This window comes from Benincasa hispida, chromosome 8 (genome assembly GCF_009727055.1).
Source record: "Benincasa hispida cultivar B227 chromosome 8, ASM972705v1, whole genome shotgun sequence".
In the NCBI taxonomy this organism is placed as follows: domain Eukaryota; kingdom Viridiplantae; phylum Streptophyta; class Magnoliopsida; order Cucurbitales; family Cucurbitaceae; genus Benincasa; species Benincasa hispida.
The window spans coordinates 13,605,742-13,677,830 of record NC_052356.1 but is presented as its reverse complement, the minus strand read 5'-3'; the positions used below and the strand labels follow the sequence as shown (position 1 = coordinate 13,677,830).

The 72,089-nt window shown below is 35.2% G+C and overlaps 2 protein-coding genes and 1 non-coding gene across 5 annotated transcripts; 2 read left to right on the top strand and 1 right to left on the bottom strand.

The window, feature by feature from the left end:
- The first annotated feature begins 31,297 nt into the window (after window positions 1-31,297).
- LOC120083202 lies at window positions 31,298-37,423 on the top strand. 2 transcript variants are annotated; one of them, XM_039038853.1, is made up of 11 exons: window positions 31,298-31,675; window positions 32,685-32,769; window positions 33,740-33,936; window positions 34,268-34,353; window positions 35,700-35,745; window positions 35,838-35,894; window positions 36,102-36,156; window positions 36,278-36,378; window positions 36,570-36,633; window positions 36,704-36,843; window positions 37,006-37,423. In XM_039038853.1, exons 1-11 carry the CDS (start codon window positions 31,598-31,600, stop codon window positions 37,177-37,179), a joined length of 1,083 nt encoding a protein of 360 aa, XP_038894781.1. In that variant the 5' UTR covers window positions 31,298-31,597; the 3' UTR covers window positions 37,180-37,423. The 2 variants fall into 2 exon arrangements, with proteins under 2 accessions (XP_038894781.1, XP_038894782.1); XM_039038854.1 differs by having other exon boundaries at window positions 31,300-31,675; window positions 36,710-36,843; window positions 37,006-37,395.
- A 6,104-nt stretch (window positions 37,424-43,527) lies between these two features.
- LOC120083559 (THO complex subunit 4A-like) lies at window positions 43,528-49,297 on the bottom strand. Of its 2 annotated transcripts, XM_039039373.1 has the most exons (7): window positions 49,018-49,297; window positions 48,682-48,828; window positions 48,515-48,583; window positions 48,250-48,431; window positions 45,030-45,390; window positions 44,824-44,947; window positions 43,528-44,656 (listed from the first exon to the last, which is right to left on the bottom strand). In XM_039039373.1, exons 1-5 carry the CDS (start codon window positions 49,180-49,182, stop codon window positions 45,222-45,224), a joined length of 732 nt encoding a protein of 243 aa, XP_038895301.1. In that variant the 5' UTR covers window positions 49,183-49,297; the 3' UTR covers window positions 43,528-44,656; window positions 44,824-44,947; window positions 45,030-45,221. The 2 variants fall into 2 exon arrangements, with proteins under 2 accessions (XP_038895301.1, XP_038895300.1); XM_039039372.1 differs by having other exon boundaries at window positions 44,824-45,390.
- Window positions 49,298-49,362: 65 nt separating this feature from the next.
- On the top strand, window positions 49,363-49,436 carry TRNAV-AAC. Its single transcript has one exon. It is a non-coding gene; the product is annotated as a tRNA-Val (tRNA).
- The last annotated feature ends 22,653 nt before the right edge of the window (window positions 49,437-72,089 follow it).

Below are 72,089 nucleotides of genomic sequence, written 5' to 3'. Positions count from 1 at the left end.
CTCGAGGACCATGAGACAATGTTATTTCCTATAAATGTACAGTAGGCAGCCACTGATTTTCTATCATCAAAATTGGATGCCCAATCAGCATCCAAGTAGGCAGATATATGTAGATTCGGGCTTGGTTGAAAGTAGAGTCCATAATGTTTTGTGCCACTGATATATCTAAGTCCATGTACTTTGAGTTATTCACCTTTAGTCTCTATACCTTCAATTATCCAATTTTAGTCCATATGTTTTCAACAAATCTTAAATTTAGTTCCCAATGCTAATTTATAATTATTTTTTAAAACCTTATTGTTATCCATTAACATTTTTAGTATAAACTAGTTAGAAGACACATGCGATGCACACAGTTTAAAATCTTTAAAACAAAATTTTTTAAATAGATATACTTTTAGTTAAATTTAGACCATAAATATCTAACATGAAATTTAAAAGTAATGAAAGAGATGATCATGTACGTTTTATTTAATTAATTTATAACGAATATGAAATATATTGGATGAAAATGTTTGAAAAGAAATTTTATTGAGTAAAATATAAAAGGATGAACAAATATAATTTTTTGTAAATATTAGACATGAAGTTTAAAAAGCACTTCATAAAAAAAACAATTCAAAATAAAGAGACTAATATTCAATTCTTTTAAAAGAGAATTAAGTTCGTGCAAAAGAAAAAGAAAATAAATATATGTATTTATTATGTGAAAAGACGCAGAAAAGAGAAGTATGTAGTTATTGTGTGAAAAAAAAAAATTTGTTGAGGAATGTGTAAACTTTTTAAATTTTAATTTACTCATTCTTTATTAAAAAAATTAAAAAAAATAACAAAGGATGTGAGGACAAATAGAATTTGTAAAAAGATATGATAACAAAAGGGAAATGTAAAATTAAATGGAAGAAAAGAAAAAAAAAAAAAAAAAAAAAAGGGGGCATAATATTATATATATTATAATACGTGTTAGATGCCCAATTTTAGTGTCAAAAGCCAAGTGTCCTCCTTCTATAACTATATGTGTTGGCCATATATCATCCAACAACTTATGCTTGGTGTTCAAATGTGTCACATCCTAATTGCCAAAATCCCTATAAATAAGTGGCCATTTGTGGATTTTTAAAATACACATACATTCGGCAAGATCCAGGAATTTTGGAGAAACTGGAGAATCTTGAGAAATTTTCATATTTCATATTTTACTATTTATTTATTTTATATATTATATTATATTTATTTTAATATTATATTTTATTGGTATTTGTGTTCCTGTTGTGCTCTTCAAGTTCAAAACACATTATCGATACGAACTCCTATCATTTCCCCGCTGAAGGTAGGTCGTAAAGGTAGGTCGATTTTTTTTTCTTTTTATTATAATTAATAAATTAAATGTTATTTTGCATATTTAGTACATAGTAAGTTTCTCATGTAAATAAAATGTTTTATGATAGTGTTGTCATGACAAACTTTACGATATTAGAATTCGCAGCTCTTGACATTAATGACAATAATTATTTTTTATGGGTGCTCGATGTCAAAATCCACCTGGATGCTATGAACCTTGGAAAAACAATTAAAGAAAGAAATACGACATCCAGTCAGGACAAAGCAAAAGCTATAATTTTTCTTCGTCATCATCTTCATGGGGGATTGAAAATGGAGTATCTTACAATAAAAAATTCTTGTATCTTGTGAAAAAATTTAAAGAGAGGTATGATCATAAAAAATATAGTTATTCTTCCTAAAGCTCATTATGAGTTGATGTATTTGAGGCTACAAGATTTAAATCGGTAATGATTACAATTTTGCATTATTTAAAATCTGTTTGAAATTGTTGTTATGCAGAGAGAAAATTATTGATGTTGATATGTTAGAGAAGACATTTTCTATATTTCATGTCTCAAATATACTCCTGCAGCAGCAATATCGAGAGAAAGGTTTTAAACAGTATTTTGAACTAATTTCATGTCTTCTTGTGGCCGAACAAAATAACGATTTATTGATGAAAAATCATGAATCTCGACCAACTGGAACAACACCATTCCCTGATGTGAATGTTGTGAATGTTAATAATCGTGGTCGAGTTCGTGGTCGCAGTCGAGGTCCTGATCATGGTAGAAAAAGAAATAATGATTACTTTCGTGGTGGTCATTCTAATCATTCAAATTTCAAAAGAACCACACAAGATAAGAGTTCAAAAAGTGTTGAAAATAAATGCTTCTGATGCGAAATGACTGGACATTGGTCACGTACCTGTCGTATGTCAAAACACTTAGTTGATCTTTATCAAGCCTTCCTGAAGGAAAAAGGAAAAAGGAAAAAATGTGGAAGCAAATTTTGCATACTAGAATAATGACATATTTGACCCATCCCATATGACAAATTTGGATGTGGCGGCCTTTTTTGAATCTCTTGAAGAGAATATCAGAATAGTTGATGGAACATCAAGTGTTTCTTTTGACTTTGAAAATATCTAGACTTAATGTTGTGTTTTTTTATCTTTTATGTTTCTTTTTCCTCTTAGTAAATGTTGACTTTTGTATATTGCAAATGTTTATCTTATTGTAATTATTTTCTTTATTGAAGAAACAATGGATCATTTTCATATATTGAGTGTTTGAAAAATGAGTAAAGAAGACCTATGTTTTGCAGATAGTGCAATTATACACACAATACTTACAAGCAAAAAATACTTTTTCAAATTGACAGTGTTTGAAACAAAAGTAATACAATATTAGATTTTGCAAACTTGATTCAAGGTTTTGGAAAAGCAAATATTATTTTGCTTAGAAGAACAAAATTTACAATTGACAATGCATTATTCTCTAGTCAATCCATGAGAAACCTTCTAAGTTTTAAAGATATACGTTACAATGGTTCTTATATTGAGACTGATAGTAAGAATAATATGGAATATCTATATATTATCTCTACTGTCTCAAATGAAAAACGTATATTGGAAAAGTTGTCTGCTTTATCTTCTAGATTATATTATATTCATATATGAGTAATTAAAACACATGCAACAATGAACCTGAAGTTCATTAATCCAAACATATTTACAATTTGGCTTGATCGATTGAGTCATCCATGAACTATAATGATGAGAAAAATTATTGAGAATTTAAATGGACATCCATTGAAAAGCTAGAAGATTCTTCAATCTAATGAATTATCATGTGATGCTTGTGTTAGGGTTGATGTCCTAAAGTCTCGTGTCCTATAGTTTGTAAACAGTTTGTACGAACGCTTGTGTTGTATAATATATGATATTTACTTCACATCTGGTATATTGCTCAAATGCTTGTTTTATTTGCTTTACCACAAACCAATAAATATAAAATCTCTGGTTATCTGTATATGACTCAAGCATGTATGTGGTGACATACAAGTGGATCATGTCTTGAGTGAAAACCAAAATGGTCTGTAGTATATGGATATAGGAGGGAAACCTTATCTTGGTAACGTTACGGATGCAGCCCGCTTTGTGGAATGGTCACAAGTGTTGTGACTTGTCACAGATGGTCTGATCCTGATCATTCATGTTGGGGACATGCGAGCGAGGGCGTCCTATACAAAGAGTTTGTATAAGACATGACCACGAAGTGTTAACGTCTCGTTATATAACACTGTTCATAACAGAGACTTCACTTCACTAGGATGACCATAGGTAATATGATCTCAATCCTGAGTGTTCTGGGAACTCCTACCTTTGAGGGCGGTTCTTTGATTAGTATGGGTGAGAGTGGCCAGATTGACAACTCAACATGTCTACCTTTGTAGGGACTTGTCTGATTTGAGAGCTGGGAACTCAATTACATAAGATAGAATTCACTCCTTCCCCGAGGCAGGGGTAAGTAGATAGATAGGTCCGTTAAGGGCTAATTTCAGGGCTTGAACGATGTGGCGCCACACCCTTTTCTTGGCCCGAGAGGTGTTCACACATATTTGGACTATGTTGTATTGTTCATTAGAGGAATCAGTGGTACTTAAGGAGTGAGATGTAACTACAGAGGCAAAATGGTAATTTGGCCTAGCTGTACTTACGAGCATCTGTGAAGGGTCATCGTACTCATGATTGGTTATATCTGATGGACACAGAAATATATCTGTGGTAAGAAGAGTTCAACTATTGGTCTTTAGTGGAATGCCTGACAGTAACAGATGGTGGATCTCGTGGCTAAAGATTTTACTCAACTATTCACGGACCGTTGAAGCATCAAGCCACAGGTCCATTAGGTCCTCTGGGTAGCTTGGATAAAGTAGAGAATCAGTGTTTAGGTTAATTTGAAATGTTCAAATTGACAAGAGAAAGTTCGATTATATATGATATAATTAGACTAGTTAATTATATATGATATAATTGGCTAAATGTATGAGATACATTATTTTGGAGGAAACTAGATATAAATATGATTTATATCAAGAAGAGGAGAAAATACTATAGTAGATATGTGATATCAAACTATAGTGTAAAAATATAATATGATTATATTTATTAATATTTTAATTAGTTAATTATATGATAATTAATCCAAAAATCATGTTCGGACGTACGTGAGTGGTGTAGCATCGGTTATTGTAACCGATGAATTAAAATGAAATTCTGTTTCATTTTGAATGGTTTGTCCAAAAAGAAAAAGAAAGAGCGTGCTGGTGAATTGTAATCGATCGCTTAAGTAAATCGAGAGCCTATACGATAGTTGCTCTACACTTAGACTATCGTCCACCTCGCGTCTAAACGATCGCACGCTAGTTCCTACACGATCGGATAGCTTCCCTAAACGATCGTATAGTGTGCCAAGTTTGCTAAATGATCGTATACCATTTTCTAAACGATCGTTCAGTAAAATCTACACGATCATGTAGTTTCTCCAAAATGATAAGCATCGTGCTATATGATAGCGTATTCTTCCCTCCCACTTGCTTATCGCCTACACGATCGGTTCATCCTCCTTCCTCTACCAAATTCACCAAAGACCATGCTTTGGGTTCTCACTCCGATAATACCTGGGGCTCTTTTCTGGTGGTGTCGTCCTCGCGGCGCTTGTGTTTGTGCGGTTGTTCGGGCGTTGGTTGATCGGGTATAGGTTTCCGCTACATTGAGTTTCGAAGTTTGAAGAACGTCTTTAACTGGTATGGCAACTCTCTCCCTCATTTATTTCTTGTTCAAAGCATGCCTTTAATTGACTATTAGTTTGCATAACTGTGCGTTTGAATGTATAATGTGTATTTCAGTCAATGTGAGATCAGAGTGATCCGAACGTGCTCATGGAACTCTTCGGTAAGAGATCCTTCAACAAAGGCATTATATTTGTCGTGAGAAAACCTAACAACAACTGGGTAGGAGTACACCACAGATTCTACTTGCGAACATGTGGCATGTGATTTTAACGATGAGTATAAGAATATTATATTGAAGAGCTTAGTGTATAGTGCAGGATCAAAATTTTCAAGTTCGAAAGTTTAATAACTATATGGTTGAACTTCAAATAGCAAACCTTAATTTCTTATGATATTTTGCTTCAATAGATCCTAAGCAGTGGACACAGTCACATGATGGTGGTCAACGTTATGGATGGCTAACCACGAATATGGTCGAAAGTACGAATGTTGTTCTGAAAGGAGCCAGAAAGCTACCTATTACTACACTAGTTCAAGCAACATTCTACCAAACTATCGCTTATTTTGCTGCTCATTGTGTAGAAATAGAAACTTCTCTTGAATCTGGAGAGTGTTTAACAAGGTAAATTATTCACACCTTAGTTATCCCACATGTTCATACTAACTATGGAGGTATTCTAAGTAATTATCGTATATGTCACAGGTATGCGGTTAAGAAATTAACTCGTTGGGAACAACATGCAGCTAAACATGCCATTAACATATTTGACTAATGGATAGGGTTATGTCACATCACCACATCAATCAACCCAATAACACTGAAGGGTGGAACCACATACCGAATAAAGTTAAGTGAAAGAACATGCACATGCAATAAGTAACAGAGTTATGGAATCCAATCACTAGAAGAAATTCGGGCTTTAATGTCGGTTGACAACTGACATTAAAGATAGTGTTATTAAATCTCTTTAATGTCGATTTTAAACCGACAATAAAGGGCTTCAATAACACAACCTTCAATGTCGGTTGCAACCGACATTAAAGACTTGCAGTGAAATTTCCAACCAACATTAAAGGTCTTTAATGTCAGTTGCAACCGACATTAAATCCTCTGGCTTTTTTTTAATTATTAACCGATATTGAAGCCTGAATCTGTCCGTTTTTTTTTAAATTTCGTTGCCGAATCCATTTTTTTGGTCAAAAAGTATAACATGACACATCATCATTGAACGCTGTGGCTATGACATATTATTCATGTATGGATTGTAAATCTATTAAATCTAATCCACAAATTCTGCTATAAAATTATAATTTAAAAGGCTGTACAATAATTCAGGCCTTGAAAACACAAATTACAAGTAATACAAACATTATAATTTTACAAACATTATGAGATTACTGTCTCTCTCCACTTAGTAAGTATGGATCCCTTCATAATTTTTCTTGAACCAACCCCCTAGCTTCAGCAGTGTTTGGTTATAGGCATCTTTGTCTTACCACTGTTGTTCAAAATATCACAAATAAAAAAGGTTTAAGACAAAGGATTGAAAGTGAAAATGTGATAAGAATTCATATTCAACTAACTGTGTTTATTGGGAATGTGCATAAATGGTATATTTAAGGCAAAATTCTTGTACTTAATGTGTTGGATCTAAAATTCCCCAAGAAAAAGCATAAAGAGGTTGCGATACCAAATATTTACTCCTTTGTTGCATCTACAAAACAAGAAAACTCAATAGTTGAATAAATAAGAGAATCTTCTTTTTCAAGATCTTGAAGAAGAGAAGTTTGGTTACCTAGATATGAGATACGAAGACGATGAAAAATTTTCGGTAGCATAACGATGCTACCACAACAAAACTAAAAATTTACCTTGAACCTGTTCAAAGAAACACACTCCCAAAAATATTTCACAACCACTTGTTGTCAACAGAACTATCAGAATTGCCAAAAAATTAATATTCAAGAACACATACATCAATAAGCAAATTTAGCTCACAATATACTTCAAACGTCAAAAGTTGTCACAAAGACTACCATAGTGCATGAATAACCCACAAACTACCATAGTGCGACCTACAAACTCGAACACCTTGAATCAAATCTAAACTACAAATAAATAGTACCCATGAATCATAAACGGGTGTTACATTCTAATCCAATATGGTCCAAAGAGAAATAAGCACACTATAACTTCTCAAACAGGAATTTTCATATCATTAGAGTCACTTGAAAACACTTAGAAACTGTGCTTAAAACTGCAAGCATTCAAAAATGCACTTACCAGGAACAATTTTCACCTAAATCCCTTGCTATTACAAGAAATCCATCTCCTCTCCACCCCTTCCAAACACCTAAAAAATACACAAACAAAAAAAGGTTTAAGACAAAGGATTGAAAGTGAAAATGTGATAAGAATTCATATTCAATTAACCATGTTTATTGGGAATGTGCATAAATGGTACATTCAAGGCAAAATTCCTGTAGTGATACTTATCGAATGATCAAATAATTTAAATCGAATATTAGAATGATGCTTATTGAATCTTAATATGAAAAATGTTACTAATGTAATAGAAATACTGATTCTGTTATAGAGCTAGATACTAACTATTTAAATCGGATGTTAAAGAACGCTAGTAGAGCAAATTCATCATAAATTCATACTTGTAATATTTAAATTGGCAGTTTAAGTGAAACAACTAAACTAAGCAAAAAAGCTTTCCAGGTAGAAAAATTGAAGTTTCTTAACTACTTTAATATGATCTTTCTCATCAGGTATTATTTTATATCTCTCAGAGAATTGAACCCAGTAAATAATTATGTACCTTTTGTACAGTTGCATATAAGAAAAACTAATAAAAGAATCTCGTCCTCAGATTGCTGGCAGTTGAAATATTGAATTTCCTGTCAGTACATGATAAAAACTGAAGCGGAACAGGTTTTCGCACGTTCAATGGTACAGTAAAACGGTCATAATGAGTGAGAAGAACAAGGTTTCGGATCATGACAGGCAATGCAGATTAAGGTTGTGGTTGATGGAATACGAGAAAGGAAAGTATGAATTACCTTGTAGGAAAAGGCCATATAACAGCATGTCAAGAAGTAAATGCAAAGAGTCTATCTACAATCTTTGGACGATAGATTGGACACTCTGAACAAGAAAGTGAACAAGATTTACATACTGCAGTTTCAAAAGCCCAAAAGTTAGAACCAGGAAACAAAATGTTAAAATTTTAGAAGATTTAAGGAAACTTACAATAAAAATGTCGACATGGAAGAAGAATTGTTGTAGTTGGCAATTCGAAACAGACTTTACACATGTAAGAATTCGTATCTACATTTCCTAGACACTTGAGATCCTTTTCCTTCATCTCTTGAATCCGTGCCTGAAAGGAATATGAATCGTAAGGATCGAAACATATTGTACTCCTATGGTGAAAATCCTTTCAAGAAGAAAAGAGGTATCATAAATATTTCAATGATCTTCTCTACTGAAATTTCATACCTTAAGGCGAACAACCAATGGCTCCTCCTCGCGAGTTTCTTCGGGTTTTTTCAAATCATCAACAGGATTGACATCGTCTTCAAAGATGGTTATTGTTTCATTATCATCCATTTTTGTATCAATAACATTCTCCGTTCCAGAATTCTGTCTTGCATCACTTTTAACATCTGAGATAGCTTCAACTCCACCCTCTTTCTTCAACTTAGCAACCAGTACCCACATGTTAGCTAAATCATTTTCAAGAGCTGCCTCCCTTTTTTTTGCCTCTTCCATTTTATTTCGGTAATCATATTCTATAAGTTCCTTTTCAGCTAAGGTAGCCTTTAGAGCTTCCTTTCTTTGTTTCCTTGTGTGAAGTTTTTTTCTTTTTACATATTACACACACACACACATTGAAATTAAATGACAAGAGGCTTTCAACAATCTTGTCATTTAAGTCCTTGATTTTTTCTAGAAGGGAAGAGATTTGATCTTCTCTTTCTTTTGCACTCAATTTTTCTGATTCAAGAAGCCTCTCAAACTCTAATGCTCTTTTTGCCTCCATTCAGCATTCAAAAAACTTTGTTTGTGAAGCTCTTCAAATTTCAATGCGTCATCTTCAGAGATCTTCAGTTTTTGTTCCAACTCTTGAATCTACTTGCAGGAATTTTCAAAATCATTAGTCAAACTATCAAATGCTTCTTTCACCGCTATCAACTCCTTGTTCTTCGCTTCTTGAGCTTGAAGTGCTTCTTGCAAATTGATGAGCTGCGAACTGTGTTTCTCTTCAGACTCAACAATTAGCTCTTTCGATTTTTTGTGATCAAGTTCAAGAACTTCAAACTTCTTTTCACTTTCCTCAAACTTCTGCTTTGTGAGTGATACCTCATCCTGCAGCCTTGAATTCTCTGACTCTAAATGCTTCAAACTTTCAGCTAATCTCTCAATTTCACGTTCAAGATCTCTTGACTTTTCTTAGGCCTCCAATAATTCTCTGCTCGAGTTGCTTGAGCTTCTTTGAACAATAGTTTGTTTATCCTCTAAGGATGCTGTTTTGGTTGGAGCATCCTTCGGCACCAGAGTCTCCTTTTCTACTTTTATGAACTCCCCGTCCAGAGCATTGTCCTCCTCTTTGTTCTTAATTTCTTTTTCTACTTGAGTTGCATTCCATTCGTGATCTGTCATAAGATTTGGGAAACCATGTATGACTATCAAGAATTTCTAACAATAAATAACTGTAATTTTAGTATGATATTTGTAGGCCTAAATATTTCTATCAAGTTCAGATATTGAGTTATCCAAGCTCCATTAGTCATGATGCCACAACACTAAATTGGTTTGCTTTTGTTAGAAAAGAAAAACAAAATTAAAGAAAGTTGCTCACATAACATGCCAAGAAAAACCATTACAACTTAGCATACATACACTTTGTCAACTGATTTATCATATGTTACATAAATGTTGTAAACACACACATAAACCACCGTTAGCTAATTCCCTTTATTCCTGCTTCAAGTCATCAAGGTCAAACCAAACTTGAAAGCTATTAGAATAACACATTAGAAAAAGCATTTAGAATAAATGTTAATAAACACACACATTAACCAACTTTGGGAGAGAATCTTATCCCCAAGCCACGACCAGTCGTTTCCTCAATCTCCTTCATCAGCATCACGTTCCGCCCATGACGAACTTAACTGAGCTCTGTCCGGCGACAAGATTTAAACGAGCAAGTAGATCTTCTATGCAAGGATATTAACGTAACCTAAAGATCATTTTCGTAAGAAGAATAAAAATTATCTGAAAATATAATTGAAGAAAAGGGAGGGAAAAAGAACTGAACAAATTATGAGAAAGGGTATAGAGGTCCAGCCGTTAAATGGAAGAAACCAATCAGCGAAAGGCCAGATGCAGGATGCTGCACCAAGAGGGCCCGGATATGATACTTCCGACATTGAGAGTTAGCAGCGTTGCGGCACAACGATGAGATGGTGTACAAGTAGGACGACGAGCGGCAAGGTGAGGTGGCAGTGGTTGTAATTGGAGAGGAGGAAGTGGCTTTTGATAGGGAAAATTTAGGGTTTAGAAAAAGTGGATAGATAGGATAGAATGGGAATAGAAGGGGAAATGAAAAAAAAATGGGGGGGGAGGGGGGGAAGGGAATGTGTTTTGTTGTTTTTCTTAAAAAAAAAAAAAAGAAAGAAAAGCGGTTCTTTAATGTCGGTTTAAAACCGACATTAAAGATCTGCTTTTTTTAAAAAAAAAAAAAAACAAAACTGACATTATACATCCGGTTTCACTTTTTCCGACCGACATTAAAGCCCAAAATTCTTGTAGTGTATGTTCTCATGCAATGGTTGCGTGTAAGACCATTGGGTTAGACTACTTGTACTATATTGAAGATTATTACAAAATTTCCACTTATCTGGCCTGTTATTCACCTCAATTCGAGTCCATCCTCGATAAAAATATTGGTTTGATCCTAAATTCCCCATTATTTATCCAGAAGAATTATGAGTTAGAAAAGTTGGCAAACTGTGTACTTCTTGCATGCAAAATGAAATGGATTAGAGGGAACGTTACAAGACACGTTGCACAATTTGTAGATAAGAAGGACATAATAGGCAGAATTGTCCCAATCAAGCTCGCTATGCGACTTAGTGGTTGGATTTCATTTTTTTATTTCTTGGCTCGTTCTTGTAACTTTTTTTTTGTAACTGTAAACAATGAAGGGTGTATCCCTTATTGATTGCAATTTTCTTTATTGATTGTAACTGCATTGATTTGTACTAAATATTTAAGTTAAACTTAATCTTGTTTTTATGGGATTAGATGGACAATGATGTTAGCACAGGGCCATACTATGACTCAATTTTGTACTTACAACGCAACCATAGATCCGAAGTTGTTTAGGAAGACGAGCATATCGATGCTATGCATTGTCGGCGACAGAAGGCTGTTATTCATAGGCAAGAAGACTCAGACCCTTGTATATTGAATTATCTACGAGCCACAAGATTCTATGGAGTCTTCTGTATTAGATTTATACAATTAGACTGGCATTTCATACTTACATTAGTTGAACGATGGCGATAGAAGACACACTTTCCACATGTTTCATGGTGAGTGTGTTGGGGTTGATGCCCTAAATCTCATAGGGTCCTCTAGTTTGTAAACACATGTATGACCAAACACTTGGTGATTTATAATATGAGATATTTTATTCACTTCAATCTATTAAATATGAGATATTTTAGTTGCATTAACCACAAACCAATAAACTAAAATCCATGGTTATCGTTATAACTTAAGCATGTATGTGGAGACATACAAGTGGATCGTGTTTTAAGTGATAGCCTAAATGGTCTGTAGTATATGGATAAAGAAGGGATACCTTATCCTGGTGACACTATAAGTGTGACCCGCTTTGTAGGTGTTACAAATATTGTAAAGTGTTACAAATGATCTGATCTTGATCATTCATGTATTAGACATGTGAATGGGGATATTCTATACAAAGGAGTTTGTATAAGATTGGACCACGAAATTTTTAGTCTCGTTATATAACGTCGTTCATAATTGAGGCTTTCATTTTACTAGGATGACCATAGGTAACATCACCTTAATCTTGAGTGAGTTGTGAACTCTTGCATATGAGGGCGGTCCTTTGATTTGCATGGGTGAGAGTAACCAGATCGCCGACTCAAACCTACCACTTTGGGGATTCGTCCAATTGGGGAGCTGGGAACTGAGCTACATAAGATGGAATTTACTTCTTCCCCAATATATATCATTCAATTATATATGATATAATTGATTTAATGTATTTGATACATTATTATTTGATTGGATGAATTAATATAAATATAATTTATATTAAAAGCTATAAAATAAAAAAAAAGAACTATGGTTTATATGTTGCATATGATGCAATATTAAAACTATAGGTTATAAATATAGTATGATAAGTTAGTTATTGTATTTATTTTATTAATCATGAGATAATTGATTATTCTTTTTCTCCAATAACCGACTTAGTGGGTGGTTACTCAATTATTATGTCAACCATGAGATAAAAAGAAATTGGATTTCAAAATCTCATAAGGCAATAAGTTATCAGATAACTTTTGAGAGAGAAAATGATCACATTGAGTTCACTATACGATAACGCCTATTACTAGACGATTGAGGGTTGAGTCTATAAGATAGACTTATATCTTCTACACGATCATTCTGTCCAATACTCGATCGTTTATTTCTTCACTTCCTCCATCCCTCTATCCAAAATCATACAGAGCCCACAACTCCTGGATTCTCACATCGAGAATACCAAGGTAATCTTGTGGTGGTGTCGAGTTCTATTCAAGGATCCAGGATTGAGTTGTACTCGATGGTGATCGAGGATTTTTCAGTTGCTCGTTGCGTTCGTGACTGGTCGAGGAACATACGCGAAGAAAGAGATCTTCAAAGGTATTTTTTTCTCGATCCTTTGAATTTAATTTCGAAGCATGTGTTAACTTTTTCTTTAATGCATAACTATTTTTGTTAGATTGTAAATGTTTGAGTTCTTTCACAATGGAGTTTGGAACGATCCACTTCCGTTGGTTTTCTAGTTTTAGAGTTCCTTCAATTGGTATCAAAGACAGTTTATTTTGATTTTCCAAATTCCATTGTTGTATTGAATTTCATTGACAGTCTTGGTGGGTTTACGAATTCTTCAATGCGTTTAAGTATTAGATGTGGTTGTGGATGTTGCTGATGGATAATTTCGGGATAATTGCCTCTGTTTAAGCTTTCTTTTACATTTACAAAGTTAATTTGTAAGGGCCCCTGCGATTTTGGGCATAATTAACTTGCTATCGAGTCTGTATTCAAGTTTTCGTTTGTTTGAGTCGTTCGTGATGAAGCTTCAGACGCATGTAGATGTTGTTCGCTTCGAGGGAGAAAAATCATTCGTCGCATCATGTAGCCCAAGCTAAATGATCGTTTAGGTTTGGCTATGTCATCGTGTAGAAAAGTTTTACTCATTCATGTAGCATTTACTAAACGATCACATAGCTAAAGCTACGCGATCGAGTAAAGAGTTTACTCAATTGTGTTGTGTTGGTTACTCGATCATGTAGATGCTTGGGTTAAACGATCGCTGAGTATATGATGCTCAATGCATGGCGCGCGTGCTAAACGATCGAGTAGGCTAGCATGCTCATCGTATAGTCGCTAGCTACTCGATCACTCAATATATGATACTCAACACTTGCTCCTCGATCGTCTAGACAATCATGCTCATCACATAGTCATTGTCTGCTTGATCGCAGAACATGCGTTAGTCGATGTGTGTTGCACGATCGTGTGGCCTTCATGCTCATCGTATAGTCCTAAGGCACGCGATCCTCACTACACGATCGTTTATACTCCAATAGCATTACTCGATGATGTGAAGAAGATGCTTCACGATCAAGTGAAGAGGCTTCGCCTGGGCAGTTCAAGACCCGATTCACCTGTTTGAACCGGTTGACTCGATGTTTTTTGTAATAGTTAGCTTTTCTTTCCGGTTTTGAGGCTAATATCCCGATCCATCAATTTTTTTTTTTAATGAATGTACATGTGATGTATGTTTAATTATATGCCATAATGTATGTCCTGTAATTTTAAGACCCACCATAGGTTATGCATTTTATTCTTGCATCATCTTTATATTATAAGGGTTATAATGTAGTAGTTTGCATGATTAAATTACATTAAAGCATGCTCATGCATCATATAATATAAAAGTTATAATATATGCATGCATTAAGCATTAAGCATATAAGGGTAATGAACGAACATTGCATGACGCATGACACTTAAGTTTATTTATAAAAGTTATAAATGCCTCGTGGATGTCTAGCTTAGCAATGTAGTTGATTTTGATTGTTTCATTCTTTATAAGTGTTATAATTAATGAAATTAGAATTAAAATCAATAAGTAAGACATGCATGCAAACTTAGGCTTTAATCATGTCTTAACCTAGGCTTTAATCATGTCTTAAATTAGTTTTAAATTTTGATTGAGATAGACCTAAGATCACGGTTCTAATGAGATTAGAAGCCTAAGTTCAATCTTTTAATTTAGTTTAATAGGATTAAATTGACTAATAAAAGATTAAATATGTACTAAATCTATCTATAAGGGATCTTTTATCTAAGGCTGGTTCTGGCTAGGCTGGGGTACTTAGGTCGATGGAAACGTCGCACCCCGAACCTACGTAGAAAGGTGAACTAGATAGATTTATTGCATGCATGCAAATTTGATGAAAGTTTGTTAAAGTATTTAATAAGACTTGAATCAAACTTGTTTAATAATAAAAAATAAGTATACCTTTTTTGCAAATTAAACATCCACTTAGATAAAATCAGTAGCGGGATTTACTAAGTTAATAAATCCCTAGGTAGAACATTCAGCAAGAGGTAATTAGGGTATATGATACTTCACTTTACTTCTACACGTTTCTCCCTAAAAAGTTCACACCGTGAGATCTATCCTCAGCATCGAGGCACCCTGGGAGTGTCCCCTTATAGGATTACATTTGGGTAGGTCAATATCATGGTGAATGGAGAGAATGTTCGTAGTAAGTGGGAGTAGAACATGTGACAACATATCCCTCGGTCTCTCTCATTAGGTTGGATAACGTTTTCGTGCATCGTCTCGAGGCACCTGGGAGTGTCCCTCTTAAGGATGGTTGTATTTGCACAACTCTTTATTTGATCTCCAGAAATGGATAGGGTTGCTTAGTCTCTTGTCCTAATCTACTTTTTCCCTACAGTGGGCGCATTAGGGCAAGACTCTAGGGCCTAAAATGAGGAGTTACACTTACACGGAATTGTTAAGGATGTTAACAAATTCTGGACCAAACAATGGTGACTGTTAGATTTAGTTACAAGAAGTTGTTTCTGTCTAATGGTTGAGATTGTTTCATTCCATTTAAGGGGCATTTGATCACCCAAACAGTGACTTTTGTCCTGCCTCACAGGGGCATCATTACAAAATAGATGTCACTTAGGGTACAATAGAACTTTTTTGCTAAAACTAAATTGGTGTTAAAAGTGGTAATGCAAGTAAACTCATTGAGTTTGTTCTTTTTTTCAAAAACTTTTAAAATGGCTACCGCTACTCTTATTCTTTTAGCCGTTGATAAACTAACTGGTGAGAACTACGCTAGTTGGAAAAACACGATAAACATGATAATAATCATCGATGACCTTAGGTTCATCCTTATGGAGGAGTGTCCTTCTATTCCACCTACCAATGTTGCTCGAAATGTTCGAGAGGCGTATGAGAAATGGACACGGGCGAACGAGAAGGCTCGAGCGTACATCTTGGCCAACCTTAATGATGGTTTGGCCAAGAAGCATGAGCCTATGATCACTGCACGCGCGATCATGGAGTCCTGAGGGGAATGTTTGGACAACCGTCCGCACGGCTCAAACATGACGCTCTTAAGTTCACCTTCAACTCCAAAATGAAGGAGGGTACATCTGTTCGAACATGTTCTAAACATGATGATCCACTTTAACATGGCGGAGATGAACGGGTCGAGCATTGATGAGGCCAGCCAAGTTAGCAGTATTCTGGAGTCGTTACCAGAAAGCTTCCTTCATTTTGTTAGCAAAGTTGTTTTGAACAAAGTTGACTACAACCTTACAACTCTATTCAACGAGTTGCAGACATTCCAATCCTTGCTGAAAAGTAAGGAGAATAAAGTAGGTGAGGCAAATGTTGCTTCATCTTCTAAAAAGTTCTATCGAGGTTCGACCTCAGGAGCTAAGTTTGTACCTTCTACTTCCAACACCAGTAAGTGGAAGAAGAAGAAGGGTAGTAAGGGGAAGGGGAAGACGCCTACTAATCCACAACCTGCCACTCCGCGGGGAAGCGACCAACGCCGGTTGACAAGGGAAAATTTTTTCACTATAACCAGTACGGGCACTGGAAGCAGAACTGCCCACGTTATTTGGCTGAGAAGAAGAAGGCCAAACAAGATAAATATATTTACTGGTTTTGGAGACTTGTTTAGTGGAGAATGATGATTCTACCTGGATTATTGACTCTGAAGCCACTAACCATGTTTGTTCTTCATGTCAGGAAATTAGTTTTTTGCAGCAACTTGAGGCTGATGAGATGACAATGCGAGTTGGAACTGGGCACGTCGTCTTAGTTGTGGAATGGGAGGTCTTCGGTTGACTTTACATAATAGATTTATCATTTTGAATGTAAATACACCTTGAATTTTTTAGTAAATAAAGTGTTTATTTCGACAGATGGTGTTGATATATGTTCAGCTCAACTCGAAAACAATTTGTATGTGGTAAGGTCGTTAGCAAAAAATTCCCTCCATAACATAGAGATGTTTAAAACTACCGTAACTCAAAACAAATTACTTAAAGATTCTCCTAAAGAAAATGCCCAACTTTGGCACCTAGTTTAGGGCACATTAATTTCAATAGGATTGAGAGGTTGGTGAAAAACGGAGTTCTAAACGAGTTAGAACAAAATTCTTTACCTATGTGTGAGCCATGCGTTGAAGGCAAAATGACTAAAAGACCTTTTATTGAAAAAGGTTATAGGGCCAAAGAGCCTCTAGAGTTAGGGTATTCAGACCTTTGTGGTCTAATGAATATGCGAGCTAGGGGAGGCTATGAATATTTCGTCATTTTTACTGATGATTATTCAAGGTATATGTATGTTAAATTATGCAACATAAGTCTGAATCCTTTGAAAAGTTCAAAGAGTTCAAGGCTGAAGTTGAAAACACATTAAGTAAAACGATTAAAATGCTTTGATCTGGTCGAGGTGGAGAATCTTTGGATTCTAAGTTCCAAAACTATTTGATAAAACATGGAATCGTTTCCCAACTCTCAGCACCTGGTACACCTTAGCAAAATGGTGTATCAGAGAGGAGAAATCGAACCCTGTTGGACATGGTTCGGTCGATGATGAGTTAGCTTCCTTATCGAACGAGGGTTTTGCAGTAGAGACTGCAGCTTAAATCTGAACTACGTTCCCTCCAAGAGTGTTTCCAGAACACCTTTGGAGTTGTGGAATGGGCGTAAAGCTAGTTTACGTTACTTCCGCATCTGGGGTTGCCCAGCACATGTGCTTGAGACTAATCCTAAGAAACTAGAACCACGTTCGAGGTTTTGCTTATTTTTAGGCTACCCCAAAATGACACGAGGGGGTTACCTTTATGATCCTAAAGAAAACAAAGTGCTTGTATCGACAAACGCTACTTTTCTTGAGGAGGATCATTTGAGGGAGCATAGTCCTAGAAGCAAAATCGTGTTGAATGAGCTTTCCAAAGAAACTACTGAAACTTAAACAAGAGTTGTTGAAGAGATTGCTACCTCAACAAGAATTATTGATGAAAGTTCATCTAGTAGGTCAAATCTACCTCAATAGCTGAGGGAACCTCGACGTAGTAGGTGTTGGGATTGGTGTCCTAATTCTCCCAGAGTCCCGTTTTTTGTAATTATACACATTTTTTTATGAATAAAATAATTGTTATTTCATTATGGCATTTAATCATGTCTAATAAACTAAGCTCCATGGTTATCTTTGTAAACCTAAGCATGTATATGCGATATACAAGGAGATCATGCCTTAATTGATAGCCTAAATAGGTTTGTAGTATAAGGATTAAGGTGGGATACCTGATCTTGGTGACACTACGCATATGGCCAATTTTGTAGAGGTTTGCAAGTGTTGTAAACTACTATAGATGGTAGATCCTGATCATTCATGTGGAGACATGCGAGCGGGGGTGTCCTATACAAAGAGTTTGTATAAGACCAGACCACGAGATGACTAGACTCTGTATATAATGTCATTGATACTGGAGATTTGTATCTCACCTAAATGACCATAGGTGAAACGACCTCAATCCTGTGTGTTTTGAGAACTCCTGCCTTTGAGGGCAGTCTGTTGATTAGTATGGGTGAGAGTGGCCAGATTGCCAACTCAACATGCCTACCTTTTTGGGGACTTGTCTGATTTGGGAACTCGAAACTCAATTACACAAGATGGAATCCACTCCTTCCCCGAAGCAGGGGTAAGTAGATAGATTGCTCCCTTAAGATCTGATTCCAGAGCTTGAACATAGTGACCACAACTTCTCTTTGAAAGAGAGGACTCGGTCATAGTAGGACTATGACTTAAGTTCATTAAAGGGATCAGTGGTACTTAAGGAGTTAGATGTAACTATAGGGGCATAACGGTTATTGGCCGAGCTGGACTTATGAGCGATCTATAAAGAGTTGTCGCACTGTTGATTGGTTAAGATGGACACATAATATATCTGTGGTAAGGAGAGTTTAGTTGTTGGTCTTTAGTGGAGTGCTTAGCAGTTAACGAATAGTGGATCCCATGACTAAGAAGTTTAGTCAGTTATTCACGTACCGTTGGAGCTTCAAGCTACAGGTCCATAAGGTCCCCTTGGTAGCTCAATGGATTCAAATTGAGGATCAGTTCTTGGTGTTTATTTGAGATATACAAATTGACAAGAGGTAATTCAATTATATATGATATGTGTTGGAATAAAAAAGGAACGGATGATGGGATTATTGCACGCAATCATGCGTTGTACATGCTTAAGCTATACGTTTATGCCCATGCGTCAGAGGTCATATGTTGGAATGAAATGCATTAATCTATTATGTAATGACCATGCGTTCCTATCACAAGTTTTCTTGCCTTCTCGTCAAGTATAATGAAAACGCAAGTTTCTCGGGTAATCCAAGGTCGAACACAGGGACTTGTCACTCAATAATGCTTGTGAAGTAATGTGTTCGAGGCGACAAATAAAAATAACAAGAAGAAGTTTAATGGATTTACATGCTACTTCTACTCCTAACTAAACAGATTGAGCAATGGAAGACTTGCGATGAAAATTGGTAGATACACAACAACTATTAACGCATAGTAATTTTTATTATCTTAAATCGCTCGAGTAATCTCAGCTCGTCACACTAACGCATCGCACACCTCTCGGTGATCAGCCGCATGACTATATCTCTATAGCACATGGTTGCGTCGAGCATAAGATTGTACCTATCTCTAGGAACAATGCATACTTTACTTTAGTACGTTCCATCTCTTACCTCTTAGGTTGTTAGACGCGGCTAATTAACTTATAGACAAGCATTGCAAAAACCCATTGATAAGTGTTGCTACAACCTTTCACCAAGCAAAGAGGATTAACTCACTATACTCACACAACGCACACCTCTCGGTGGGTTGCTACATGCGTCCTATCTCTAGGCTACACGATTAAGTATGCGATCGCCTTTGATAAATAAACTATGAAGGTAAATGATGATAAAGATAAAGATGATGAAGAAGACAGCATTGAAGGAATCAAGACATGCATTGATTACAAAATGTCTTAATATCTTAAGCGAAAATGTAATACAATAAAGATGTGAGAGGAGAAATGAAAGACTCTGTGTAAAGGCTGCTGATGGTGCCATGGATGAATGGTGGAGATGTCTCTCTTGAGCTCTATCTCCGGCGAAAGCTGCGGTCGTCACTCGGTCTAGTTTGTGGAGATGAAGAATTCTCACTGGAAATCTCGCTCATGCTCTCATCTGTGATCGCAAACCTCTGCCTTGAGGCAGAAGTTCGGATGCCTTGAAATGAAGGTCCAAGGGGCTATTTATAGAGTTTAAACGCCGACAGTTATTATGATTGTATTATGTCTCACTTCTGCCTTTGTCGTTGTATGGGCAATGTCACATCGTCTTATCTTGTTGATACTCCCAAGGTATGTGTCCGAGCTTGATTCAGCTGAAGTATCAACATATTCTACCCATCTTACGATCGCCCTTTTATTATGGTTGTCATTCTGTGGCCGCAATCTCCAAGTGATCACCGCATTCGCTTGATCACCACAACTTCTATGCGATGGACGCATGCGATCACCACATGCATTAGTTTATGCGATAGCTCGGTTTTCAGCGCATGCATTTGTCTTTGTAGTCGCCTGGACTTAACGCATGCGCTTGTCTGCGATTGCTTATTTCCAACGCATGTGTTTGATTCTTGTGATAGTTACAAAAATATACGCTTTGGCACAGAGTAACGCATAATATTGGGGTTAGTGAGTATTTAGGTGCTAATCGATGCAAAACTCAATTTTTCACAAATTCTAAGTATTATCACTGCATTTTCTACTTGTTAGCCCTCTTAATTCTAAATAAAAGGCTTATAATAACTGGCATTTCTTCCAGTTATCACACCCCCAAACTTAGAATCATGCTTGTCCTTAAGCATGCATTATACTCAAGAAATTCTTAACTCATCTTCCGGCATTTCTTTGCGATGACCAGCCTCTCAGAATATAATTTACTCATACATCTAACCATGGACGCAATGCTCTCCTCCACTTCGGCTGTTGCTTCAAAGAAATCTTTTCTAAGTTAAATTTGGCAAGCCTTTGCTCAAAAACTTTTTATTCATTCTCCACAACTTTGCGTTCAGCTCTTGAGAATGCGTTCATTCAAAACAATTCAAGATTATGCGATTACTTATTCGAATGTGGTGTTGAACCTGGTTACACTCTTCGTTTTGGCTTACCCCCACATGTGTCATGCAGGCATCTAACTTCGGTTACGTTCCATATTCAACTCAACTCATGTCTTGCTTAATTTGGCTTGCGCCCGACAGAAGAGTTGTGCTTATGCATTGATTCTGGTGACTTAACTTCGTTTTGGCTTGCCCCCATGGGTGTCATGCGGACATCCAACTACGGGTAAGTGCCTTTCACAACTTAACTCTTATCAACATGGGTTTCCCCATTGCGTTGACAGCAGAGTTATTATTCCGACTTTTTTTTTTAAGGAATCACCGCAATGTAATGAACGCAATTCTCCGAGACTGCTGCCACCCCCAAACTTAGAGGTTGGCAGCGTTCTCACCGTAAGCTAAAAGCAAACTCACAGGAATGCGGTAACAAACATTTGAACAAAGGTTTGCGCGCAATAAAACTTAGACTTTCAAAATTTGAAGAAGCTATTAAAAGTAAGGAAAGACTTGCGATGCTTAGTTAGTGGATGCGGTGAATTATTTGTACCATCATAGATGCATCGCAAAGAACTACAATCAGACAAGGAGAATTTCAAAAGGATAATGCATAAAAGATAACAAGAAAAGAACCTTAAGTAGAATAACGCATGCGACAATGCGTTGGAATTCATGCGATTGAAGCCATGCATTGAAGGATGTAGAGGATTCTTTCGTTGTATCTGCGCATCGAGGAAAGTTATTATCGCACCTACAAGGAGAAAAGACACCACAACCAATGAGGCAACCGCATATCCGAAATAACAATAAAAAAAATAATAAACTAAACTAAGAAAGCAACGTAAAGATAGAGTAGAAGACGTCCCTGCAGAAATTGGAGTGTTGTCACCGCAAGAAGTCTCCCATGCAGGAGATAGCTCTCAACTGCTTGGTTCAAGGGACTCGCCCTAACCATTGGAGCTTCTAGCAATTTTTGGATGCATGATGGTTGATATGCACCTAAGACTGCTTCTAGCTCAAGCGACATATAACCTTTTTATCTTGGGGTCAATATTGACTTTCGACGCATCGCCTATACTTCAAATATTGTTTGCAGCTTGGTCGCACAAGCTACAATACGCCCAAGACTAAAAGGGTGCCTACAAAAACACATAACTTAACAAAGCATTAACTACCAAGTCCCTGGCAATGGCGCCAAAAACTTCTTGGAATAAAAAAGGAATGGTTGATGGGATTATTGCATGCAATCATGTGTTGTACATGCTTAAGCTATGCATTTATGCCCATGCGTCAAAGGTCATGCATTATAATGAAAATGCGTTAATTTATTATGCAATGACCATGCGTTCCTATCACAAGTTTTCTTGCCTTCTCGTCAAGTATAACGAAAATGCAAGTTTCTCGGGTAATCCGAGGTCGAACACAAGGACTCGTCACTCAATAATGCTTGTGAAGTAATGCGTTTGAGGCGATGAATAAAAGTAAAAAGAAGAATTTTAATGGATTTACACGCTACTCCTACTTTTAACTAAACAGATTGGGCAACGGAAGACTTGCAATGAGAATTGGTAGATACACAGCAACTATTAATGCATAGTAATGTTTATCATCTTAAATCGTTTGAGTAATCCCAGCTCGTCACACTAACGGATAGCACACCTCCCGGTAGTCAGCTGTATAACTATATCTCTACAGCGTATTGTTGCGTCGAGCATAAGATTGTACCTATCTCTAGGAACAATACATACTTTGCTTTAGTGTGTTCCATCTCTTACCTCCTCAGGCAGTTAGACGTGGCTAATTAACTTATAAACAAGCATTGCAACAACCCATTGACAAGTGTTGCTACAGCCTTTCACCAAGCAAAGAGAATTAACTCACTATACTCGCACAACACACACCTCTCAGTGGGTTGCTACATGCGTCCTATCTCTAGGCTACACGATTAAGTATGCGATCGCCTTTGATAAATAAATGATGAAGGTAGATGATGATAAAGATAAAGATGATGAAGAAGATGGCATTGAAGGAATCAAGAAATGCATTGATTACAAAATATCTTAATATCTTAAGCTAAAATGTAATACAATACAGAGGTTAGAGGAGAAATGAAAGACTCTGCGTCAAGGCGGTGGTGCCATGGATGAATGGTGGAGATGTCTCTCTCGAGCTCTATCTCCAGCGAAAGTTCCGGTCGTCACTTAGTCCAGTTTGTGGAGATGAAGGATTCTCATTGGAAATCTCGCTCATGCTCTTATCTATGATGACAAACCTCTGCCTTAAGGTAGAAGTTCGGATGCCTTGAAATGAAGGTCCAAGGGGTTATTTATAGAGTTTAAACACCGACAGCTATCATGATTACATTATGTCTCATTGTTGCCTTTGTCGCGGTATGAGCAATGTCACATCGTCTTATCTTGTTGATACTCCCAAGGTATGTGTTCGAGCTTGATTCAGCTAAAGTATCAACGCATTCTACCCTTCTTGCGATTGCCCTTCTATTATGGTTGTCACTCCGTGGCCGCAATCTCCATGTGGTCACCGCATTCGCTTGATCACTGCAACTTCCATGCGATGGACGCATTCGATCACCGTAACTTCCATGCGATGGACGCATGCTATCACCGCATGCATTTGTTTATGCGATAGCTCAGTTTTCAGCGCATGCATTTGTCTTTGCGGTCGCCTGGCTTTAGCACATGCGTTTGTCTACGATTGCTTATTTTCAACGCATGCGTTTGATTCCTGCGATAGTTACAAAAATAGATGCTTTGGCACAGAGTAACGCATAATATTACAGTCAGTGAGGATTTAGGTGCTAATCGACGCAAAACTCAATTTTTCGCAAATTCTAAGTATCATCACCGCATTTTCTACTTGTTAGCCCTCATAATTCTAAATAAAAGGCTTAGAATAACTGGCATTTCTGCCAGTTATCAATATAATCGGTTTGGTGCATGAGATACATCAAGTAGAGGATTAATATAAATGAGATTTACGTTAAGTGCCATGGAATAGAAAAAGAGCTATGGTTTATATGTTTCATGAGATGAAATATTAAAACTATAGGTTATAAATACATTATGGTAAGTTAGTTATCATTTATATTTATAATAACATTAATTATTGGATAATTATCTCTTTTTCTCTAATAACCAATTGAGTGGGAGGTTATTGATGGTTTTCATGGTAACCGTGGGATAAAAGGAAAAATGTTTTCCTAATTTTAGTAAGAAAAGAAATAAGATTTACAAAAATTGTGTTTTTAAGATTTTCCACTCTTGGAAATTTATCCCAGAGAATTTGTCAAGTAAATCAAATTTATTAAGTGACAGCTTGGAGTTAGCTAAACAATCGTGGACTGTTCTTACACGATAGACACTCAACTAGACGATGAGCTAAATGATTGCATAGCTTTTCTTAAACGATTGGGCAGCGACCTATATGATAGGTTGTTTCATCTCCCACTTGCTCAATCGTTTACACAATTGTGGTTCCTCCGATTTTCTGCCTCTAACCAAGTCCAACAGAGCCCATCCTCTAGATTCTCACACAGAGAATACTGAGGTAACCTTCTTGGTGGTGTCATACTCAACTTGACACTGTCGAGGTTCTGTGGAGGCCGTTCGCGGTGTTTGGGGTGTTCGTGAACTTGGCGATCGCTTAGTTCGAGTGTGCAATGTTTGTGTAGTGTAGCGGTCGTGTTGGACGAACGTTCATGTGTTGCTATATTGTTGTGATCGAGCGTTCGTGATTAAGGAACTTGAAGATGAGTCTACAAAGGTTTGTTGATTCTTCCCTTGATTTGTAGTAAAACATGCTGTAATTTTTATTTTATGCATAACTGCATGTTTTCGTTTGTGATTGTAATTGTAAAGTTCATATATGATTGAAATTTGGAAAAATCCTTCCGCTGCTCATGGAAACCCTCGTGTCCGATTTCCTTCAGTGAGAGGGTTGCGAACTCACATATTTGCTATATGGGTTTAACTGAAATCCTAGCTATGATAGTCGATGGCGAGGTTGAGAATCCGTTATCTTACAAAAAGGCAATGGAGGATGTTGACAGAGATGAATGTGTCAAAGCCATGGATCTCGAGATGGAGTCTATGTACTTCAACTTAGTTTGGGATCTTATAGATCAACCTGATGGGGTTACACCTATAGGTTGTAAATGGATCTACAAGACGAAACAGGGTGTTGATGGGAAGGTGTAAACCTTCAAGGCTAGACTTGTGGCAAAAGGTTATACTCAGGTAGAGGGAGTTGATTATGAAGAGAATTTCTTGCCTGTTTCCATGTTGAAGTCTATCCGCATCCTTCTTTCTATTGCCTCAGATTATGAGTATGAGATATGGCAAATAGATGTCAAAACTGCTTTTCTGAATGGCAATCTTGAGGAGACCATTTATATGGTGCAGCCCTAGGGATTCATAGCCTAAGGTTAAGAGCAAAAGAGTTGCAAGCTGAATCGGTTCATTTATGGATTGAAATAGGCATCTCGATCTTGGAACATAAGGTCTGATACTGCGATTAAATCTTATAGCTTTGACCAAAATGTTGATGAACCTTGTGTCCACGAGAAATTCATCAACAATTTAGTAGTTTTTCTAGTGTTGTATGTAGATGATATTCTACTCATTGGGAATGATGTAGGTTTACTGACTTCAGTTAAGAACTGGCTAGCGACCCAATTCCAAATGAAAGATTTGGGGGAGGCTCAGTTGTTTCTTGGGATTCAGGTCTTTCGGGATCGAAAGAACAAAATGCTAACATTGTCTCATACATCGTACATTGACAAGATGTTGATCAAGTACTCGATGTAGAACTTCAAGAGGGGCCTATTGCCTTTTCAGCACGGAGTTAGATTGTCTAAGGAACAGTGTCCTGAGACACCTCAAGAGGTTGAGGAAATAAGATGGGTCCCCTATACATCTGTTGTGGGGTAGTTTGATGTACACGATGTTATGTACTAGACCTGACATCTGCTACGCTGTGGGGATAGTCAGTAAATATCAGTCTAATCTAGGACAGGGTCACTAAACAACCGTCAAGAACATCCTCAAGTATCATCGGAGAACGAGGGACTACATGCTTGTGTATGGTTCAAAGGATTTGATCCTTATGGGATACATAGACTTTGATTTTTAGATTGATAAGGATTCTCGAAAGGTCACTTCAGGATCAGTGTTTACTCTTAACGAAGGGGCTATAGTATGACGAAGCACCAAACAAGGGTGCATTATTGACTCTACCAAGGAGGCCGAGTATGTAGCGGCTTGTGAAGCTGCTAAGGAGGTTGTATGAATCAGGAAGTTCCTAACTGATTTGGAAGTTGTTCCAGACATGTCTAGGCCTATCACCCTTTACTATGATAATAGTGGTGCTGTGGCGAATTCCTTTGAGCCTCAGGCCGCCCGATTCGACCGACTTTTGGATAACAAGAAGAAAGGCTCCCATACTGTTTGGAGGCGAACTTGTCTCTGTATGGCAATCACTTCTGGGGACCTTCTCTTTTTCGGGATCGTCAAGCCGAGTGGCGGCCTCGACCCGAGTGCATCGTCCGGGTAGAGACCAAAGGTCTTCAAGATTGGGAGCCACCAAGGAAGGTGTCCGTCGAAAAGAGTGAAATCAGGTCCCTTTCTATTTTAAAAAATAACAAGATTTTCGGCTCATGTTTGGGCTGGGGCGGTTGTTAACTCCCGTTTTTCAGAGTCATAAGCGCGACAAGCAAATAGAGCGAAAATACCATCTCATCTGAGAGATTGTGCATCGAGGGGACATGATTGTCACGAAGATAGCTTCGGAGCACAACGTTGTTGATCCTTTTATAATGGACCTCACGACTACAGTGTTTAAGGGTCACCTACAGAGTATAGATCTATGGCATCGACCGTGGCTAGACTAGGGCAAGTGGAAGATGTTGTACTGGCCGTTTGTGCCCCAGTTTATTGTTTTGTGTACTTGTAATGTGATTATCTTGTACACCCTACTAGCTTTAGGATAAGTGGGAAGTTGTTGGGGTTGTTGTCCTAAATCTCGTAAGGTTCTGTAGTTTTTAAACACAGGTATTGACAAACACTTGGTGATTTATAATATGAGATATTTTATTCATTTCAGTCTATGAAATATGAGATATTTTAGTTGCATTAACCATAAACCAATAAACTAAGATCCATGGTTATCATTGTAACTTAAGCATGTATGTGGAGACATACAAGTGGATCGTGCTTTAAGTGATAGCTTAAATGATCTGTAGCATATGGATAAAGGAGGGATACCTTACCTGGTGACACTCGAGTGTGGTCCACTTTGTAGGTGTTACAAATGTTGTAAAGTGCTACAAATGATCTAATCTTGATCATTCATGTATTAGACATGCGAGTAGGGATACTCTCTACAAAGGAGTTTGTATAAGATCGAACCACGCAATGTTTAGTCTCGTTATATAATGTCGTTCATAATTAAGACTTTCATTTCACTAGAATGACCATAGGTAACATGACCTTAATCCTGAGTGAGTTGTGAACTCTTGCCTATGAGGGCAGTCCTTTGATTTGCATGGGTAAGAGTTGCCAGATCGCCGACTCAAACCTACCACTTTGGGGATTCGTCTAATTGGGAAGCTAAGAATTAATCTACACAAGATAGAATTCACTCCTTCCCTGAAGCAGGGGTAAGTAGATAAATTGCTCCCGTAAGGGCTAATTCTGGGGCTTAAACAATATGGCGCCACACCTTCTCATGGTTCAAGAAGGGTTTAGTCATAGTGGGACTATGATTTATTGTTTGTTAGAGGAATCAGTGGTACTTAAAGAGTTAGATGTAACTACAGGAGCAAAACGGTAAATTGGCCTAGCTATACTTACGAGTGATTAGTGAAGGGTCATCGTACTGTTGATTGATTATATCCAATGGGCACAAAAATATATCTGTAGTGCGAAGAGTGCAGCTGTCAGTCTTTAATGGAGTGCCTGACAGTTAACGAATGGTAGGTATCGTGATTAAAGAGTTTAGTCAGTTATTCACGTACAGTTGGAGCTTCAAGCTACAGGTCCATGAAGTCCCCTTGGTAGCTCAATGGATTCAAGTAGAGAATAAGTTTTTGGCTTAGTTTGAAATGTTCAAATTAATAAGAGGGAATTTGATTATATATGATATAATTAAATTAATTCAATTATATATGATATAATTGATTTAATGTATTTGATAAATTATTATTTGATTGGAGGAATTAATATAAATATGATTTATATTAAATGTCATAAAATAGAAAAAGAACTATGGTTTATATATTGCATATGATGCAATATTAAAACTATGGGTTATAAATATAGTATGATAAGTTAGTTATTATATTTATTTATAATTTATTAATTATGAGATAATTGATTATTCTTTTTCTCCAATAACCGACTTAGTGGGTGGTTACTTAGTTATCATGGAAACCGTGAGATAAAAAGAAATTGGATTTCAAAACCTCATAAGGTAATAAGTTATCAGAAACTTTCGAGAGAGAAAACGATCGCATTGAGTTCACTCTACGATAGCACCTATTACTACACGATCGAGGGTCGAGTCTATGAGATAGGCTTATATCTTCTACACGATCGTTCATTCCAATACTCGATTGTTTACTTCTTCACTTCCTTCATCCCTCTATCCAAAATCATACAGAGCCCACAACTCCTGGATTCTCACACTGAGAATACCAAGGTAATCTTGTGGTGGTGTCGAATTCTGTTCGAGGATCGAGTTGTACTCGCTGGTGATTGAAGATTTTCTAGATGTTCATTGCGTTCGTGTTGTTCGTTGCGTTCATGACTGATTGAGGAACATACGTGAAGAAAGAGATCTTCAAAGATATTGTTTACTCAATCCTTTGAATTTAATTTCGAAGCATGCTGTAATTGGTTCTTTAATGCATAACTGTTTTTGTTAGACTGTAAACGTTTGAGTTCTTTCACGATGGAGTTTTGGACGATTCACTTCCACTCACTGGTTCTCTAGTTTTAGAGTTCTTTCAGAGTGTATGATTACACTACAAGAGGTAGTTATCAAATTTGGACTCCCAATTAATAGAAGATCATTGATCGAGTCACTAAATTATGACTGGGAACAACTTTGTGTCATCCTTTTAAGCGTAACAATGAATGACACCGTTCTTAAGTGAAGTCATCTTAGCTTGCCATGGTTAGCTGATCAATTTAACAACTTTACCAATCTACCAGATAATGCAGATGAAGAGGAACTCTAATGATATACTTGAGCATATATTCTCGCATTGATTGGAGGATTGGTATTTCCCGACAAATCCAACAATAGAGTGTACCTAATGTATCTTCCTTTCTTAGTAGATTTTGATGTTGCTGGGACGTACAGTTGGGGGTTGGATATCTTACATGGTTATATAGGCAACTATGCAAGAGTGTAGTTATAAATGGCAAGACATTGCAGGCTTGCTTCTATTGCTGAGATTTAGGCGTGGGATCGATTTCTTCTTTTAGCACCTCGACGACTCCATTGTATGACAACAACTTGAGGGATAGACCACTTGCAGTATGGTAAGTATTCTTACCTCATTATTGTTGTCTTCATTATGAAATACTAATAACTAATATTCAACTTCTGATTGTTATAGATGGAATGACAACTTTTTTGTAATCAGAGCATCGACGCATGTTCTACTGCAATATAGATACATATTGGATATGCATATGTCTAGCCAAGTAATATTATATTCATTTATATATTATATATTAATAATGTTTCAATCTTTTGGTTCATTCATATTTTGACACATATGCATGCATATTATCTCATCCAACTATTGCCACCATATTGTCTCGATCGTGATGAGATACGGACATCTAGATGTCCACTCATATGCTTTTTTTGTTGTTGTTGTGGAGTGGCATCACCCAGATTGTGTGATGCATCAATTTGGGATGTTGCAACAAATTCCTCATCCTTGCAATACAGACGCTCGACTCCATTCACACAATCTAAGAGTCGAGCATGAGCGAGACTAGATTGCATAGCTTATCAATTTTTAATTTGAGAAATTCGTCAAAATTTGGTTGTTAAACAACAGTGTAGATATTGGGCTTGGATATATTGAATGGTATTCCACCATGAGCAGGCGATATATAACGAAAGCAAGAGCATCCTATCACTTGTTGGTATGAGTTTATTATTTACTAGGATTGTTTAATTTTATTGCTTTATTGCATACCAAAATAATTTTTAAAGTCGTTAATTTGTTATTAAATTCTTTTTTAGGTCGGTTTACCAAATATGATATTATCTGCTATAAGGGCCTTGGTAGACTCACCTCTATATATCGAGTGTGATATTTCAATGGTGATATGCCAATGGAAGAACAAGGTGATTCAGCAAGACATCCGGATGTTCTATTCGACCTAATGTTCAGAATGAATATCCAGCAACTCCAGTCGATCATTTTATACGTATTTCCTTGATGCCATTTCCCTCAACATTTGAATTTTTTCTAGCAACCCTTAGTACGCTAAGTATGGAAGAAGGAAAAACTTCACATGTCCGTCCAGATGTTCATGATCAGTACGTGACATACCGACATTGTGGTGAGGGCATACACTTTACAAAGGAGGGCCAACCATCAAGTGTAAGAGGTCGTGACGATCGTGGACACAATGTGACTCAACATGATCAATCTAGGCGTAATAGAGGATCTTATTCTAGTCACGAATAAAGAAAATTGTACTTATAATCAAATTTATTATTCAAATAAGAAAGTGCACTTTGATAAAATGTTATTAAATATGTTTGTCCAACAGACGCATTCACCTTTTTTTTTTTTATTTAATTAAATGCGTCTGTTCAATAGATACATTCACTGCTTCTTTTCTTCTCTTTTCTTTTTTATTTAATTATTTGAATGCGTCTCTTCATTCAAGATGAAAGAATGAATAAAATAATATTGAATATATCTATTTTCAAATAAGACAAAAAAGTATCCATTTTTCCTAAATAGGAATAGTTTCAAAACCATCGATTTTTTTGCCCTTTTTAACATCCATATTTCTCTTTTAACCCCTAAAATGGAATAAACATAATGTATAGAGTCGAAAATGATATCTTAAAAGGTACAATTTTATAGAGAAGTAGAGGGCGTGTAAGCATATGAATGGCGTGGCGTGCGGCACTAACACAAATCGGCCCACGCTGTTTACTCCATCGAGCGCCAAATCAACCAACCCTCTCTCTTCCTTTTCAATTTTTTTTCTCCAAAACCCATTTCTCTGCAACTCTAGATCTTCTCATGCATTCTCTTTTCATTTCTTCTTCTTTCTTGTTGCTGAAACATCTCCACTCTTCCTCCACATCCTCACTTTTCTCCTTCTTCTTTCTTTACTGCAATTGATCCAGATTAGGGTTAACTCTTCTCCATCATCAGAATGTCGCCGGCGTCGACGCCTCGGAGCTCTGCTTATCTTACCGCTTTGTCCCAAAAGATTGAGAAGAAGCTTCAGCGGGTTCGTTTTTCTTTTGAATATCTCAATTTCTTTCCATTGGATAATCCGTACTGTACTGTGCGGTTAAGAAGATTTTTTCCCCTTTTTTATTTACTGTTTGATTTGAATTTCACTTTCGTCTTTTTCCCCTTTTTGGGAATTTAATTGGGTATGATTCATTGCCCGATAACCATCGTTGCCTGTTCTGCTAACTTGTGAATTGATTTTTTTAAAATGAGTTCTGGCATTTTCGAGCTTGTGAATTCAAGTGGCATTTGTTGTTTTTGATGTGAGATAACTGCCGTGGATGAAAATTAAAGCTAATGTTAGACTTCCGATTGTACTAACTTACTAAAGAGTCGTAAAAGAGGGGAATTGTTAGGATGTGAGTTAGTTTGAGATGAGTGTATTCTTTTTGAAGGACGAGGTGTGCATTTTGGCTGGTTGTTGGAATTGTGGGACTAGTGAAGGGTGAGTAGTGAATGCAGGGGAAGGCTGAGGTCGTCTTCTCTTTGCTTGTTTGCTTGTTTATGTTTTTGTTTTCCTTGTGGTGGTTGTAATTATGCCCTCAAACTTTCATCATTAAAACTGAGCATTCGAACCTCTACAAGTATTAAACTTGGACCGAACCTAAATGTTAAAAGTTGAACACCGAAAATTATATAATTGTTAGGATTCTACATTAGGTCAGTTTGAGGTCCAATTTTAATATTTGTATGGGTTTGAGGGTGCAATTTTTCAATGGAAAGTTTGAGAGTAAAATTGCAACTACTTCCATACTTTAGGAAGGTGAAAAAAAAGTTGTGGGACTTCCGAAGAGAGTATTCTGTTCTAGAGGGAGGACATGCGTTTGTCTGGATATGCAATTGTAATTTGTAAAGGGTGAGTAGAGAGTGTAGGGCAAGACTGAGGTAAGAATTCTCCTTGCTTATACTATTTGGTTTCATTTTTCCTGCAGTGAATCAGAAACCATCAGTAGTGTTAAGATTTATTATTTTATTTTATTTATTATTATTATTTTTAAATGTAGGCATTAGCTTCCTCTTCACAGAGGCGAGATGTACTGCAAGAATTGTTTGCTGACATAGCGTTAGAAGTCGATGACCGAGCCAAAGGTGGGTTGTGGTAATGAAAAATTTTATATTTGACAACAGGGATAGCATTTGGATGAATGTTTTTGTCCTATAGTTTTCTTAAAAATCCTTTTGGCCCCTGCTTGCTTGTTTTAAAAAAGATATTGGCTAGTTTTCTAATTCAAATTCTTATCCTTGTTGAGATCAAATGGATATTGACTAACTTGATCCATGGTGAAATCATGGCTAAATTACAAGAAGTACACCTGAACGTTGTCCTCGGTTCCATCAATACCCCTATTCTTTTAAGGATTGCAATATTACCATTGATCTTTCCTAAACATTTTAATACTACCCTTGGAGTAGAAATTGGTTAGTATGCTTGGTGAAAATTAGGACATCAAACGTTGTGGTGGTAACTTGGAATACAAATTGGGACTTGAATACTAGCACATGGGTCCAAGTCACTGTCACACCCATTTCAAGTCCCAATTTTCATCTTAAATTCTTTCTAGTCCAATGGTAGTTTTGAAATGTTTATGAAGGTCAATGATAATATTACAACTTGTGAAAGAATAAGGGTATTTTTAAAATAAATGTGGAGTTATAGTACTTTTTGTTATTAGCCTAAAATCATGTATTCTAACCGTTCCTAGTTAATGTTTTCTAGTTAAATTTTTGGACCTCGAAAGTTATCATTTTGCATTATTTATGCAAACTTATCTTTTTGTGCCTTTGTATTCTTTCATGTTTTTCCCTCAAAGAAAGTAGTTGTTTCTTAAAAAAAAAACATTTTGCACCAACATTCACAAAATGAAGAATGGTCTTTTGTTTCCCTTCTAATATAATAGGGAATCACATCTATTAGAGTTGATTAATTGAATACATCTAACTAGCTTGTCAAAGCTCGTACTAGTTGAATCTTCTTACATAGTTTAAAATAAGATTTAAGAGTAGATGGTGTTTCATATTGTTAGAGCACTAGCCACTCATGTTCTGCTTTATAAAGCAGAAATAATTCTCAGCACGGAGGAAGATGCAATTGCACCTGTGGAGCATGGAATGAATGATCCATTATGCTTTTACGATGTTCTTGCTGATTACTATGTTCAGGTGCCAGAAAGCGGAAAACCAATCCTTGATTTGATTGTCAAACTGTGGAGCCAATCATTTACATGTCATATTTTCACCCTCTTATTCCACAAATGGGTGGGTGACCTTGATGATGCATTTTCTTAAAGCCAATGTGATTTTCATTTTCGATTACTGCTATTATTTATTTGCTGTTTGATGATGGAATAATTTGTTATTCTGTTTTCCATCTAAGATTTCTAGAAGAAGTAACCCTCCATCTTGCTCCCTTAGTTTCTCTAACTAACTATTCTGCATTGAAATGAATTGTACTTTTATTATTATTTGCAAGTGCAAAGTAAGTTCTTTTTTCTTGAAAGTTGGACATATTTGCCATTGGAATTATTTTCTTCTTTTTTCTACTATTTCATTAGAAAGGTTTGGTGCCTGATGCAGATCTATCTTGCAGCTCTTTGAAATAGATATTGAAAATTCAGATGAAGTTCACCTCCGTAATTCATCAGCTCTTGTTCAAGGTGCCACAAATATCTTCTGGTATGGGTTTAGCAATTTGTTGTTAATATCAGTTCATTCATGTGGAAATTTTCAATGTTCTTAAAACATCATTCGATCTTGATGTAGTGCACAATCATGCAAAGTCTCCCTTTTCATCGATTTCTTATTTTCGTCTAGCACGGGGCACCAATGTCAGTTACTTAAATTTATTATGATTTGTTAGTAGCTACAGAACCATTGATAAAAGCATTTTATAATGTGTTTTCCATGCATTTTTAATGGTTGAAGCCATTTCAATATTATTTTTAAAGAAGCAAGGACAGCATGGACTCTAGGCATTTTATACTCTCTCTATATGTCTGTTAAAATGTCTACACTCTTAAATGTATATAATGATCTTATTATACATATAAATGATTCTCATGTTGAAAATTTGTTTAGGTCATGATATTTCACATTGAAAAGTGAAAACAATGTAAAAGAAGTTGATAAAACTAGTTGCCTACTCTATACAGCACGCCTCTTATAGAAATATTTGGCAAACATAGGAAAAGGTTTAGAGGACGAAAAAATTAGTTGCTTATCTCTAATGAGATAATATGCCGTGAATTAAAATATTTGAAAAACATTGAGAACAAGTGAAAACTCATTATATTTCTGAAAGATTATAATATCTTATTAAAAAAAAAAGGTATCCATGCATTTATATACATATGCTTGTAAAAACAAGTTCGATGATATTCACTCTCAAAATTTATTTCTATTGCCCTTCCGTTTTATGACCCTGATTTTGTAAAAAGTAATTAGATAAATTTCAAATACTTCAGTTCAAGTGTCAACAATTATTTGAGATATCCTCACGAGTGTGTGGCATGTCTCTGTAATGTTTGGCATGTGGTCAACAATTGTTGGACTCTGTATTCAATTTGTTCCACTGGTATCCAACGTATGCTGTTTGTGCTTAATATTAGAATGAGGTATTTCTCTAGCTTCCAGTTTTCATATTGAACATCAAAGAGGTGCTTCTATTTATCTGTCAGTACTGATAACACATTAGATCCATTACAGGTTCATCCATTCTAACCCATGAGTAAGTGCACCCTTTATGTTATGGTCTTCTCTCTTGTATTATGGAGAGGACATTTGCTTCACTGTGATTAATGACTGTTTGGAGCATTTGTTCATTAATTCCCCTATATTCTTTCCCATTGGAGAATTGAAACTTTTGAACTGGAATCAGCATCTCATGCATGGATTGTCATCAGAGATTGCATGATATCATTGTTTCATACAGCTTCTGGCTACATATTTATGTTCCTCATTTTTGACATATAATAAGAATGATAATTTAGTATTATTGCAATGACCTTTGTATGCTGATTCAGGCTTGATATTCAGGCAAACACTACTCGGTTTAAATCTCTCTTTCATGTAAGAGTTTGGTCAAGAATTTTTTTCCCTTCTTTTGGCGACATGTGAATTCTCAGTAACTTGTACTAATACTCCTTCATATCAATGTTCAGTATCTTCTTGAAGAAGTTGCATTTCAACCTGCCCGATTGAACAAAATTCCCATACAGGTTAGAGTTGAATGTTTTCCTTAATCTTGTATGATAGACGTAAGTTATTATGTTTATTCCGTTATGAATATTTATACAATCTAGATTGTTTTACAGTTATACATTTAGTGACTTTTCTGCAGCTGTTATAAGAGAATTGTTTTGTAATTGACTCCTTTCTATCTTCTCCCCCATCTTTTTCTCGGTTTTCCTTTTTGTCAATGGCAGGTTCAAAGAGATCTTTTTCTTTTACTTTCACGGTTCTTAATTTTCTATGATTCAGGTGAGCTTTAGCTATAAATGTCATTTGGAAATCTATTCCGATTTGTAAGGTGACTTTTTTCCCCACTAAGGTTTTAGTACTTGGGTGCCCATCTGTATATAATAACCTTGCTGTGTTTCAGATGGTAAGCTCGAGAGTTTTTTGAAGCAATTTCCTCCTTTCCCAAATGCTATACTAGTTGGTGGTCCAGCTGACTTGTTTGTGATTGAACTTACTGATCAGGTAAATTTCGTTAAATGTTTCTGTTAGAACATCTTTTTGTTTAAACAAAGATTTCGATAATCATATATATTTAAATTACCATTTTTTAGTTTTTTGTAATAGTCTTATATCATATAGCTTGTTCTGCTGCTTTTATGGTTAAAATACATCTGACAAGTTCCATAATGGTATCAAAATATTGCATTGGTCAGATTCAAAAGTTGAAGGTGGAACCTGTACTGCTGCATTATCTTTCACACCTGATTGTTCTCCAAGGTAATTGGCTGACTGATTAACATTCAACAGTTCCTAGCGAATTGTTCTAATTCTAATCAAGTCTATCAAGTTATAGGTATGGAACTCAGAATGACTACAAGTACAAGGCTAAAAACTTGTTTGTATAGCTTCACCTCTCCCGGTGGCCCTATGTATCCAACCAGAGCTGTTCGACATGCTGCATGGGATGCACTCGATTTGCTATTTCCAGTAAGTATTGATTGACCCAAAACTCATTCCACAATGAAAACAGGTTTTAAGCATTTGGAACTTAATAACTTTATACTTTCTCCAACCTTTTCCGGGGTGCATGTACAATAGTAGTATTGTTATGCTAAAAAATATTAGTTTGATCAAGGATTTTTGGTACAGGTTGGACGATATCCTAGGCATCTTATAAGCCTATTTTTCAGATTATTATACCCATGGTACTGGCCCTCATCTTGTTGGAACTTCGTAATATCATGTATAAGGGCAGTATTTCTTTCCTTGTTTCGATTCGTCTTTTCGAGATTTGAGAATCCGAAACGGCACAAGTCTTTCTAGGCACAGAAACTCATAAGTTTGTATATGTACACAGACATATTTTACCCTCAGGTCATGCTGTCCCCCTTTTTGCTGGGGCCTGTGTGTGTATGTATCTTTTACTGATTCAAACCCATCTTGTGAGGACTTTCATTCCCAGCTTTTATTGCCAAGTGTCCAAGAGGAGACAACAACCAATAAAAAAAAAAAAAAAAAAAAGAACATTATTTGATTCAATGGAAATTTCCCTTGGTTGATTTCTTCATTAGAGCACCAATGAATGGATTTTTTTTGGGGGGTAAAATATTGTAGGTTCTGAAGATTTACTAGAATAGTTAGCATTTACAAGCTAGATAGGAAGATATATTTCCTATATGCAAGTAAGAATAAGTATGAAAATAGATATGTTTGATCAAGTTAATATGCAATTTTGTTGTCTTCTCCTATTTGGTCTCTTTCAAGATTTAAAACATCTTGAAATTATCTTCAAGGCAAGAGTCAAGAAGTAATAAATGAAAGTTTGAACATTATATTGATCTGATTGGTGCCAAGCACCATTAAGTGGGTGTGGGACATTTATGGTTTATGAGAAGAGTGTTGAATTGGTCTTTCTATGTCTATATATATCCATTTATTGACTTGGTAATGAGTTTAAATAGAGTAATAAATCTGGTAGGGTTTCTACAGAAAAAGGTGCAAATTTGTTTATTTTTTCTTTATGTTCAAAATCTTGTTGATAGCAAGCAACAATACTTTCTTATTCTGCAAGTTCATGGCCATATGTGAGAAGAAAATAGCCCTGCAATCTGCCAAACTAACATGAAAAAAAATAATAATAATAAAACTGAGTCTTGTTGAGGGACTAAATGGAAAATTTGTAAACAATAGAAATTAAATTAAAATAGTACTTGAAACAATATAGACTATGACATGTAATTAGCCTATTTATTGAATGTGTTATTGTACATCATTTTTAATAGCATGCACCTGCATTTTATATATTGTAAGTACAACTCACGTAGTGGTGATTATAGTGGTTCCTTCTGATCCTAGAAAACGTCCGAAAAAACCTGCTACGGAATTACCGAGCAGGGGCAAAAATACTATAAGTAGATACATCATGTGTGACCAGACAACAAAAAATTAAACAATGACAAAGTGGACGTCCGAAGAAGGAATAATATTGTAGATCATTTTTAATGGTATTGATCTGTATGAACAAGAGAGAATGTTGCAAGTTCCACTCAAATGGCTGGATAAAAATGTAAACTAAAAATTTAAACTTATAGACATTACTTCAGTCTTCAAATTTTTTTCTTTTGTTATTTACTTTTAATTAATGGTTTAAAAAATAAAGTCAAAATTTGAAAGCTAAAAAAAAAAAATAAAAAAATTTAAAAAAATTGTTTTTGGAATTTGGAATTTAGCTAAGAATTCAACATTGTAAAAATTTGGAAAGAAATAGGTTTAATTTTTAAAAACCAAAAACGAAATAGTTATCAAACAAATTCTTAATTTTTTATTTTGTTTTTTTGGTTTTTCTAACACAGGTAGAAAATAGAAAACAAAACACTACAGTTTTAGGTGAAAAAAAAAAAAAAAAAAAAACGAACGAACGAAAAAAGAGCATAATAATCTAACTGAAAAGTTCAACAATCCAAAATAAAAGAGACAGTTTGTCTGAAACTTAATTCCCAACCATATCCATCCATTGATGGTTGAGAACTTGAGATAAAGGTTTAATCGATATTAAATTATATTGAGAGACAATATATCTTTATGATTCTATTTAACAAACAAATAATAAACAATATAAAAAGTATATATGAAATTTTATAAAAGGTAAGATATCCTAAACCAAAGGAGTTACCAAAAAAAAAAAAAAAAAAATCCTTCTCCATTTGGTGGATTGAGTATAAAAATAGGAGTGATTGAAAAAGTATTTGTAAAAAATGAGTGGACTGAAAACTATTTACAAAAATAGCCTGAAAATTTAGTTTTTTGGAAGGCCGTTTCTTAAAATTTATAAGAGACTGAAACATTACCCATCGTGGAAGATTACATTAAACTTGCTAGTTGAACTAAACGACATTTGTTTTTTTGTTGTTATTCCATTGCTTATTTTTTTAAGTTCAATTTCAAAATTCTGTCTTCGAACTAAAATTTTGTCCTTTGTTGAACTAAACTTTGTTCTTTTTTTTTTTTTTTTTTTAAAAAAAAAAATCTTTTTTTTTTTTTTTGCAGAAAAGTCCTTTTTTCCATGGTGTATTTCATAATAATTACTAAATCCTTTTATTTTCCACATTGGTCCATCAAATTGTGAAGTTTGTACATTTACTCTACTACTTTTCTTTTTTTAAAAAATAATTACTATGAATTTTGTAGGTGAGATCTAAAATTACTATGTTACACCACCAATTTTGAAATTGAACTTCATTTTAGTAGGTGAGGTATAACTTTTATATATTATATATTTCTATTATTATTGTTTATATTGTGTTTTGATGAAAAGAATTATTGATGTTGGTCTTTGAGCATGACAAGATATAGAGAAATAAAGAGATTTTAGAAATAATCTGCATTGAATTTGGTTTTGGTTTGGTTTGGTTCTTAAAGTATTTATACAAATAAAGTATGCTAAAAATTATTTGAAAGATGGATTTCATTAAGTATTTATAATAATTGTTTAAGATTTGATTTGGTTTAAATTTCTTTTTTCTCGAAGTAGGCTTCTTCTCTTGAGATTAACAAACTCTTGTCCATGTTAATATTTTAAACTTTGATCATGCTAATTTATTTATTTTTGCCAAAATTAGTTTGAAATAGTTAGGATTTTGAAATTATTTTCATTTTCTTAAAAGTCAATTTCATTGAAATTATTTTAATATTTTAGTAAAATTTCTCACCTACAAAATTCATAGTTATTATTACTTTTTCTTTTTTACCAAAAAAATAATAATGAGGACAAAATTTTAGTTCAAAGAATTTTGAAATTGAACTTAAAAAAAAAAAAAAGAACACGTTTTTTAGTTCAACCAGCAGGTCTGATATAGTCTTGCACGTGGCACTGAAGTGATAAGGTGCGTAGTATTTCAGTATCTTGTAGAGGCTGAATCTTAAGGAATTCAACTAAAAGACTAAATTCAATAAGGACAAAATTTTGTACACTATTTTTGTAAATAGTTTCTAGCCCACTAGTTTTTTTGGCAAATTATTTTTCAATCACCCATCTTTTTATACTTGATCCCTATTTGGTCAAAAGGGAGTTGAAACTATATGAAGTATAAAAAGATGTACATTTGAATCAAGTCATAGCAACAAAGATAAGATGATAAAAAAACATATCAAAAGTGCGTTCCTTATCAGTGAAGAGGCAATCTTTCCTTTTGTCCCACATGCTTGATAAAAGGGCCAAAGTGCATTCACGTGGTTCTTTTACCATCCGTGAATGGATGGCCTGTGAGAGTGTATGCGAGCTATAAAATAGCGACATTTTTAAAATGAGCAAGTGTGTTTGGACACTAACATTCCTCCGACATGTTTTTGACATGCAAATCGACTTGTCTATTATTTTATTATGATTATTTTAGTTTTCGATATATCAAGACACGTCTAAGATATGTTAGGGACACGTCAAGAACACTTCATATGCAATTTTTTTTAAGAAAAAAAAAACAACGAAACAATTCTCACTATGAGCAGAACATTTAAGAGACATTTTAAGCTAAACTAATTGTCCGGTGAAGCTTTTCCAAGTTATAAGATTTGTACACACTTTTTCCATACTAACCCGCTTCACCCTCAAGACTTAAACCATAATTCTTAAAATAAAATTTAAAAAAAAAAATCACATAACACAATTTTCCTTTTTTCCCATTTCTGTTTTTTCCTTCCTTTTGTTAAATATATGTGCACCATGTGTCAAATTGTACTCATATGTGTACAATGTGTCAAATTATGCTCACATGTATTTATTTTTATTAAAAAAATAACATGCTCTAACGTGTCGTGTCCTATTTTTTTGGAAATTGAAAAAGTTGATAATCTTGTTAGTATGGGTGATCAACCACCCAAAGGAGAGAATAGTTTCTTTCCAAAATCTAACAATGAATAGCTTGATGTTTCATGGGCAGTTGTACATAAAGTGCAACAATGGAGGAAAAGAGTAGTGTGGAAAATGACATTAAGGGGTCGTTTGGCTTTGCAAATAACTAGAATCTTAGATACTCGAAGTTACAGATATTAAAAATTATGGATGTCTGACATCTTTAGATTACCATGTTTGTTTTGTAAGAATATTTTTACAGATACCTGAAAATATTTTAATAACTGTGCTTGTTTTTGTAGGATTTCTACTTGGAAATGTCTTCAATTTACATAATATTCCAAGAATGTCCTTATGACTATTTATTAATTTATAATTAATTTAATATAATTTGAACTTATATAACATATTTGTTTTTTTTATCAATTTGAATTTCTTTTAAAATTAATATAATTTATATTGTTTTTATATGTTTTTTTTCTTAGTAAAATAATATATCATAATTTAAGATTTTTTTTATAAAATAAATATTCATTTAAATTAATTTTAATTTATTGCTAAAAAATAATAAGAATTACGATATAACTAAAAATATATAATATAGGTGGTTGACAGTGTATGTGTATATATATAATGAAATAAAAAGAAAGGACAAAAATGGAAAATGAGACTACTCTCAACTCGAGAATCTAAAAAATCCATCTTTCAAGAGGACATCCAAGACTCCTGATGCCCTCCATCCGAACATTCTAAGACGTCCGAGAATCTTTAGATGTCAAGACATCTTACAACAGCAAAATGATGCCCACTTCATGAAAATCTAGGAACAAACGATCCCTAAACTACACATGTACCAAAAGCATTATGACTAATCAAATTGATTAAGAATATTACTTAAAAGAATCACTTAAAGTTTGTTCATCCAAAAACAAAATAAATAAATAAAAAAGATATATCTAGAGCGATTGGTTAGACCTAACTTCAAAATCACCGTAAAATGTTTTAGCATTTGGTAGAATCAATTTTGAAGATGAAATCAAACAACGTGATCAAAGCCACCTAAATTTGCAAGAAAACACAAGAAATTTAATTAATCTTTATTAAAAAGATTTTAATAAGATTGTTTTTCTAAGAAGTGGTTAAATTAAAAGATTTGTTAGACTCACCCATAATAAACTACAAGTTCCCGCCACGACAAACATAGCTAACTATCATATAATATGTATTTGTAACCAAGAGATCTTAAAAAATACGTAAATATCAATAGATATCCATGAACTTTCAATGTTGTATCAATATAAACTTTAAACTAATAATTATATCGATTTAAATCTTGAATTTTGAGAGTTGTATCAATTTAACCTCCAAACTAATAATCGTATCAATTTAGATCCTAAACTTTTATAAATGTATAGATTTAAACCCTAAACTTGCATAATTATATCAACTTAAATCCTCCATTATATTTTATTTGAATACACTTATGAAAATTTAGAATTTAAATTGATATAACTCACAAATCCAAGGTTAAAATTGATACAACTCCGAATTTCCTATTGATACAATTCTTAATTTAGGATTTAAATTGATACAACCCCCATATCCACCCTCAATTTGGATTGTAATATTAAAACAAAGAGAATAATTCACAGGATAAAATTAGGAAGTTCCAGGGTAGGAGTTGGGCAAGCAATTACCATCATCTTAAAGGGATAACCACCCAAGAAATATGTTCAGTCAATAACTTGAGGCCATGTTGAAACACTTAATACTTTGTAGAACAAACAAACATGTAAAAGAGTTTTCAAAGGACCATCTCCAAATAAATCTTCTCCTACTAACTCATTAAACAAAAAATACCACAACTCTACAGCTACCTAAACCATCTCTAAGAGATGGGAAGAAGAAAAAAAAAGCACTTCTCATCATTTCAAAGCTGCAAGAACCCTACAAAGTCTCAACTAATAATTTCCTCACAAGCTTCAAATAGATTTGACGATCCTTTCCTGAAAAGCTGTTTCATTTGGTTTTAGAGATTTCAATACATATTATACTACTTGTACCATCCCATGGTCAACAAATCTTTGAGATAGCAGCAGTAATTGCCAACCAATGGCTTCCAGAACCTCCCTTCCTCTACATTTAAAGGAAGCTTCCCAATCCTCATCCATCAACAAGTATGCAGAGATTATGCAAAAGTCAAGCAAGATGTAAAGCTAATGAACTTTGGCTTCAACTATTTCCCACCTTACTATTGCTACTTCTGTCAAAATCTATTGCAAAAGGATTGGATTTGAAGTAAATTCATTGTTTTACCCCTATGATTGACATAGGGACTGAAGTTCATACTTGATCTTTCAATTGAATAGAATACGACTCTGGTAATGTTCATGTTAGGAATCCTCCAACCCTGCAAGCAGAAATTCCCAACAAACACACTCCCAAGAACAGAGCAATGCTCTGATGTGTTTATTTATATACTCAAGGGAAAATACAGTAGAATTTAGCAAGAAGAACAATAAGGAAATATCGAAATGAACTAAAGCGAACCAGGACTTTCTAAAGGGCTGGAAATCCTCTCCCCATAAGCCAAGTTTGGTTACAATCACGATGTCCCTCGCGGTATGCAGAAACCCTTCTTAAACCTGTCATTCTTCACGATCCCCACCTTCCCAATGAACTCCACTCCTGTGGTCCCCACCAGCCAAACTAACACTACGAATATTTCCTCCCAAATACTCCTTTTACCCCTTCTTTTATATGTATGTATAATAGGGGGCCTTACAGTTCAATCATCTACATTTCTTCAACGAATGTGGAAAGTGGAAACTAAATGTGAAACATAAGTAAAAAGTTACAAATCTGAATGATAACAATAATATAGAAACAAAATCTAAGAACTAAAATTGATAAGTTCCGTAAAATCTAAATTATATCTAGTTTCAATGTTTTTTTTTCTTTGATAAGAACAACTAATTATACCCAGCTTCAGTGTTGGTCCTCCTACTCTGACCGACCAATACTGCAATAGAGTTTCTACCCTTGGAGTCCAATGACAGTATCATAGTTCCTCTACTTGTAGGGTTTCTAAGGATTTTAAAGCTAAAATAAATTAACATGAAAAACAGAAAAGAGACTCAAAAGTTCAAAACGCCAAAATTACTGTATGGTATATGCGTTGCTTTCTATTTATTGAAAGAAAAATTCTGGAATATTCTCAAACAAAATTAGCGGAAGAAACAAGACTGCAGCCTATATTAGTTGTCATACTACAACCACAGGAAAGTAAAAGGCATACACAATACTGAAGTAAAGGTAAAAGCACCACTGATTTCTAACTGCATACCAATTCTAACTCTATGGTTCAGGGGCCTCAAAAGTCAATGCCAACTCCTGAACAGTTGGTAATCATCTCCACACCCCTCCCTCCCTCTCCATGCCAACAGTTGGTAACTGCATACCAATTCTAACACATTACTTTTAATTCATAAAACCAACTGCAATGCAATAAAGTAGAAATTCTGCAGTCAGAACCCAATAATTAACATATACAGAAAAGATTGTCAGCTATATCTGTATCTATCATTCTAACAAGGAATTATGATTAAGAAACCGTGTACCAGAACTTTGGCCTCAACACCAGAAGATGTGGTCGATTTTGTTGGGACCAATACTTCCCATGTCATGCACCCAAATCCTTCCATGTAGACAAGGAGTGTGAGGACTTTCCCAGTTCCAGTGCAACTTTCATGGAAAATAAAGAGGATTGGTGCAGATTAAAATAGATAAGTAACTGGAGATTACAAACTCAAGCATATATGAACACCTCTTTATAGTTTACTGCAACAAACAACAATTCAAGCCCAAACTCCACATCCTAGCAAGGTCTAGCAGTTCTCTCAAGGTCAGGGCTTCATGATATGACTCGCAAAATAGAAAACCGTGTCCTTGTCACATTTTTCATCAAGCACCTAACAAAGTTAGGGATATCAAGCCCCAGAAAATGACACCAAATGATTTAATTGATCTGCATTGCTTCTTCATGGTACTTCTCCAAATCAGCATCTAGATCTTCGGCTGATAACTTCTCACCACGACCTCTACCACTTCCACTCCCTCGTCCACGGCCTCCTCTTCCAGGACCACGTCCTCGTCCACCACCCCGGTTTCGGCCCAGTGCACGTCCACTGTTAATATCAAATGAAAATTTATTAAACATGTGCTGATTAAGAGAATCTATAATAGCAATCAAAATTGGATGAGAAACCTAGAATTTAGCAATTTTATTTAAAATACATAAAACATAATTAACACTGAATACTTTAGCACCAACTGAAGCATTAAAAGACCAGGGTCATCCCCATAAAATTGAAATATGTTTGGTATCCGAACAGAGAAAATATAGGAAACTAATATGTTGCAATATCAAGAAATTATAATAGGCAAAAGTAAAATTCAAGATACTTGCACCCTCCCTCTTGAGATCACTCTCAAGGAGTAGTTCACTCACTAGATGCCCAACTCCATCCTTCCTCCTCCATCTATTTATAACTAAATGCCATTACCACCTCCCCCATCTAATTACTAATATGCCCTTACACTATTCCTAATTGCGTTCCTATCAAAATGTGCACTAGCAAATGCATGATCACTTGCACAACATAACTACCATAACTCTTCAAGAGGCAGGCAGAAGTCATGGGGGGAACCAAGGTAAAGAAGGGAAAGGCCTCTACGAAACATCACACAATTAAAATCTCTCCGTGATAGACCAGATGTTAATGAGGCAGGCTTCGTTAACATTTCACTTTTTGCATAAAATTAAATCAGGGTGGAGAGTAAATACCATTTAGCTGTATTCATGTTCAAGCAGCAAACACTTCCATACTAAAACTATTAATTTTTTTTATGGAAAAAAAACTTGAGAAAAAGAAAAAAGAATATAAGGACATATAAAAATAACCCACAAAAACATGGAGGCAAAACAAGACCCAAGTAATTACGCAATAGCTTTGTCCACACTCACAAAGAGACGCTGTACCACCGAAGACCTCTCAAACCCTGTAAAGATCCTATTATTATTCTCCCCCAATGGCCCCACATAATAGCATGCACTCCTGACAATGCCACAAAAACTAATTTCTTGTAACTAGAGACTTTCATCTTCAATTCAATAAACTTGGTCAATAGACTATCCAAGTTATCATTATCTAGACTCTTTTCTATAAGGTTTGGCGTGCAAAAGAAGAATCCAGATCAAGTTCTTTTCGCAAAAAATATGTTAGGACTTGAACACTTAGGGTGTGTTTGGAACACATTGTCAAGGGTTTAATTTTTTTTTTTCTCAAGTTTTTTCTTTTTGCATAAAATTAAATCAGGGTGAGAGTAAATACCATTTAGCTGTATTCATGTTCAAGCAGCAAACACTTCCATACTAAAACTATTATTTTTTTTATGGAAAAAAAAACTTGAGAAAAAGAAAAAAAAGAATATAAGGACATATAAAAATAGCCCAAAAAACATGGAGCAAACAAGACCCAAGTAATTACGCAATAGCTTTGTCACCACACTCACAAAGAGACGCTGTACCACCGAAAGACCTCTCAAACCCTGTAAAGATCCTATTATTATTCTCCCCCCAATGGCCCACAATAATAGCATGCACTCTGACAATGCCACAAAAACTAATTTCTTGTAACTAGAGATCTTTCATCTTCAATTCAATAAACTTGGTCAATAGACTATCCAAGTTATCATTATCTAAACTCTTTTCTATAAGGTTGGCGTGCAAAAGAAAGGAATCCAGATCAAGTTCTTTTCGCAAAAAATATGGTAGGACTTGAACACTTAGGGTGTGTTTGGAACACATTGTCAAGGGTTTAATTTTTTTTTTTTTTTAAAAAAAAAAGTCATTTTGGAAGAAATTAGAGTGTTTGGTAACCATTCAAAACAGCTTTTCAAATGTATTTTAATCAGTTTTTATAAAAAAAATGTTTCAATAAAAATGAGCTTTTTAGGGAAAAAAAATTCTCAAGTCAAACAGGCCCTTAATGTCATTCACTGGAAAATCTTGTAAGTTTAATCCACAATAAATTCGTGTAGTGATCCAACTAGATGAGTTGTAGACCTACACTCAAATAGCTAAAGATACTTATATCCAGTTTTCCAACATCAAAGGTAGGTTCATGTGGTTTTTTTAATACTATTAGCCAAGGTGTGAATAAGTTGGTTAGACACCCACAATTTAAGTCATGGATACAATGTACTTTTTCTCAATGAAAGTTCAATTATTGATTATAAATATAGATGTGTGAACCATCATGGGTTGGCCTAAGATAAATAAAGGGCCTTGAGTTTGATGAAGGGCTAAGAGGGATGTGTTCAATCCATGGTGGCCACCTACCTAAGATTTAATATCTTACAAGTTTCTTTGACACTCAAATGTTGCAGGATTAGGCAGGTTGTCCCATGAGATTAGATGAGGCATGCATAAACTAGCTTGGACACTCATGAATATTAAAAAATAAAAAATAAAAAATAAAATAAAAAGAGAGTGTGTGCTCTCTCTTACATTTTCCCCTCTATATTCCCTATTTTCCTCATACAAGTGTAACCCTCTTTCTTCGAGACACATATTGATTACTATTTACTACATCCTTAGTTGTTACAAGAAAAATACCTTCTCTAAGTAGTAAGAACACTGTACACACATATCTTGACGAGCTGTCGTAATTTAATATTTTCATGTTTAATCTGATCTTTTCAAAACTTTCACGGGACAATGTCAAAAAATAATGAAAAAAAGGATTTAGCCATGAACTAAGTCAGAACAACAAGAAAATGTTGAGAAATCCACGTTAAACCTCAATACAACTCTAGAAAACAATTGCTTGAATCATAGCCTTACAAAGTTATTGTAAGGCAAATAAATTTGTATCAACATCTGAACGCATACCATTAACTGTGTTAGTAGATGATTTTTTTGCAATTGCAAACATAAATCGGAAAAATAGAAATAAGAACATGTGAATTGAAGAAATGAGTACCCTCTCGGAAATCCATTTGGATTCCCAAAACCGGCATTAGACGAAGCAGGCACAGCAGGTGTGACGATGTTAGTTCCTACAATCTCCAACTTCATGGGTTTCCCATCTAGCTGAACATTGTTATATCTCTTTATAGCAGCAAGAGCATCTGATTGTCGTGAAAAAACAATTTCCGCTGTTCCCTAAGAAGAAAAAATCCAAACAAATGTAAGGATATGGCTAAAGGCATAAAAGAGCCCTTGCGTATGGCACACTTGAAACATACCTTTGATCTCCCACTTTTATCGTAATTGATAGAATACCGTTTGAGATCACCAACTTCAGAAAACAGTTCCTGCACATAAAATTAGAATCGAGCCTTAACAATCCATACAAGAAAAAGAAAACAAGAACTCGCTCATGTTCAAAATCTCAAATCCGAAACTGAAATACCTTGATATCCTCATTTGAGACACCATAATCCAAATTAGAAACATAAAGCTTGGTGCCAGTTTCAATAGCAGAGGCCCGTGGAGGCTGTGAAGGATATGCCGCACCATGATCTACAAACATGTCGTGTGACCAAGCCGTCTCGGGCGCCTAAACCCCCAGGTTTTTTAAAACATTAAAAAAAAAAAAAAGAAAATACCCAAGTCCGTTTTGAAAAGAACTGAGAAACTGGCAGTAGAAGTAGAAGTAGAAGTAGAAGTAGTAGAAGAAGAAGAGGTAGAGGATGGCGATGGTAGTAAGATTCAGCGAAAGCGGGATGTTAAAACCCAAATCCTTCACCTTGGCATTAGAATAAGGCGCTGCTCTGTTAAGACCACGATTGCGAAAACGGCGAGAAGGACCTGGTCCAGAAGAAGCTCCGCCACGACCTCTGAAGTTTGAGGATCCGGATTTCTTGTTGTTCTTAATGATATCATCTAAGCTCATGTCGAGAGGCTCCGCCATTGGTGGTGGTGGATCGGAGATTCAGAGAGCAGAGACAATTTCTAGGGTTCAGACGAAACGATGTGATGTTGTGAGCAATCGGGGAAGAAGCCAATTGTGAAGAACTCGTGGTATCAAATTACTGAGTTTTCTTCTTTTTTCTTTTCTATTTTTACTATTTTGTATAAAAGAATTACAACAGGTGTCGTGGTGTAGTTGGTTATCACGTCAGTCTAACACACTGAAGGTCTCCAGTTCGAATCTGGGCGACGCCAGTTTTTTTTTTTTAATTTTTAATTTATTGCCCTACTCATCTAAATCATTACTGCCCTACTACTCTAAATCATTTTAATTCATATTTTTTTATTAAAAAAAATATTTTAGTCCTTTTACAATATTTTAGTCTTTTTTAACAATAAAAAAATTGATATTTTGGTTCAATAATATCAAGCTTTTCAAAGTTTTAAATTTGATTAACCTACAACATGACTAATGAAGGACTCTACAAAAATTCACAAAACTTTACAAAATATAACTTTAATTTCCTTTAATCTCATAAATTTTATACCATACATACGTTTTATATTTCATCAACTGTATCGAAATACCTTTCTTAATGAATTTTTAAAATAAAACTTATTTGATAATATAGAATAGATTGCAACAATTATGAGTTTAAAGTTAAGATTGGTTACTCTTAATATTTTCTCTTGAGATAGGTCAATCCAATATATACATTGTGACGTCCCAAAATTTTAAGATAAACTCAATGTATTAATCGAAAATATTGTTGTTAGAAATTAAAAATGGAATTTGATTTTTGGGTTTAATTTGTAACTGCGATTTGAGAAGTAAAGAGGGAGATATATATATAAAGAGGGAAAAAAAAGAAATTGATGGGATGGAAAAAACAAGTTAAGAGAAAATATATACATCATCAACACACATGCATCACTCACAGTAGAAATAGATGTATCAGATATAGGATATGGTGGCATTGTCAAACAGTCCATCAATGGTCAATAACAACTAATTATATATCACTAGGGTATTTGACTAGGATCTAAAAAAAAATTATTCAACCATTAAAAAAAATATATCAATTCTTTTATGTATAAACAAATTCCAAAGTGATTTAATAAACAAAAGTTTTTTAATGTATGTTGATTGCAAAGCAACTACAGATATTTTACAAAAAGATGTTGAAAATCTGATTTCTCGACAAATTTTTGCCAGATGACAAACAATACTGTCTTGTTTTGACTTCAAAATTGAAGTTATAAAAGGAAGTATAAACTCTCTTCCCCATTACCTTACAAGAGAATTTCTTCAAGGAAAGAGTGAAAAAGAGAGTGAAAGAGATAAAGAAAAGAAAGAATGTGTTCTGCTTACAAGAAATAAGAAAAGAATGATTGTGATCAAGAACAACAACAACGATCAACACCTCCGCAAACCAAAGCCTCATACTTTCAAGCGTTTCAATTTCTCGAATGAGAATCTATTGGGGTTGATGCCCTAAAGTCTCGTGTTCTATAGTTTATAAACAGTTTATACAAACGCTTGTGTTGTATAATATATGATATTTACTTCACATCTTGTATTTCATTTACTTGTTTTATTTACTTTACCACAAACCAATAAACATAAAATCCATGGTTATCTGTATGTGACTCAAGCATGTATGTGATGACATACAAGTAGATCATATCTTGAGTGATAACCAAAATGGTCTGTAGTATATGGATATAGGAGGGAAACCTTATCCTGGTAACGATACGGATGCGACCCGCTTTGTAGAATGGTCACAACTGTTGTGACTTGTCATAGATGGTCTGATCCTAATCATTCGTGTTGGGGACATGCGAGCTGGGGCATCCTATACAAAGAGTTTGTATAAGATCTGACCACGAAGTTTTAACGTCTTGTTATATAACACCATTCATGACAGAGACTTCACTTCACTAGGATGACCATAGGTAACATAACCTCAATCCTGAGTGAGTTAGGAACTCCTGCCATTGAAGGCGGTTCTTTGATTTGTATAGGTGCGAGTGACCAGGTCGCTGATTCAAACCTACCATTTTAGGGATTCGTCTAATTTAGGAGCTGGGAACTCAGCTACACAAGATGAAATTCACTATTTCTCCGAGGCAAGGGTAAGTAGATAGATGGCTCCCTTAAGGGCTGATTCCGGGGCTTGAATGATGTGGCGCCACACACCTTCTCTTGGCCCGAGAGGTGTTCACACATAGTTGGACTATGTTGTATTGTTCATTAGAGGAATCAGTGGTACTTAAGGAGTGAGATGTAATTATAGGGGCAAAATGGTAAATTGGCCCAACTGTACTTACGAGCATATGTGAAGGGTCATCATATTCATGATTGGTTATATCTGATGGACACAGAAATATATATGTGGTAAGAAGAGTTCCGTTGTTGGTCTTTAGTGGAACCACTGATAGTTAACGGATGGTGGATCTCGAGGCTAAAAAGTTTAGTCAGCTATTCACGTACCGTTGGAGCTTCGAGCCACAAGTCCATTAGATTCCTTGGGTAGCTTGGATAAAGTCGAGAACCAGTGTTTGGGTTAATTTGAAATGTTCAAATTGACAAAAGGAAGTTCAATTATATATGATATAATTGGCTAAATGTATGAGATACATTATTTTGGAGGAAATTAGATATAAATATGATTTATATCAAGTAGAGGAGAAATTACTATAGTAGATATGTGATATCAAACTATAGGATATAAATATAATATGGTTATATTTATTAATTAATTAATTGATTAATTATATGATAATTAATCCATTTTTTCCACGTTCAGACGTGGGTAGTGGGCAATGTTGGTTATGGTAACTGACGGGTTAAAAATGAAAAGAGTTTTTAATTTTGCATCATGCTTTTCAATTTTGCTCGCCCAAAAGAATTCTGAAACGATCGCCTGAGAGCCTATATGATAGTGGCTATTCCGTCTAAACGATCGTCTACCCCACGATTTCTCTATACGATCGTATACATTTTCCCTAAACGATCGTTCAGTTTTTCCTACATGATCGTGTAGCTCTTCTATATGATAAGCATTTCCGCTATACGATAGCACCATATTATCCCCCATTTGCTTATCGTCTATACAAATCGTTGTCCTCGGTCCTCTACCAAACTCACTAAAGCCCACTCTTTGGGTTTTCACACTGAGAATACCTGGGGTTCATTAGTGGTGGTGTCATCCCCGCTGCAGCGTTCGTGTTCGTATTGATCGTGCTGTTGCTGTCGACGTTCCGCCGGGTGTTGGTAGATCTGTTGGAGGGATCTGCTGCTTGGGGTTCAGAAGTTCGAAGAGAGTCTTCAACTGGTATGAAACCCTTTCCCTGTTATTTACTTTGATCTGAGCATGCCGATAATTAGATTTATGTGCTTAACTGTATGTGTTGAATGTATATCATTTGTATTTCGATCACTGTGAAATCGGAGTGACCTGAACACACTCATGGAACTCTTGGTATGAGATCTTTCAATTGGTATCAGAGCCAGGTTTCTGATACTCTGATTTCATCTGTTGCAATTAAATAACATATACATTCATGGTGGGTGCATTTCTACGCTGTTTTAATTGTTAAATCTGCTGTGGATGTGCCGGTTAATGGATGTTTTCAAGATGAATAGCCTCAATTTGTTTAAGATCCCTTTACATTTGCGGTTATTTGTAAAGGCCCTTGCGTTTTTGGGCATCAATAATCGTTATCGAGTTTGTATTCAAAGTTTATTTGAAGTCTTGAGTCGTTCGTCGAAGTTCTGGGCAAAAGTTGCGACTCTTCGAGGAAGGAGGCGATCGACCGCATCGTGCAGAAGAAGTTCTACACGATCGTTGTGCATCGCATCATAAAGATGATGGAGTATGTGATCGCGGTTGAACACATCGGTTAAACGATGGGGTATGTGATCAAGAGTTGGTCATATTAGGTTGATGATCGGGTACGCGATCGTTAAGTATCATTTAATGTGCGCACACGCTAGACGATCGTTTAGGTCAGCAAGCGTCATCGCTTAGTAACTAACTAAACGATCACTTAGCATCGCAAGGTAAATCGTTTACCAAGATGCACACATGAGTTAGACAATGAGACTCTCGCGTATCGTTTAAAGCGCGTGCGCTAGATAATCGTTTAGGTCAGCAAGCTTCATCGCTTAGTAACTGACTAAACGATCGCTTAGTAACGCAAGGTAAATTTTTTACCTGTCGTTGTGCTACACGATCGCATGGACGATCAGGCTTCGTAGCCTCCTCGTCGTCTACACGATCATTATCTTATGTTCCTATCGTCTAGTGCGTGCTGAACGATCGTCTACCTGCTGGAGTTTGCTATACGATGAAAATCTCCTGGCGGTTCAAGACCCAGTTCGCCTGTGAACTGATTTGCTCAATGAAAAATGTAATAGATAGAGTTTTTCATTCCGGTCTTTTTTGTGTAAAGGCTCATCCCGATCCATTAATCCTTTGTTTGTTACATGCGATGTATGTTTTATATGTCATATGGTATGCACATATGGTAAATCCCACCTTGGGTTATTGATAACTTGTAGAAATACAAGTTATTTATACTGTTTTATTTAGATATTGCGGCTAAAAGAAAGAAAAGTTGCGTCGATAGTATGAAAATTGGCTAAGAAATGCGAGAAGTGTAAATTCTCATCAATACACCCACTAATACCATTGCGATAGTAGAAGAGAATGTTTTAGTTCTGTTTTGTAGGAAATCAAGTCACCGCATGTGTTCATGGCTCAAAGATAAACTGAACAACGAATCTACGTCGCATTGCGCCCGTCAATCAAGAATGAGAGACGATCAACGCAATGACGGCGGATGCGACAATCAATCAAGAGATTTGTAATCAACGCAATTTCAACCACATGCAGTAATCAAGAACAACACCGCATGTGGGCAAACGATCGAAGATGTAAAGAGCAACGCAATTGCGGAGGATTCTGACGCGTGTACAGCTTTCAATTGTGCATTTCTGACGGGATTGATTACGTAACAGAAGGAATATCCATTCTACCATTTCAGGATCTGCCTTAACAATAAAGTGGAGACCACACTGCAAAGAGTCAAAGCTTCGCCTATAAATAGTTTTTGCAATTCCATTGAAAGATATACTGGATATGGGAGAATTGATACTTGTATATACTCGATACGGAAGACTTGAATACTGATCGGAGAGAGAGACTGGTTGAGCGATTAATCAGAGTAGATCTAGGAAGAATCAAGAGACAAGGCCGAGAGGTGAGTCTCCGGGCAAAGAATCCTTTCAATCCCCGTCGTTGAAGCTCTATACGAAGGTCACTTCTACCAGACGAGCAAGCCTGAGATGGAAACTCTTCTCTTCATCCATTCCATACGCTGGCAAGAAAAACCTCCGTCCAGATCTGTGTCAAGACGTTGACACTCTTCTGTATTTGTTTCTATCTCGTTTTTCATCACTTGTACTCATCTTCTTTACTCTGTCATTCACACCATGTATCAGACGCTTAATCTTAGTATTAATTGTTATGTTCATTTCCATTATCATCTCTCTGTCTATTTCCGTTCATCCATGATTCACTTTCTCTATGATGTTTTCTTAATTCCTTGGATAATTAATAAGAATTAAGCAAGTAGGTTAATCTATGTTAAGGAAATAATTATGTTTAGCTAAAGCATGCTAGACGGCATCTTTACCTGTGAAAGCAGAAGTAAAGATGCCATTCCGCCTATCGAGAGAGGGTTGGAAGAATACGTTAACTAAAGACGAGAAGTACTTCCAGAGATGGAAGCAACCTTGCGTTCATCATGTTCATCCCTGTTTCACCATAGAGATATGGGAACGCAGCTGATCACCGAGAGGTGTATGCCAAGGGAAAGCGAAACCTCAGTTACATCTTTAACACAGTTAACAAACTTGCGATGTTTTTATTAATTATTCTTTCTATTTCTGATTCATACATTAAGATTTTTCATCGCATAACACAATCCTTTGTATAACTTCACAGTCAGTCTCGAACTCAGTATCATGTATCATGTATCATGAATCTTTTATCTTGTATCATAATAGTTTAGGACTTTACTTTTATCGCACTTTTATTTTATCAACGTAATTTATGTTTATCGTAATTTAAATTCATGTACAAACCAAATCTGTTATTAATTGTAAAATCGGTCGCATATATCACGAAAGTAACACATTAACAAAAACAATCCTTGTGTTCGACCTCGGATTACTCTGAGAAACTTGCGTTGGAATTATACTTGGTTTCAGCGCAAGGAAACTTGTGACAACGCATTACTCTATAGCATACTACAAGCATATAGTTGACAAGGCATATATTTAGAAGTAGTAATGCATAACACAACATCCACATTCCATTTCCATCTTTACATCGTCAAGTTTATGGAAACATGAGCTTGTTGTTCATTCATCCATATTTATATTTGTTCGCATGCTGTAAGCATAAGACACATTCTAGCGTTATAGTTATGCAATAGTCATGCATCATCTCTTTATTGTAATTGTTATAATTTAGAGAAGCATGATTTTATTATGTAAGAGCATGTTCATGCATCATATAATATAAGAGTTATATTTATGCATGCATAAAAAGCATTTACATGCATCATCTTTATATTATAATTGTTATAGTATAAGGGTGAATGATAGCATGTTTGCTTGGTTGTTACGCGTTATATAAAAGTTATATATATAGTAATGACTAGACATTGCATGAAGCATGACACATAGGTTATTTTATAAATGTTATAAACGCCTTGTTGTGCGCAATGGTTTTAGTTGTTTCTTTTTAAAAGTTAAAGAGAAATAAGAAAGACATGCATGCTCGCTTAGGTTTAATTCATGGTTTTAAAGTGTTTAAAACATGGATCAGATAGACCTAAGATCATGGTTCTAATATGATTAGCAACCCTAAGGCTTTAATCTTTTAATCAATTTAATAGGATTAAATTGGCTTATAAAAGGTTAAAGTGTAGCAAATCTATCTATAAGGGACCTTTTGTCTAAAGGCAGGTTCTGTCTAGGTTGGGGTATTTAAGTTGACGGAAACGTAACACCCCTACCTAGGAACTTACCTGGAAAGGTGAATTAGATAGATTTAATGCATGCATGCAAGTTAAGGACAGTCCATTAAAGTGTTTAAATGTGACTACTTGAACTTATTCATATTTCATAGAAAAACATTGTTTATGAATAGAGTTTTAAAAGAATACTTAGAAAAATATCAGTAGCCAGATTGTCTAGGTTAATGAATCATAGGTAGAACATTCAATGGGAGATACTTGGGGCATAAGATGCTTCACTTAAACCTTTCACTTTTCTTCTAAATCGTCCACACCGTGAGATCTATCCTCGGCCTCGCAGCACCTTTGGCTTGTCCCCCCAACAGATGGTGTTTGGGTAGGTCAATATCAAAGTGGATGGAGAGAATGTTCATAGTAAGTGGGAGCGGGAAGTGCGACAGCATATCCCTCGGTCTCCCTCGTTAGGTTGAATAAAGTTACTGCACATCGCCTCGGAGGCACCTGAGGAGTGTCCCCTAAAGGATGGCAGTTTTGCATGTTTCTTTATTTGATCTCCTGTAAGAGGATAAGGTAATTTACTCTCTTGTCCTAATTTGTCTTTTCCCTACAGTAAAACACATTAGGGCTGGACTCTAGCACCAAAAGCGAGGGGTTACACTTACGCGGAATAGTTAAAGGTTAATGATTCTAGACCGAAAAAATAGTGGTTGTTAGGGTTAGTTCAAGAGTTGGTCCTGCCTAATGGTTGAGAATGTCTCATCCTAGCAAAGAGGCTCCACTGACTCACTAGGGCATCATTGCAAAATAGAAGTCTATAACTTAGGGTACTTGAAACTGTTTTGCAAAACTGATTGGTTTAAAAGTGGTTTAGCAAAATCTAATAACGTTTGTTCGTATTTTCAGCAACAGCCACTTTATCGTTGTTAAGCCGCCAAAAAACTAACTGGTGATAATTTTTCAACAATGAAACACATGACTCACCCAGACTGAACCTTATTAAATCATCGAGGATTTCATGTTCGCTCTCACGGAGGCTTGTCCTCCTATTCCAGCTCCAAATGCCGCTCGAAATGTTCGAGAGGCATACGAGCGATGGACAAGGGCGAATGAGAAGGCCCGAGCCTATATCTTGGCAAGTCTTTTTGAAGTCTTGGCCAAGAAACATGAGCTTATGGTCTCAGCACATGAGATATGGAGTCCCTGCGGGGATGTTTAGACAACCATCTGAACAGATTATGCATGAGGCTCTTAAGTACATATTCAACTCCAAAATGCAAGAAGGCACCTCTGTTCGTGAACATGTGCTAAACATGATGGTCCACTTCAATGTTGAATGGGTCTACCATCGATGAGGGCAGCCAGGTTAGCATAATCCTACATTCTTTGTCGGAGAGCTTTTTGCACTTTGTTAGCAATTAATAAAATGAAGTATAACCTTATAACTCTCCTCAACGAGTTGTAGACATACCAATCTTTACTGAAAAGTAAGGAGAGGCAGAAGGGTGAGGCAAATGTTGCTTCATCCTCCAGGACGTTCCATAGAGGTTCAACCTCAGGAACGAAGTTTGCACCTTCCTCTTTTAACTCTGCAAATGGAAAGAAGAAGAAGGGTGGTAAGAGAAAAGGGAAGGCACTTGCTAATCCACTGCCTGTCGCCCCAAGGAGGCGTCAACAAGTTGCTAAGGGAAAGTTTTTCCATTGCAACCAAGATGGACACTAGAAGAGGAACTGTTCTCGGTATCTGAAGGACAAGAAAGTAGCCAAGGAGAATAAAGGTAAATGTGATTTACTTGTGCTTGAAACTTGTTTAGTGGAGAATGATGATTCTACCTGGATAATTGATTTAGGCGCCACTAACCATGTTTGTTCTTCTTTTCAGGGGATTAGATCTTGGCGACAACTGGAGGCTGGTGGATGACGATGCGAGTAGGCACCGGGCACGTCGTCTCAGTTGTGACAGTGGGAGGACTCCAGTTAGCTTTATAGAATAGGTTTCTTATTTTGAATAATGTATATATTGTTCCTGAACTAAAAAGGAACCTTATTTCTATAAAGTGTTTATAGCAATGTAAATACATTATTTCTTTTTATTTGAATAAAGCATTTATTCATAAAGATGGTGTTTTTATTTGCACAAAAAATCCAGAATCAAATTTATATGTGCTAAGGTCGTTAACCATTAATTCCCTCCATAATACTGAAATGTTCAAAACTGTCGTAACTCAATCAAAATGTCGACAAATTTCTCCAAAAGAAAATGCCTAACTTTGGCATCTATGTTTAGGGCACATCAATCTCAATAGGATTGAGAGATTGGTGAAGAATGGACTTCTAAGTGAGTTAGAAGAAAATTCTTTGCCAGTGTGTGAATCTTGCCTTGAGGGTAAGATGACTAAACGACTTTTACTGGAAAAGGTTCTAGAGCCACAGAGCCTCTTGAGTTAGTACATTCTGACCTTTGTGGTCCTATGAATGTGCGAGCCTGAAGTGGCTATGAGTATTTTATCAGTTTCACTGATGATTACTCTAGGTACGAGTATGTTTATCTTATACAACGGAAGTCTAAATCCTTTGAAAAGTTCAAAGAGTTCAAGGCTGAAGTTGAAAACACATTAGATAGACGAATTAAAACACTTCGATCAGATTGAGGTGGAAAGTTTTTGGACTTGGCATTCCAGGACTATTTGATAGAACATAGAATCGTTTTCCAACTCTCAGCACCAGGTACACCTCAGCAGAATGGTGTAACGGAGAGGAGAAATAGGACCTTGTTAGACATGGTTCGCTCGATGATGAGATGTGCTTCCTTATCGGACTCGTTTTTAGGGTTTCGTAGTGGAGACCTTGGTGTACATACTCATCTGTGTTCCCTCCAAGAGTGTTGCAAGAACACTTTTGGAGTTGTGGAACGGGCGTAAAGTTAGTTTACATCACTTGCGCATTTGGTGTTGCCCTGCACATGTGCTTGAGGCTAATGCCAAGAAGTTGGAAACACGGTCAAGGTTATGCCTCTTTGTAGGCTACCCCAAAGGTACACGAGGGGGTTATTTTTATGATCCGACGGAAAATAGGGTGTTTGTTTCAACAAACACTACTTTCCTGGAGGAGGATCGTATAAAGGAGCACAGTCCACGAAGAAAAGTCGTGTTTTGTGAGCTTTCTAATGAAACTACTGAAACTTCAACAAGAGTTATTGAAGAGTCTGCTATATCAACAAGAGTTGTTGATGGGAGTTCATCCAGTAGGTCGGTTCCACCTCAAGAATTGAAGGAACCTCGACGTAGTGAGAGGGTTGCGAACCCACCTGTTCGCTATCTGGGTTTCACAGAAATCCTTGCTATGGTAGCAAATGGCGACGTTGAGGATCCGTTGTCTTATAAAAAGGTAATAGAGGATGTAGACCAGGATGGATAGGTCAAGGCCATGGATCTCGAGATGGAGTCAATGTACTTTAAATCAGTATGGGATCTTGTAGATCAGCCGGATGGGGTTCGCCTTATAGGTTGTAAATGGATCTACAAGCGCAAACGGTGTGCTGATGGAAAGGTATAGACCTTCAAGGCTCGATTTGTGGCAAAAGGTTATACCCAGGTAGAGAGAGTCGAATATGAGGAGACTTTCTCACCTATTGCCATGTTAAAGTCGATCTGCATCCTCCTGTCCATTGCAACTTATTATAATTATGAGATCTGGCAAATGGACGTCAAGATGACCTTTCTAAATGGCAATCTTGAGGAGACCATATATATGGTGCAGCCCAAGGGATTCATAGCAGAAGGTCAAGAGCAAAAGGTTTGCAAACTGAATTGGTCCATTTATGGACTGAAACAGGTGTCTCGATCTTGGAACATACAGTTTGATGTTGCGATGAAGTCGTATGGCTTTGACCAAAACGTTGATGAATCTTGTGTCTACAAGAAGATCATCAATGCTTCAATATTATTCTTAGTGTTGTATGTAGACGATATCCTACTCATTGGGAATGATGTAGGTCTACTGACTGCAGTTAAGAACTGGCTAGCGACCCAATTCTAAATGAAAGATTTGGGAGAGGCTTAGTTTGTTCTAGATATACATATCTTTCGGAATCGTAAGAACAAAGTGCTAGCACTGTCTCAAGCATCGTACATTGACAATTGTTTGCTCAAGTACTCAATGCAGGACTCCAAGAGAGGCCTACTACTTTTCAAGCATGGAGTCACTTTATCTAAGGACATGTGTCCTAAGACGCCTCAAGAGGTTGAGAAGATGAGACGGATCAATCTAACCCAAGTCATTTTAATGTTGTTGACCCGTTTACGAAGGCTCTCATGGCTATAGTGTTTGAGGGTCACCTACGGAGCATGGGTGTACAAGATTACCCGTGGCTGGACTAGGGCAAGTGGGAGATTTTATTGTACTAGGCTTTTATGCCCTAGTTTATTGTTTTGTACCAGTTTATTGTACACCCACTTCGCTTTAGTACAAGTGGGAGATTGTTGGGGTTGATGCCCTAAAGTCTCGTGTCCTATAGTTTGTAAACAGTTTGTACAAACGCTTGTGTTGTATAATATATGATATTTACTTCACATCTTATATTTTTGCTCAGTTACTTGTTTTATTTGCTTTACCACAAACCAATAAACATAAAATTCATGGTTATCTGTATGTGACTCAAGCATGTATGTGGTGACATACAAGTGGATCATGTCTTGAGTGATAATTAAAATGGTCTATAGTATATGGATATAGGAGGGAAGCCTTATCTTGGTAACACTGCGGATGCGGCCCGCTTTGTGGAATGGTCACAAGTTTGTAACTTGTCACAGATGGTTCGATCCTGATCATTCATGTTGGGGACATGCGAGCGGGGGCGTTTTATACAAAGAGTTTGTATAAGACCTAACCACGAAGTGTTAACGTCTCGTTATATAACACCGTTCATGAAAAAGACTTCACTTCACTAGGACGACATAGGTAACATAACCTCAATCCTGAGTGAGTTAGGAACTCTTGCCATTAAGGGTGGTCCTTTGATTTGTATGGGTGCGAGTGGCCTGGTCGCCAATTCAAACCTACCATTTTGAGGATTCGTCTAATTTGGGAGTTGGGAACTCAATTATACAAGATGGAATTCACTCTTTCTCCGAGGCAGGGGTAAGTAGATAGATGGCTCCCTTAAGGGCTGATTCCGGGGCTTGAACGATGTGGTGCCACACACATTCTCTTGGCCCGAGAGGTGTTCACACATAGTTGGACTATGTTGTATTGTTCATTAGATGAATCAATGGTGCTTAAAGAGTGAGATGTAACTACAGCGGCAAAACGATAAATTGGCCCAACTATACTTATGAGCATCTATGAAGGGTCATCGTACTCATGTTTGGTTATATCCGATGGACACAGAAATATATCTGTGGTAAGAAGAGTTCAGCTGTTAGTCTTTAGTGGAATCACTGACAGTTAATAGATGGTGGATCTTGAGGCTAAAGAGTTTAGTTAGCTATTCACGTACCGTTGGAGCTTTGAGCCACAAGTCCATTAGGTCCCCTGGGTAGCTTGGATAAAGTTGAGAACCAGTGTTTGGGTTAATTTGAAATATTCAAATTGACAAGAGGAAGTTTAATTATATATGATATAATTGGACTGGTTAATTATATATGATATAATTGGCTAAATGTATGAGATACATTATTTTGGAAGAAATTAGATATAAATATGATTTATATCAAGTAGAGGAGAAAATACTATAATAGATATGTGATATCAAACTATAGGATATAAATATAATATGATTATATTAATTAATTAATTATATGATAATTAATCCATTTTTCCACGTTCGGACGGGGGTAGCAGGCACCGTTGGTTATGGTAACCGACGGGTTAAAAATGAAAAGATTTTTTCATTTTGCATCGTGCTTTTCAATTTTGCTTCGACCGCCCAAAAGAATTTGTGAAACAATCGCTCAAGAGCCTATACGATAGTAGCTCTTCCGTTTAAACAATCGTCTACCCCATGATTTCTCTATACAACCGTATACGTTTTTCCTAAACGATCGTTCAGTTTTTCCTACACGATCGTGTAGCTCTTCTATATGATAAGCATTTTCGTTATATGATAGCACCGTATTATCTCCCATTTGCTTATAGTCTACACGAATCGTTGTCCTCTGTCCTCTACCAAACTCACCAAAGCCCACTCTTTGGATTTTCACACCGAGAATACTCGGGGTTCATTATGGTGGTGTCGTCCCTACTGCAGCGTTCGTGTTCGTATTGATCGTGCTGTTGCTGTCGAGGTTCCGTCGGGTGTTAGTGGATCTGTTGGAGGGATCCGCTGCTTAGGGTTCAGAAGTTCGAAGAGAGTCTTCAACTGGTATGGAACCCTTTCCCTATTATTTACTTTGATCTGAGCATGCCGATAATTAGACTTATGTGCATAACTGTATGTGTTGAATGTATATCATTTGTATTTCGGTCACTGTGAAATCGGAGCGACCTGAACACGGTTATGGAACTCTTGGTATGAGACCCTTCAGAATCATCACAAGCAATGGAGGATCAAAAAGGAAAAAAATACTCAAACAATACCATTATCAAATAAATTTCATATTTTGGGATCATCCATCCCATCCAAGCCTTCTGCCTTGACAATAAACTCTTATCCTATCAAAACTGAGGAGTCATCCACTCTTCCAACCACTTACATCCAAGCTATTATACACTCAAATTATCAAAATTAAGAAGTTATGCCCTCAAACAAAACCTTTAATTATAGACCATCTTCATCTATTTCCTATGAAGCATAGACATAGATACGGCTACACAATACGGATACGATGATTCGTCAATTTCTAAAAAACTAAGATACGGATACGTCTAAGGATGCATTATTTTTTAATATATATTTCTAAAAAACGAGGATATTGCTATGTTGTAGATACATTTTCTTTTTCTTTAAAAAAATCTAGAATATAGATGAATTTAGTATACAAGTTAATAACAATAGCATAAAACAGAATAGAAACACTGAAATACAATACAATAAAAGCAACATCTAAGATGTTGAAGTACAATAATTAATAAAATGCAATAGAAAAGTGACTCATATTGCAAAGAAGAAGAAGAAGAAAATTAGAGGGAGAAGTATGAAGATAAACAAAGAACTTATTGTTGAAGATATCCAAATGGTTTATATTTTGGTGGACTTTGTGGGGACTCAAATGTGAAGATGGAGATTAGATGATTCTAGTCTAGTGTTTGGTCCGTTATTTATTATTTTTTCTTTTAGTTTTGGACTCAAGTAGTGAACTTTTTAAATAGGTTGCCTAATTTTAGATTGGGAAAGATTAGATGAGTTACTTGTCTTTTTTATTTAAAGAAAAAAAGTACTCATAGAAATAGATACGTCAAATCGCGTGTCAGATACATATCTGGAAAGTATTTGGAAATATAGATACGTCAAATCGCGTATTAGATACGTATCTACGAAGTATCAGTATCCGATATGTGTCTGATACTGATTCTTTGTCTCACATGAAGTATCTGTGGTTCATAGTCTATTTCTTACCATAATAAGATCGAAACTTCATATATTATAACTCTTGAGTCGGAATTCCTAGGTAACTCAATTGAAATCACTCATAACAGAAACAATTACAACCCTAATAGAATTGCCTTTTCAAAAGTAAAATTCTTCGTGTTCTAACTCCAACCAAATGACATCAAAGTATTTATACCGAAAAAAGATTTTCTTATCAATTTCTTCCACAACCTTATTCTTACATTGATTATCAAAATTAGGATTCTTCGTACAATATGTTTTGGTTAAGTAATTTTAATCATTCTTGGTTCATAATATTTGACAAAACATGTATTCAAAATTTTCCATTATGATTTAATGATTGGTGGGATATATTTGGCCTTAATGAGACTATCCTACCATACTCAATTCTTGAAAGTTTTAAATACTTTTCAAATAATATTTTCTCAAATTCTTTTAACTTAACTATATGTTTTTCAAATTATTTTCATCTGGCATGGATCTTTTGCTGGAATTACTCAATCATAGAATCAAATGGAGTCTTCCGTCTTTTCCGAACATACAAAATCAAATGGTGGGACAAATTCAACACAATTGTTGCTTAAAAAAAAAAAAGTGGTGGAAAAATGGTTTTCCATCTATCTCCACAATATGGAGCCAAACCTACAAAAAACTAAACAATTCTTGACTCATAAATATAAACTGATGGCTGCAATGGCACAAGTATCAAATGAAGAAGAACTCAACATTATCCTTTAACAAATTTCGTCTCAATCCAATACTAGCCAAGAAGAAAATACATCCAACATTCAAGAAGAAGAGGATGGGAACGAAATTGCTAATTTTATGCATCATATTTACACTCTAACTCAATCAACCAATCCAAATAAGTAGAAGACAAAATAATCAAAATTGCAAATGAAGATAAAAATATTGTACATGTGTCATTGTGTCAAAGTATTGTACAGATGAAATTTTAGACTTTAAAGTGTCATCTTCTGTAAAAACGTGTCTTACAATCCATGATAACGCGTCGTTGTAAATTATCAACGTGTCCTATTAATGTAATGCATGAAAAGCTTCCCATCTGTATATAAAGGAAGCTTAGTATGGATCGAGAGGCAGAGGTCTTTTCCTAGTTTTTTTTTAGTGTTTTGTCCTCAGAGAAAAATAACCTGTACTTTATCAAAATTTAATCAAGGTTCTTCAATTCTATGCATTTTTCTTGTTCTACCAAAACCCAAAAGTCAAGTAAGTTCTTAACATTTTTATATTTTGAATAACTATTTTATTTATATCAAATTTTTTTAGCATTTTATATTTTCAAGAAGGTAAATTTAGATTAATATTGTTGTTTTTAAAACTATTTAGAAAAATATTGTAGTTTCAAAATAATTTAGAGAAATATTGTAGTTTTTTTTTTTTTTAAATTTCGGTATGTCAAGTTTTCAAAACTCAACAAAGGACAAGGGTGTTGAACACTCTAACTTTCTCATACCTCCATTTTTCATTTTATTATTTAGTCGAGTGTTCACTTTTTCATTCCTTTTCATTTTATTATTTTAATATTCGACCTCCCATTTTCATTTTATTATTTATTATATTCGACCTCCCTTTGTTATTATTTTTTACCACTATTTTCTTAACTCTTAATAATAATATATTACCTTCAATCCTTAACTTAATTCTAAGAAATATCATAAAAAATAATATCTCATTCACGTTTTCTTCCATAATTTAAAAATAATAAAATATAAATTGAAATATTCATATTAATATAACTATTATCTCATTCATTTAAAAATAATTAAAAAAATCAATGTGTCCCATAAGGCGGACGTTGTCGATTTCAAGCTAATTGTCATTGTCGACTTTGAATTTGAGGTTGCTCTAGTACTTCTGCAGGCGCTTCATAGTATAGATATTCATTATGCTCTCCATAACCGTGACCATGTCCATGCACGTATGAAGACGATGGATCAGCCTCTGAATCATAATATCCTATACTAAATGCTGGCATCATCATCATCAAACTAACATAATCAGTTTGGCTCTGCATCTGCATCATAGGGGGACAATTCTTCCACATTGTGGGCAACCTCATCAAACTCATATTCTTCTTCTCGAACATGTCCTCTACGTCTAGGAACAATTGTTATATCGTACATATAATGTATCTCCTTCATATAACTCTCGTTGTTACTACATATAGCAAGAACCTGGTTTGGATCATTTGCAACATCACAGAGTCTACTGTTATTCAATCTCTATGAATTATAAAACAATTAGATAATATTTAAAATAAATTTAAATTGAAAATAATTAGGTAATATTTATTTATGTACCAGATGACCCACAACTGCTCCGGACGAGTAACATAGCGCCTTGTAATATCATTATACCAGCTGATGTAGTTTTGAGTGACATCCCTATCAAACTACCCAATAAAAATTGCTATTGCAATAAAACTTGCACGATAATGTCATCGCACTACCAGATTAGCAATTTTTTTAAACCAATCTCCAATTCTTAAATCGATGTCATGCAGTAGAGTTTAGTATTACAAGGCGATGAGATATCCTGCTAAAAACTGAATTGTCTCATTACCCTGTTAGGAAGATACCACTCACCAATGTGAAAACATATAAGAGGACTTATCGTCTATCATATGTTTTTGACTATTTATACATAAATTGCGCAAAGTATCCATAACAACTTTGTAAGGCTTCCAAATAATCTAAAACACAAAAAATTATATGAAAAATATTAAAGACAAATACAATAAAAATTTGTATAAAAATTTAATTTAGTTCAGTATTAATGTACCTGATCAGGTTGAAGCAGATCAAACATGTATCTGTATTGGCTAACTACATGTGTGGTTGTCCTAGTCACACAAAATTTGTCTCTCCACCTAAATTTTTAAATTAATAATTTAGATTTTGAATCAACTAGATCAGTCATATAAAAATTAAATTGAATTAAAATAACATACCGAGAACCGTAGGCTCGTCTACCTAATTGAGAGTCATTTACATGTTGGAGCTGTGAAGCTATTGTTGGAAATCGTTTCCAAGCCCATAGTTGCAAAAGTATCGAAGGTCTAGCGATCTCGTGAAACTTCAGGTTTTGTTGCTTTGCATAACTGTCTATGCAACTATGCCAAACATGCTTCACCCCAAGAATACCGTCCCGCATCATAGAGGTTAGTTAACAGTAGCAGGAACATTGAACGAAATGACTTGATTTGTCAGAAAATAGACTTCCACCCATTATCTGCAGTATATATGCTTGCATATATCTCATGACGGTTTCCTCGTCCGTATCATTGGCCAGCTCACGAAATTGTGTTCCTAACCATATTAAACTTAACCTCGATCCTTTAATTTTATCGGTGTCTAGGGTCACACCAAGGTACAGTTAATAAATATGCAATCAGTTATCATACATCAATCCAGAGACCGACACACCATCAACAGGTAATCCGAACAACACTTCTATGTCCTATAGAGTGATAGTGCACTCTCCAGTGGACATATGAAATGTATGCATCTGAGGTCTCCATCTCTCGACCAGTGTTGTGATGAGATGCCAATCTAGCTAAATGAATCCCAATCTAGCAACTCTATAAAATCTAGATGTATGAAGTAACGGTAGTATTCAAGGGTGGAGTGGGATAGTGCATGACAATTTCCTCTCGACATCTATTGGATATCTCGCTAGTGGTACGATCTTGCCATACAACTGATGATCGATGAATCGATTGGTCAGAACATCAGGATCAATAGGTCCTGGATTTAAAGCCATGATCTAAAAGAAAAAAAATATTTATTTTGAATAAATAATGTACAACTTATTTAAAAAAAATAATGTACAACTTAATAAATTATAATAAGAAATATTATTTGCACAATAAAGATAGTATTTACAAGATAACAATATTATTTACACAATAAAAATAGTTTTACAAGATAAAAATGTTAATACTAAAAATCCCTAACTGTTTGGAGCCTATCTTTGTAACGAAGGGCACTTCCTTCGATTATGACCTAACTGATTACAAAACCCACGTCATAGTAAGTGCTTGGTTGTGTCCAATCCATCTCGTTATGTATCGTGAACTCTTTGGTCTACCAGGTTTCCTCAACAACGATAGGCCAGCATGTAAGACAAGTATATTAGGGTGCGTGATCCAGTAATCTTCATGCGGTACATGTTGAAGTTGAGGAGAGTAACATGCAACATACATTGATATTTTATAGTAATCCTCAATAAAATCTTTGAAGTTCATGTTAAAATGTGAGCAAACTACCAAAAATGCGAGCATAGAATGCCAAACACTTGCCATTTGTTACATGAACAGTACTACTCAGACCCGTTTAGCCTTAATATTTGAAGATTTCCTTCTTTAGCATTGAGGCTGTGACATTCGGTCTTCACATGAAACATACCTTCATATCAATCGTATGACTATACTTCATGTTTACTAGATCTTGCAGCCCATTTGTTAATTTTTTTCATGTGCGTAGCTGAATTTTTACTCACTTAGTATTATAAATATACTTGAAACAAATTGTTAATTACATAAATAAAAATATTACCGAATGTATTTATCTTGACGCTCCAAAAAAAATCTTATTTCTTCTCGTATTTTTTCGAAGTAATTTACGCACTTGAAGAATTTTATTTGAGCAAGAGCATTTATCGACAACATTCGAGTTTTTTTAGGACGCCATTTATGACTCATAGATTTGTTGTCATCCACCCATATTTGAACCCTCCATCATGTGCTTAAGTCCATTACTCTATACTAATGTTGTAAAAAAAAACTCAAACAGCTCCAGTTTATTCCTTTGATGTCCTCAATGGCTTTATTAAACTTTTGAATTTGAAATTGACATCTAGTATGATAAAGATAATTCTTTAAAGGATTAAATTTGTATTTTTTTTTTATTGAAGTTGCTGACGATATGTCGTAGGCAGAATCGATTGTGACATTTTGGTTCCATCCAACCATTTGCTGGATTTTTCACTGTTAAGATAATGTCAGCATGTCGATCTGAAATTAAACACACATCTTCGTGTGTAACATTCTCTTTCAAATGTTTTAAGAACCATCCCCATGAGTCTGCAGACTCCTCATTTGCAACAGCGAATGCAAATGGGAAAAGATGCCCGTTTGAATCAACTGATGTAGCAATTAGTAACTTTTCTTGATATTTTCCATACAAGTGGATGCCATCTATCTAAAAATCAGCCAACATCTATTAAAAGCTTCTATATAAGGACTAAATGCCCAAAATACAGAAGTTAGGATAACATATCCTTTTGTTAGTGTTTTTTTTCACTCTCCACTCCACACGTGTTCTGGGATTGGTCTGCTTAACCATATACAGCCACCTGGATAACAATTTTTATGACTCCTCCCAGTCACCAAACGCTTTAGCCAAAGATTTTCTTTTGCCATACCACACCCTATGGTAAGGAACATGATATCCAAATTTTGTTTTTATGTTAGATTGTAATTGTGTCACACTGATAGATGATTTTTCTTTTACGACATCACAACTAGTGCAATCATCGATGAATCTCTTACGACATCACAAAACTCTAGTGCAATCATCGATGAATCTAACTGCACATGACTATGACTAAGTTCTGAGTAAAAACATGTATGTTGATCAACATACTTAGTGATCTCAAACAAGCCATGTGACTTTTTCTTTGTTGCACGAAGTCTCCATTTGCAATCTTCTTCCCACTTTTTACACCGAATTGCCCAAATCGTTGGTGTCAATTCCACAACTTCATATGATGCGGGCCACTTAATAACAAAACATTTGACCGCGTGTTGTAGCATTTCTTTATCTTAACAAATCACACCCTTATACTTTGGGTATTGTCGACATCCACAGGGACTACAATTGGGTCGTATTCTCGAATGCTATTTATTACATTCATATCAAAATCGTTGAATGTATCTGAAGGTAACTCATATTCACGACCATCAAAATCCAACTCTTCAAATTCATCATCCGTTTCTGTTCTAAAGTCTCTATATTGATTGTTAGACACTATATCTTTATCATCACAAGGTGGTACAACTGATTCCGGATCAAGATCAATAAATTGAGTCAGATCTTCAAATTGACTAGATGGTGCATTCAAGTTCATATCCAACCCTACCCTACGCACATTAACATATAAATGCACTAAATTCGGGAGTGACATCATGATTGGAAACATCAAGTTCATTGCTTGTTCATTAGGAATAGGGAATGACATAAACCTTACTGATCCTGATAGTGTTAGATTAGGATGTCTATATATTATTTCTAATGATTTTCTCTCATATCTACACCAAGTGACATCCCTACCATTTCAATGAATTATTAAAAAAACAAGTCTACTGTTCACATTTATGCTAAAACCCTCACATGGTGGTTGGTCATAATCAACTCCATCAACACCATCAATCACATTACCGTTTGTAAACTACATAAATCCCAAACATTTGTCTGCCATTTTCTAAAAGAAAAAAAAGACAATACATTATTGTTTATTTTACTAATTATCAAACTTAAATACAAAAAAAAAAAAAAAAACACAAACGAAAATAATAATTTAGTTTGAACATCAAAATTATTAAAAACTAAAAGAATCGAAAAAAATACTTTTTATACTAAAGAACTTTGAACTTCAAATTAATACTAAACTTTCAAAACTATTTTTTTAAAGTTAATATTAAAAAAACCAAATATCATAAGAAATATATTTAAAAAATCACAATAATTTTATATTAAACTAAAAATACTAAGGTTTTTAAACTATAAACATCAAAGTTTATAAGAATTATATATAACAAATCACTCAAATTAATAATTTTGTGTAAAACTATAAACTAAACTTTTTAAACTATAAACATCAAAGTTAAATAAAAAAATCAAATAGTATTAAAAAAATATAAAAAGTAATTAAATTAGTAACTTTTTTTATTAAAAACAAACAAACTACTAAACTTTTTAACTAAAAAACAATACTAAAAGATGAAATATCATATAAAAAATGACAAATAAACAAGATTACTTCTTTTTCTATTAAAAAACAATAAACAAAAAATGTAGAAGAAACTAGAATTAGAAAAAAAAATATATTGTATGAACAAAGTATAATGCCTAAAATCTAATGTTTTCAAAGACAACAATAAACCCTAAAAACCCGTAACATTAATATTATTTAAAATGCAAAAGAAAACATTAACATGGTAAATCTAAAATAATGTAAATAAAAAAAACTACTAACATTATTATATCAATATTAGTGAATTCAGACTATTAAAAACTATTATTGAATTGGGACTAACATGGTAGACTAACATAAACATCATAGATCTAAAATATTGTTTAATTCAGCATAGTATCAATATATAACTAATATTTAAAAAATTATTAACATCAATATATGAGGAATCAAAATGATATATTTAGCATAAATAAATATTAAAAACAAAAAACTAGTAATAAATAAAAGTTAAAGTTCAACTCACAAATTCAATAGTAGTCCTTTTTTTTCTTCAAAGTGACAACGTTCACCTTTCTTTTTTGTTATTTGTTATATGACAACAACAACTACAAAAAATTAAAATAATATTAGAACCTATAACTTATAGTTTTAATAAAAGAATAATGATTTATTTGATCAAACATATACCTCTTGTTGAATATTTTCTTTTCGAACAGTAATAAAAACTATATATAAAAAAGAAATAATAATATAAGAACAGAAACAAAATTTATAATTATTCTTAAAAAGTAGAAATCTAATAGAATGAATTAAACCTTTATAGTTTGTGATCAGTGAAGTATGAGGAGAAAGGGTCTAAACTTGTGAGGTAGAAGGTAGAAGGCAAGAAATAATAGAAGAGAACGACAGAGAGGAAGTAAAAAAACTTGTGATCTGGAAAAAATGGGTGGAGAGGATTTTAAAACCCATAGGTCGAGTATTCAAAATTCGACCCACGGGTGAAGTTGCTAGATTTGGTCAAGGCTGACATGCGGCAATGCATGGGAAATGTTTAGTCAAGGCTGGCATTTGGCAAGGCATGGGAAACCGGCACGACAAGAGCGAAGTGACAAGATGATGGTTACCAAAGGTTGAAATCTCGACCAATGTAGGTCGAGTTTTGAACCGTTGACAAGGTTCTTAAATTTTTTCCCACCTTGGAATTTTAAAACTACCATAGATTTCTAAATGTTTTTCAAACTACCCTATTTTACTAAATACTTTTCCAAATTACAATATTTAAATAAAAGCTCATTTCAAGAACTATT

Excerpts from the sequence above, each read along its gene's own strand:
- LOC120083202 (XM_039038853.1), top strand. The coding sequence starts at position 31,598 with ATGTCGCCGGCGTCGACGCCTCGGAGCTCTGCTTATCTTACCGCTTTG. Across the intron at positions 32,770-33,739 it reads AGTCGATGACCGAGCCAAAG|AAATAATTCTCAGCACGGAG; the intron begins GTGGGTTGTGGT and ends TTTATAAAGCAG. Across the intron at positions 34,354-35,699 it reads GGTGCCACAAATATCTTCTG|GCTTGATATTCAGGCAAACA; the intron begins GTATGGGTTTAG and ends ATGCTGATTCAG.
- LOC120083559 (XM_039039372.1), bottom strand. The coding sequence starts at position 49,182 with ATGGCGGAGCCTCTCGACATGAGCTTAGATGATATCATTAAGAACAAC. Across the intron at positions 48,584-48,681 it reads TCTCAAATGAGGATATCAAG|GAACTGTTTTCTGAAGTTGG; the intron begins GTATTTCAGTTT and ends TTTTATGTGCAG. Across the intron at positions 48,432-48,514 it reads ATAAAAGTGGGAGATCAAAG|GGAACAGCGGAAATTGTTTT; the intron begins GTATGTTTCAAG and ends TTTTCTTCTTAG.